The 54,237-nt window shown below is 39.6% G+C and overlaps 1 protein-coding gene and 1 long non-coding RNA gene across 6 annotated transcripts; one reads left to right on the top strand and one right to left on the bottom strand.

The window, feature by feature from the left end:
- Positions 1-9,726: 9,726 nt before the first annotated feature.
- On the bottom strand, positions 9,727-50,981 carry QSER1 (glutamine and serine rich 1). 5 transcript variants are annotated; one of them, XM_064657057.1, is made up of 14 exons: positions 50,658-50,894; positions 34,302-34,411; positions 32,946-33,110; positions 29,034-29,671; positions 25,964-28,262; positions 22,807-23,102; positions 21,569-21,685; positions 20,797-20,930; positions 19,786-19,997; positions 18,040-18,177; positions 16,677-16,774; positions 12,709-12,861; positions 11,541-11,636; positions 9,727-10,917 (listed from the first exon to the last, which is right to left on the bottom strand). In XM_064657057.1, exons 1-14 carry the CDS (start codon positions 50,771-50,773, stop codon positions 10,777-10,779), a joined length of 4,713 nt encoding a protein of 1,570 aa, XP_064513127.1. In that variant the 5' UTR covers positions 50,774-50,894; the 3' UTR covers positions 9,727-10,776. The 5 variants fall into 5 exon arrangements, with proteins under 5 accessions (XP_064513127.1, XP_064513122.1, XP_064513123.1 ...); XM_064657052.1 differs by having other exon boundaries at positions 25,964-29,671; positions 50,658-50,895; XM_064657053.1 differs by lacking the exon at positions 32,946-33,110 and having other exon boundaries at positions 25,964-29,671; positions 50,658-50,896.
- Positions 50,982-51,044: 63 nt separating this feature from the next.
- LOC135415397 (uncharacterized) lies at positions 51,045-53,260 on the top strand. The gene is made up of 4 exons (XR_010431118.1): positions 51,045-51,133; positions 52,277-52,405; positions 52,667-52,823; positions 53,127-53,260. It is a non-coding gene; the product is annotated as an uncharacterized LOC135415397 (long non-coding RNA).
- Positions 53,261-54,237: the final 977 nt, after the last annotated feature.

Here is a 54,237-nt window from a genome sequence, read left to right as displayed (position 1 = left end):
GTGACCACAGCCCTGTCACACGTTTCTCCATGGGCACATGGCAGGTATTGGCTCCTCAGACAGCTGTTGTCAAACAATATCTGGTATCAAAGAATGCTGAAAACTGCTGTCTTTTGGTGTTTCTTAAAATAACACCATTATAAAATGCTTTCCTGAAGCACGGTTAAGACTTTTATGTAATTATTAATATATACGTAACTGATTTGCTTATATTTTATATAGTCACTTTAAATAATGCAACCTGTTACAGCCAGTATGGTCTTAGCTGGTGTCATTCCTTGGACTGTGGTGGAAAGATCTCAGGGTGAATGTGCAGCTCTCTGTATCTGGTTTCCCCTTCCACAGCATGTTGCCCAAATTAACCTCCTTAAAGCTGAACACAGGATGCATAAGGGAATGCCAATTACAAAGACAAAATTAATATAATTAAATCCTAAAATCACTTAGGACCAACTTAGGGGCGTTCCTACACGCACATGGAACAATAACTGTCCTCCAAAAGCAGTTCCTCTGAAAAATACAGACCTACATACAGAAACAGGTGGTACTGTAGGCAAATATACCCAAACCTGGTCTGGGGGGTGTAATCTGCAAATGAGACTGCAAACAGCACCAGAGATGGAAGTGATAAGATAGACACAGCTTTACTGTTGGCTCTCTGTCTATTAATGTTGTGTGAAGTTGCACAGAACAACAATTTTGTGATATGGTTATGGTGACTAAAAATGTATTTTTAACAAATTATGCAACCAAGTCTTAATTTGTACAGTTATGTCAGATTCTTTGCAGCTGTCATAAAGAACTTTTATAGCAAGGAACAGCAAGATAAAAATCTATTTTCATTTATTTCCAGGTCGTATCTCTAGGAGAAATACTCCTACCACCTACAAAAGGATCAAGAGAGTGGCTATGTTTTGGAGAACTTAAAAACTTCAGTTTTCAAGAATTTCTGAGTCTCATGTAAGAGCTGAGGGTTTAATTAGAAACATAGAGAGTACTGAAATTCAACAGCCACACTTTCAGGCATGTCTGCTGCTCAGGAGCTGATTGACGTGCTGATGTCAATTAAGTGTTTGCTCAAGGATAAAGATGATGATAAAGGATAAAGACCCACATTCAGGTCTTCTCTGATCATGGGGAGAGAGGAGGCAAAATGGAAATTTTTTCCTCACAAAGTGAGGAATGATGCACACCTTTATGCAAAATGCTGTCTAGATTTTTCCATAATGAACTTGGAAGCTGGACAGCCAACCAGTATTTGGATGTGAGAGCACCTGCAGTTTCCAGGTATTCTGGGCATGAATGAAGGAGATATAATTGAATACAAGACTTTACAAAGTAAAAACATGAATGTGTGATTAAGTATTTCAATATCACTATCAAAAAGAGAAAAGCTGGAGACATATTAATAGAAAATATGGGGTGCTGCTTTTTTTATCTACAGCAGGTCAATGCTTGGTTAAGTAATTGGGAAATGTTACCTGTTCATGAAAGAAACAGAGGAAAAAGTTTAAAATTTAAAAAAAAAACTTAAAGAACACCATACCTGGAACATAAGATGTTCTAAAACCAAGCAGTGTTTAATGTTCCAATTATTATTCAAATTTTAAGTGCCAAAAATAGATATTGATTTGTCAATGAAAACTGACCATGAAATAAGGGGGGATTCTTGCAGAAAAATACTATCCAATTTCTTATTTTCAATAGAATTTAGATCCACTTTTCCTAATGGTTAACCCAGAACTCTGCATTTCAAATGCCAGTCTTACATCTCACACAACAAAAGGCTCTCCCTCCTGTACCAAACTTTTTTCTTTAGATTTCAAATGTCTTCCCATAACAATATAAGCTTTAAAGATTAAGTACATGTCAACACAGCTTAAATGTATACATACATAAAGCTTTATTGCCATAATCACGAGGATCTCTTGAACCCAACCTTTGTGGCTGCTTCTGAAGAAGCACAGCCATTAATAATTACCATAAAAATTCAGAAAAATATTCCAGTTATTTAGAACAGTTACTCTTCTGCTTTTTCCCCACTTAAGTATCAACAATGCCTGTATTCTCTACAGTGGTGAAGTTGATGAAAGGAGAACATTTTAAACAGTAACCCTTAAAATGTTGCTCCATTCCATTCACAAATGTCGAGACAAATTAAAGTTCAACATATGTCACAGTGTCACACAGAGATACTCGTGTAAGGGAAAGTAGCAGCTTCAGTTACAGAAACTGCTATTTTTTTAGGTCACAACTATCATGATATTATGAAATCTCCTCTTTTATTGTTTGAAGATACAAGTCCAATGGGTTGTTTTTTCATACTCAAACGGACCTATAAAAATTAGAAAACTCTCTGCCCTCTCTATTTATCTCAAATTTAAGAAAATGAACAGCTATTCATCAATACTGGATTGCAAAGGGCTGTTTGATATACTGGACAGATGTGAAGGCAGATGAAAGAACTCCTGCAGTGAATCTCCCTTTAATTACCAAGGAACACGTTCTGCCACTGTAGTTCAGAGCACAGGAATTGCTCAGAGCTGAACTGCACCGGCTGGAGAGGATGGACACTCTCCTTCACAGTGCAGAGCAGGTTATCCACAAATTCACTCTGCTTAGTCCCAGTTTCCTACCTGAATTAAAAAAGACCACGTAGTACTAGGTTCTGTGGGATATACAGTGATGCCACCCAGCAACATTCAACCCAGAGCAAACTCAGCCTCTGCCCCACCGTGGAGAAGCCACTTGCAGGTGCTCTCTGGCTTGGCAGGAGCACCATTTACTCCCCAAGTGCAACTCCCGTATTTGACACTGAAGTGAAATCTGTAAGGATTCCACCCTGGCATTTTGGAACAATAAACAAGTTCTCAGGACAGAAGCTTCTGGGTGACTGACAGCGAGTCGACAAAGGGGCGCATTGTTCAGGGGCGCAATCCTTCCATTCCCGGGCTGGAATACCAATGTGACGGCGGCGGGACCAAGTCAGGCAGGGCAGTGGCAAGGGAAGGGCAGGGAGGCGCCGTGTGGAGCCTGTGCTGGTGCACAGTGACCCCCGGTGGAACGCGCTGCACTCCGAGGAGGAGTCCACACACAGCGGCTGGAAAGGGAGCAGGCTGTGGGCAGGATTACCCGAGGTGGTTTGTGGTAAGGAAATGAAAGGCTACAGGGGGCAAAGACTATTCATGAGGTCACCAAAACCACCAGTAGTGATGTCACAAGCCTCTGCTCCTCAATCTTAATAAAGACAACAGGATTTTGCCTTAAATGGATTTTTCACTTTTTCCTTCTTGAGGAGGTTTTCTGGGATATCCAAGCAGGATTAGATACTCTAGCCAGAGACTGAGTACACCATGAGATAGCACAGTCACTGTTTGGATAACAACTCCTCACAGAACAGTAAAGACTCACTGTCATCTACACGCCACAAACCTGTTCAACCAGAACGGGCAAGTACAATCAGACACATTGAATAATTGAAACGTCAGAAGTCCCTCTCTGCCCAAGCTGGGAGTTACCAATTCTCAGGTGAGCTGCAGTTACTGACCAAATGTGAACTCCTGTACCCTGCACCACAAACCCAAATACACTAACTTGTGTTGCTGTGAAAGGGGCTCTAGGTAAGGCCACAAAGAATTAAGGGAGCAGCTCTCACCAGTTTATACAATTGTGGAGAGCCTGTGCAGGACCAGCTGAATGAGCAGTGACGTCCACCTGAGGCACGGTGAGGTACTAACTTATCTATCATGGATAAGCTCCACATTCCTACTCCCCACAGGAGCAGTCACTGGTGGCACCAGCTTAATGGGACAGAATTACAGAATCACAGGATATTCTGAGTTGGAAGGGACCCACAAGGATCATCCAGTCCAACTTGTAAGTGAATGGCCCTTACAGGGAGCAAACCCATAGCCTTGGCATTATCAGCACTACGCTCTAACCATCTGAGCTGATCTCAGGGCAGAGGGAGCTGAGGGAGGAGGAAAACGAGAAATCTAAATGGATTTGCTGGGCAAAACTGAATTCCTGATTTTGACCATGAGGTTTGACTTCTTTAGAAATTGGCTACATACCATTTATGTTCTAGGGAAGAAAATCAGGCTTATTGTTTATGCATGTTAGAAGCAGGAAGATCTGTAATTTACCTTTCATATTACTGCGCAATGTGCTGGGGCCACCAAACTCAATTATGCCATGTTTTGCCAGGCCCACAGTTTATAATGGGAAAATGGCCCTGGAAGCATCCCACAGAGAGCTTTATTACCCCACTAAATGTCAAAGGGAACTTGCAGAGCGCCTGTCAAAAAGAAAGTAATAACCCCTGGACAAGCATTTCTCATTACCTGGTTTGTGGTTTTTTTTTTAAGCCAGTTGGTTCCAGAATTGCAACACTTGGATTCTCCCAGAACACGTGAGCATTCTCTTCAACTCCTTTAGTACAAAGTCCATTGACTGTGGTCAAACCACCTCTCTGGCTGTTTAAACAAAGTTGCTGGACGTTGCACTGAAACAAAGAAGTGTTCCCTTACTGTCTTCTGTTATGAAAGGGATAGGGATTTCTGCATTCTGACCACCAACAAAAATCTGGGAGCTTTCAGAAACCACCAAAGCTGCTTTATTTAGAGAAGAGCTTTAAATCCTTATACTCCCAGAGCTTTGAATGACTTGCCCATATGACCTAACCTCATGATAAAACATTGATCCTTCAGCTTTTATTCAATTATCATATCATTTACCTTCTGTTGTCTCAGCAAAAAATATCTGATACATAAATAATGCATAGACAAGTCACAACAGCAGCCACCATGGTTAGAGAGGAAAGGATGATGGAAAACAACACAATTTTACTTAAAAGGTCTTGCCCTGGAAGCCTGAGAAGGCTACAGCATGTACTTCCAGTGATAGAGTTTAAGATTTCAAGTAACACACGTAGAATAAAAAGAGACTTCATTTATTAGTAATTTGAGCCAAAAGCACCTATGAAGAAATCAATCACAGCATTTTAAATTGGATTTTTAAAATTCAAAGCATTAGTGACTGGATCTAAGAGTGGCCACTCCCATCTATAATCTTTATCATACACACAGAATCAGATGCACAATTAAAATTCTCCTGTGTGTAACATCCCAGTGTGTCTAAAGGATGACAATTACTCTGATTTTGAAGCTGTTACACAAACTGTATGATTAGTAGTTTGCACGTTCCATTAGGGCTCAGTTGTTTAAAGTTAATGCACTGGCTGGAAGTTTTGCAGCTCAGTTACTGCTGACTTCATTGCTCACACATTTGCATTACTGCTGTTCACTCACTGAATGCCCCTCCTCTGATGGCTGTTTCAGGGCTTGCTCACTTCCCAAATTCTTCCTTTCCAATGTCCTCCCACATCTGACCCATGTTTCTTGCAACTTCCCACCCCTCTTCTCCCTTAGATTCCTCCTTGTACAAACCATCACATACATATGAGCCCTTCCACATCATTCCCAGTCTTTTCCCCCTAAAATGAAGGGCCTTAACTGCTCCTTCAGTCCTGCTTGTGGGCTCTGCTGTTACTGCTGATTCCCTTTGGGCATCATGTAGCTAAGAAAACCCAACAAAACCAACCAAAACTAAACACACACACACAAAAGAAAATGCCCAGTGAAACTTTTAAAAGCAGAAACCTAAGAAATACCCAGGGCAAAAGAGGTACAGCCCTGAAATTTTGTTTGCTGTTTTCCCTGACTCACCATTTATTTTTCTCCTTTATAAACATCTTGTTCTCTGTATTTAGTGCTGTATTCTCATAAGAGATCAAATTAAAAGAATTTTAAGACAGGTCTCTGTACTTCAGTTTCTGGAAATGAAACAAAGATTTGTTGGTTATCTATGGGAGAGGCAAATACCTAATGCAAAGCAAGTAATTTTGACTGCCTAAGATACTTACCCACAAATTGCTGATAGCAGGAGCTGTTGCTCTCTTTTGAAAAGCTGTGTACATTCAGCTTCTTGCCTTTCTTTTACTTTAAAAAAAAACCACCTTCATAAAATTATAATATATCTGAAATGCAGTATCAAAATCTTCAGCTTCCACACTGCAACAGGACATTCTCTGCCTACTTGCTTCCTAATGTCTTTTTTTGGAGAAAACAACAATCAACTTCATAGGCAAATGACTCATTTTATACTCATTTTGGTTTGGAAAGCAGCTTATACAGAGAGTCATTAAAAAAATTAAAATATTCCAGCCCTTCAGATTCACGTTTTTCTCCAATTATAGATCTTATGGACAATATCCACAGCATGGGATTCAGCCCTCTGCCTGAAAGAAAAACAGTCCTAAGGCTATGCAGAGTAATTCATTGTAATTTGTGGGGAAAAAAAAAAAACAAAACTCTCTGGAGTACCATTTCTTCCCATAGGTGCATAGAGATGATATTCTAGTTTAGCAAGAAATAGAACAAGTGAAAATACTGCAGGAAAAAAACCACCTGAATCACAGCAGTATTCTCCCTCTTACCCCAACTGTCTGGCTCCTCACTTGTCACAGAAGTTTAAGACCTGGCAGATACATTGTGAAAATTAATTCAGAACATTTAGAACCCATAACTGTAAAAGTCCCAGATCAACCAGACATGTTCAATTCATGTAATATAGTGGAAAAACAACCCCAAACCCTAGAACTGTATTTCTTCATACTGCAATCAGAAAACGTAGTCTAAATTGCCAATTTGTTTCCAACAATCTAACTTTTCAAGACTTGACATTTTAACAATAAATGACTAAGCATTATAAGGTTTTTGTTTAAAAAGTGTTTTCACTTTAATGGGTTTAGTTAATAACATCATGAATGGTACAAAACTGTCCTTTTTCACATTTCCATACATTGTATTATGGACCACCTGAAAATCTGGACTAAGAATGCATAAAGTGTCTCTTAATTAGCCCTAGCTTCATTTTTGCCATATGTAGAGCAGATATGCAGAAAAACATGCATTTATTACCAATGACATGTTAATATTAGCTTAAACAATAAAATATGGCAGGATGTGCATTGTATAATGCACAGATATGTAATAGGGTAAGAGAGACCAAATGTCAAGTGCTGGCAACAAAATAAGAAATGGTCGATAACACACTGACATTTTGTGATCATAGTATTAGCTCTTCTGTTTTAAAATTGTTTTAAATAGTAGTAAATATTTAAATAATATTTAAAATATATTTCCTATGGAAATCATTTACTTGGAAGACAGCCTGTAAGATCTGACTTTTTAAAAAGTAGTATTTCATTTCGACAACATATGAATACAATACATGCCACAGAACTTCAGAGAACCTAAAGTCCTTAGCTGTTTTCAGAAACAATTCCTCAATCCAATTTTGCCTCTGATTTTTTTGCTAGCAAAACTTTGGAAGTAGCATCTCAAAGAAAACCTGCCTTTAAGAGAAATACTGTACTTGAATAAAACCAAACCCTGTATAGAATGGGATGTTGCACTAATAGAAAGGAGGTGAAATTAAGAACCAAATAATAGATTATGCAACTAACTTCATTCCTGTTTTGCTAATTCATAGTCTAAGGAGGGCTTTGTTCCTTCCTAGTGCATCTTCTCTTGCAGTCAAATGAGTGCTTAATTTCCACTGTCAGACGTTAAGGGATGAAGACCTCAGTGTTGCTTCAAGGAAAAAAGAATTGAAGTGTAGGTGCAGAATTAATTACCTAAAATGCAACAAAACAAAGCAAAGTATTTGTGCAAAAAAAGTAATTTGTACATTGACTTTTTTCCTAAGTTTGCTTCAGTATAAAAAAACCCTCTTCAATCCCACTAACGAAGCTTTATTTTGATTTATGACCCTTCACTACACTTCAGAGTTCCACATTTTTACTTATTCTAATTTGGTAAATCAATAATTCAGCCACCATTTTTGCAGCCCAAGACAAAGATGGAAGCTCCAATATATTAATCTTTAATAGACTGGGGTAGTTACTTTTATTCACGACAGGTGGTTTTTTTCCCTGTCTTCTACAGGCACAGTGCTTGTTTAACTGGCCTTGAGAATAAAACAGCCAAAAATAAGCCAGGTCACCTTCTATGGCAGTGCAGAGCATCCTGGCCACCTTTTTGTTTGTTTGTTTGTTTGTTTAAAATGTTGCTAAAATTACCTTCTTTTTAAAATAGGGACAAGCTACTCCAAAAGCCTCTCATTTCTTTTTTTTCAGCTTCTAAGGACTGAAAGCAGCTTCCTAAAGCTGCTTCTGGATTCAAAACCCCAGAGTAAGTACACAGTAGTGGTACAGTAATCATTCAGAAAGCACAGAGACCTCTCTCAACCAGCTGCTTCATAGTCATATTGGGAAGAGGTGTGAGAGAGGCAAAGTCTGCTGAGCTCTTCACTACACCAATCAAGGAGCTGACTCCACTGTTCCCTCAGTCTGTATCCTCATCATCTTTAGAACTACAGACCAGGAATTTCCAAACTGTGCTGTGCCTATCACTGCAATGTGACAACAGAACTCTGCCTGGGCAAGTAAATACCTCTCCTGAATCTACACACACTGCCAACCACCCCACCAATGAGGGAATACGCTAAGGAAACTTGGGAATCCCCACTATGGATTAAAGAGTATACCAGGCACGTTTCTACCATACCTCCAGTGTGCATATTTACATGAAAACAGTTTTATCTGATTGCTACCAAGGTTGGCAATTTTGCTGTATAAACTCCAGCTCCTACCAGATTGAGTACGACTGAAACTCTTCACCCCTGTGGTTACCCTTCTTTTCACTGTGAAAATTAATTAGCTCCATGATTGCTCTAAAAATCTGCATATTCTTCCTAAACCCAAACCCATCTCACTCTCCTTGATAGTTGCAGACCTAGCAGTAGCACAATGCATTTAGTAACACGTGGCCTCCTTTTTTAAAGCAAAACCACTACGGAGAGGCTTAAAAAAAGGCAAGAGCACATACCAATTTCTGTTCATTGTAGTCTGCATACAAATTGTAAAGGAGAATTATTGCTTTTTAAGGATGAAAAGCTTTGGAAATACAGTAAACATCCTACAAGGTTCTAAATCTAATCAGCTAAAATTCTGTACATACTTTAATATTCAAACCTCTATTTGCTTACTCAAGATCAAATAATTTCATTTTCACATCTATTCATTAAACTCTTTATACTTCTACGGTCTAATGAATATTTAACAACTAAACAGGATCAAAACATGGGGAAAAGGTCCCATGGCAATGAACATTATTTCATTTGGCCAATGAATAGTGAACCCTGCTTTCTTGGCTGAAATTAAGGCACTAAGTGGCAGTGAAAGGATAAAGGAATGAAGTTTTTTTTTTTCTCTACATTATCTGAAAAAAGACCAACATGACTTTTTTTTTCTCTTTTAGGACGCCAGTAGAGTACATACCCATTGTGAATGACTCAGTAAGGCATTCTGTTGGCAAATTTAAAGAAAATGTTCTCCTGATTAGAGCCCATTACATTCATTGTCTGAGTGTGACTAGTGGCACTACTTAAGTGTTAACAAACTGGAGGGGGGGAAAAAAAAGCTACAAAGATGTCTGAAGACTTGAAAGGCACCAAAAAGAGAACAGCTCTGCAACTGCCAGTTCTACAAACAATTATGTAAGCTGTGTTTAACACTGCATATAAGTCTTTTCAATCAACAGTCTTTGTTGACCAAGATAAAGTGTAGTAGCTCTTCATTTAAACTCTCAGTTAATCAAGTGCTAGTTTAGTAAGAAATTTATTTTCACGTATCAGAAAATAATTGCAGTGTCTAACACAACTACACTTAAAGCAAAACTAGTCTAGTATGCATTATGCATTATTCTGGTTAACACTGAAGCAAACCTGTATAAACAAAAGGGTTACCTCGAGATACATAGTTTACAATATGAAATCAACATATAAATGAATAGGATTTACTGAAAACAATGGAAAGTGTATTACAAAGATACATGTAACAATTTTAACCACAATATTTCCTCTGTGAAAAATACAACTATTAGTGAGATAAAATGTACAATTGAATTCTTTTTTTTTTTTTCCAAAAGGAAAAAAAAAAACACAGTATAAAGGAAAATATTTTTTTCTTCAAAACAGGGAAAATAGTTAAGGTCATTGTCTTTCATTACAATATAATTTGACACAAAAGCAGTCATAGGATTGCACCAACTCCATGTTCAGTCTCCTGAACATGATAATAGTAAAAGGAGTCCATAAAGCATAATGAAATTTCTGGATTTTATTATGGCAATATACGTATGCAGAAACTGATGTCACCCCGGCTCTGTTCACAAAATGTACAAAACTCTAAATTTGGTGGCCAGACATGTAAAAATTAGTTCACCCCAACGCTGACTTTTCTCTCGCTTAGTCAGGGATGGAAAAATCTGTAGTATTTTAGGTGTTGTTATCTGTTCAGCAATAAAAAAAAAAGAAAAAAGTATATGTAGTGCATGCTTTATCACTTGTCAAAAACGTTTCTGAAAATAAAACTAAGTTATCCAATAGTTTACAAAATAGAAAATAACTCTTCAGGTTAAAAATGTGGTTAGGTTTTATGTTTAGTTCCATCTTCAAAGGACTGATTTCCTTGGCAGCATCACTATTCCTTAGCACGAGCCAAGGCACAAAGTTCCATAAGGAGAAATAAAAATGGCTACGAACAAGAAGCAGTCTGGCATTGTAAAAGAAATCAGAGCCTCTCTCTCTGAGCCTTCTGTTCCATCAGGTTAGTGCCGTAGAAAAAAACGGGAGATTTGGGATACACTTTTGTTATGAGCATTTCTGCTGGACACGATTCAAAAGTTCACCAAACTTTTCGAAAAGATCCTCCACCCATTTGATGTTTTTCATGCACAGCTGCACAATCTCTTCCTGGCCTAGGTCTGCACTCGTCTTCTGAACAGAAGAAATCTATTTAAAAAAAAAAGAGAAGGAGGGGGAGAGAGAGAGATTCACACACCCACACACACCCACCCACGTTAGGCTGCCAGAATTTAAGAATTTTCATTTTTATAGGTCTGCAGTTAAATACGAACCTTCTTTGGAAAAAAAAACAACCCAACTCTATGCTTTAAAAACAAGAGGAAATGCCCCCCAAAATGCATTTCTTAACAACCAAGCCAGAGCTCAGCTCTTGTATTTCTGCTACCTGAAATATTTCCACCAAGGATTTGCAGAAAAAATAAAGGAGTGGCACTCTAAGACAAAATAAACTCCTAGATCCGATGAGTTACACACACTGATAAAATTTGTTGCCTTTTTTTTTTTTTTTGGATAACAGTGAAGAATAGTTCAGGTAATCACACAAACCTTGAAAGCCTCATATCTGAATGTTCTGAGCAGCAGTGCCCATTAGGGACAATGTATGTGCTCAGTGTACCCTTTCATTTGCCATAAAGAATTAATCAAAATAGGAGGCCTCAATCCATACTCATCCATCAAGAAGATGAGGACAGTCCCTCTAGGTGGACTCAGTTCCCTCAAGAAACTTCCTCAATGCATGTAAAAGTAGCTCAATGGGAACAATTACTTACCTCTTCTTTACATGTTAGATATATGTGATATTTGTAATGATGGAGTGAGTGATACAAAGAATACAACTGTATTTTTTCTGGATCTACTGTAAACTCCTGCAAAAAGAACAATTATTTCATGTAAATTCATGTTATTTACCAAGAGATATTTCAGATATTTTCTTCTGTAAACAATTCTTTTCAACAATTCGGAAATTCAGTACTTCATTCAAATCATTATTTTGACGTATTTTGGCAAACTGTAATTTAATATATATCATAATTATCTCCTATCTCCACTTTCCATGTTGTTTTATCAAAATCAGGTTTGGGAATGCTTTCAGTTATTCTGAATGCACTGCAAGTCCAAAAGAGGCAAGACATCTCCTTCTCAAGAACTATTGCAAGAATTACCAAAGCTTAAATACTTTTCTATCAAATTGATGGGTATCACTGCAAAAAGCACACACTTTATGCTTGAGAAGGCTGGTCTGTACTTACCTAATATGTTACTTTGACAAGAAATACGAGTGTGAGCTACATTTACATGTCATTTGTTGAGCCACTATTTACTGCTGGGAGGTTAGGCAGCCTATGTGAGCCAGTACTCAGCCAAAATCTAGTTATAGTGTTCCCCAGGAATAATACGCAAATAAACAGTGTGTACATCTCCAGTTTTTACCACACTGCTTTTTAATGTTATTTTTTTCAATTTTTTTTTTTTTTTTTGAGATACACAGCTTCATTCTGTCTTTGGAAACGAGGAAAGGAGCAATACAGAGCTCAATTTTTAATCTAAGATTTTACGTTATTAACACTAATTTTTCACTTTTGATCATTTACTTTAGAGATTTTGCAGCAAGTCTAAGAAACTGTTATTACTGTGATCTACGCAGCGACTTCACCACAACTGCAATGTTGAAGGCAAAATGGTGTTGCTTCAGCAACAGCCCAGAAGGCTGACAAGCTATCTTTTGCAGATGAGTTAAAATAATGATTTAATGTACTGCTTTTAATGTTGGTTCTTAACATCCCTTTGTTACAGAAAAAGCACCTCACTCCAAGATTTTATATTTTGATAAACCTACCGGAACACCTAAATACATGAAGCAGCATTTTATATAATGTAAGTGTGGTTATCATTTTACAAGTCAGATGGTGGCAGCAACGAACCCCTTTGAAGACTCACCTGTGCTAATTTAGTGGTTGACTTAGAAGCCCTCAGTGTTTTTTTGTTGTAAGCTTTCCCATTCATTTTGATCTTAGACACAGATGTTCCTCCACATTTTGTCTTGGGGTCCCGAGTGATCACCGTCAGTTCAGGAAAGTTTTCCAAAGCATTCTTTAACAGAGCATATAAAGACAGAGGATTATGAAAAAAATCAAGGATGGCCAGATTGATGACAAATAGACCATTTTTCTTTGAAAAGTTTAGAGTGCAGCCTGTTATGAAAAATTTGTTCTTCCACAAAGACCTGATGAAGTGTCTTTATCAGATCATGCAACCATATAGTTTGGAAAGCGTGACCGCCTGTTCTTCACTACTATAATTTTTCAAGACCACAAGATCCCTTCATTGTGTGTCAAGATTATGCTCTCTGATTCTCTCACTGGAAAGAGAAAAAAAAAAAAAAGAAAAGCTCTACTGGGCCATTTCTACACAAGAATCTCCAAGGCAAAGTTACTTGAAGATCCTTAAGTATTTAATGTCTAGTCAGGCAAAGGAAGTCTATCAACTCTAACGGGGATTGGATGCCTAAATATTCACAGCTTTTGTCCCATCTTTTGCAAATTGTAAACTAATTGCCTTTTATCATATCTGTAAGGTAGAAAAGCTTATGCACAGTGCAGCAGAAGGCTGGTTCAAAGAGGCACAAGTTTCAGACATATTAAGTCAGGGGAGGGAACTGCATTTCTACCAGCTTTAGTTCTATGTTATTTGCATGAGTCAATTTGAATACAACTTTGTTGTACAAATGTAGCATTATGTTAGCAGCTGCTTTCAAATAGTTCTGCTATGCCACATAATCTGGTCCTGAAAAACAATGTTTCAAGTTAAATGAACGTGCTTGTATTATACTTAAGCACAAGGCAGAAAAAGAGGCACAGAGAAATATGTATCAATGCTTAAGGACTTAACTTGGACTATTGGGTTAAAATATGAAGTTGACTCAATTTTTCTATTCTGTTTTAACAAACAATACTAGAATTCAACAACCTCCCCTGCCTGTGATTTATTAGCTCTTTATATATGTGTGTAATTTTTTCCTTTATTAAACAAACCTCTCAGCAAAAAGCTGTAAGATCTACAGCACAGAGGTAGCTGCACAGTGGTAGCAGTAACCCTGAGCAGCCAACCTGTCCATACCCAGGCTTCACTGCAGTGCTTTCAAACTGGTACAACTTCAACAGGTTTCAATTATTTAGCTTTTCTATCCACTGTAATAGCTTTTCTCAAGGTTGATTTTGAGTATCCAGGGGGCTCTGGCCACTTTTGCCTTCCCCCAGAGAATTCCCAAGAGCTGGAACAATTTACATTACCTAAATTACCTAAACCAGACAAATTTGGATTGGAATGAAGAAGAAAATACTAGTGATTTCTGCATCTTTGAGAGCATGAGACCCAAAATGGTGATAATTATTTTCAAATGAAATTTGCACAATTCAGCTCAGATGCTTCACTTACTGAGCTTCAACTAAGGCAATGGTAATCTTCTCTAAGTTTTTATAAAAACTATTTTACACAGGACACAATAAACTGTTAGAACTATAAAATATGATACAGGCAAACCTATCAAACACTGACTGCTAACTTCAGTGTCTGGTTTATAATACAGTGATAATATATTCCACATTAACTGTGTCCAGTGGAAAACCAATATTAAATTTATCCATGCCTATCAACACAGAATAGCAAAACCATTCAAACTGAATGATAACTGTGAATGACAAATGATATTTTTCACTTATTGCTTTCTTCAGTGCCTCATTCAGCTCTAATATCTGAACTAGTTATTTGATCAAAGGTAGAATAGAAACAGATCTTCATTAATGAGCAAATTAACCCGATCTTAAGGAGTATCAAACACATTTTCCTAACCAACACAAACACTCAAGATGACAAATAGGCATTTCATTTTTATCCAAAATATTGACCCAAGGATGGCACGAGTTGGTACCTTCATACCAAAGAAAAACATAAGAGGTTTTTTATCTTGCAGATGACATCCCAAGCAGATCCCTTCCTTACATCCATTAAATTCTTGCAGCTTATATGATGAAATACAGGCTTAAGTAAACTTTAGAGATATAATCTTTACATAATCTGCTTCTAAGTGAACACATAGCAAAGCTATTGCATTCATTATGAACTCCAACTGAATAAGCAGTTGTAATTACATATTGGTATTACAGAAAATTATGTTAGCTTTTTTCCCTTAAACTGGGAACTCAGCTACCTCTCACTTTTTGTGTACTGAGAATGTAACCAGAATTCTATAAATTTGTAGCCCACCTTAATTGGCCTGTGTTCTCTGCACAGACAGGTGAAAAAGAAGCAGCTATATTAATAACTATTAATACAAAATTCTCACCACAAAAGAAAAACAGAAATGTAGAGTAAGCACATGTTACCTTCTCTGGAGCTCTGTGTACGGTTTAAAAATACACAGCCCTCCCCATGCCTTCCTACTCTAAGGAGAAAGCCCCAAGAAACCCTGTTCAAGCAGGTACAAAGTGTTCAGCTGTTGGGAAAACAGCATAACTAACATTAAAAAAGTTCAAGAGTGGTGTGAATTACAGCTGTTTCACTGGTTGATGATGTTCTCATCCCTGAAACAATGTCACTTTATGTCCCACAAGACTTACCAGGAATGGGCTGGGAGGAAAGGGATCTCTCAAAGATTTCATGATGAAAAAGCACAACTTTCAAGTCTGTTACTATCTCCCTCACCACTTAGCTCTCAAAAGCAAGCTCATAGCAGTACAAAGACACCACAATTCTCCAAGTGTCCCTGTACCTTGGGCAGCAAAAAGACAGGTAAAGACAGGGAAAAGAGCAAGTTTGGTCTGATGTGTTTATAGACAAATCTGCTTTACTGTTGTTGTTCTCAAAACTGTACCAAGAACAAATAATCAGTCTGATTACAGACATTGACAAAAGGGTGTCTTTTATTCCCAAGCGGGAGGACATGAGGAAATGACCTCAGGTTGTGCCAGGGGAGGTGTAGATTTGATATCAGGAAAAATTTCTACACCAAAAGGGTTATCAAGCACTGGCACAGGCTGCCCAGGGAAGTGGTGAAGTCACCATCCCGGGAGGTATTTAAAACACGTGTAGATGTGGCACTTGGGGACAGGGTTTAGTGGTGGACTTGGCAGTGCTGGGTTAATGGCTGGACTTGACCATCTTAAAAGGTCTTTCCTAACCTAAATGATCCTACGAGCGAAAAAACCCCTTAATTCACTTCACTGCACTTGCAAAACCTGCGTTGTTGCTTGGAGGGTGGGTGGGAACAGTAGGAACCCCAGTGATTATCCTCCTGTTTACCTTCTCTCTACTGAGATGTTACGGCTTCTCTCTTCCCTGTCCACATCCAGACCTGTTTTTTTATTACCGCGTCAAAGTTGCTGTAATATGGGCTTGTTATCCACACTTTTCTCAACCTTCCATGCTGAAGATACATGAAAGAGCACACAAATGAGTTGTTCTTGAGTCCCTCTGTCCTGGTTTTAAACTCCTCTGATCATGCTCTCTACTTCAAAGAAGTTCAGACATCTGCTCCACAGCACAGCTATTTCATGTAAAAGTTTATTTTTAGGCAATACGATCGCTTAAGCAAAAGCTCTAGAAGGACAGGAAACAGATTTGCTTTTGGCAAATTTGAGAAGCTTAAAAGAAAAAAAAAATGCTTGAGAATGAACCAGAAAGTATGGGGAGTAAAACTAGAACTTTACCTTTGCAGTATCAACTCCTCCATCACAAAATGTTCTCCAAATGCCACATACAAGTACTAAATTTATAGCATCTCTTTCAAATCCATATTCACTTCTGTTAAAAGTGTGCCTTCTGGGGTTTAAGTTGTGCCTGCACAGTATGCATTCAATGGCTTACTTATGACATGACTTTTAAAAATCCCAGAATTTGAAAGAGAATACCTTGAAAGCATGATCCAAGCGTAATTTGGGAAGCAGCCTTTTCCTATTGTCATTCAGCATACCATCAATTTTTCTCATGTGAGGCAAAAGTAGCTCATCTAAAAGACACATTAAAAACCCGCAGCAGTTGATTAAGAGATGCACAGTAACGAGATCCATCTTCAATCTGTACTTTGACCCTTTATTACACAATGTGGAAAGCAAAAAATAAAGCAATTTGCACATAAAGTAATTTCAAATGTGAGGGAAAGATCTCATTTTTCGGACCAGCCCACTAAGCTGGTCTAGATATTATGCAGTTTAATTGCTGGCTGCATTCCTGCTCCTTCTCTGACTTTCTTCGCTCAAAGGAAAAATTAAGATAGAGCACTACAGGGCATAAATTTTAGAGATGATTTCACACCATTTCCTCCTAGATAGTTTTGTTGTTTTATGAAGATAAGTTTGTGGTTGTGACATTTGTTATTCCATTTTACAAGGGATGACCCTGCTGGCATTTATAACAACAGAAACTGAGGAAAGTGCTTACTGATAAAAGTTATCTGATAAACCACTGTGAATTGCACCATATACAGTTGAACATAGGCATGTGGCCATGAATGAAAATTTACAGCTCAGTATGGAGCCTTTTATCTCTAAAGCAAATTTCTTTGCTTTTAGTGGGACTACTGACATAATGCATGGGTCTGAAATCTTGAGGTAAGTGTGCACTGATGCACAATACAAGCAAATCAGGAATGGAAAGGACAGAAAACAGGTTTTTTTAAATACAGCCAAACAGAATATAGTACAAAACAACAGCCTGCAACTAAATAATACATGAAATAATTCCTCTTTTGAGATCTTAATACAGGAGTGTTTTCCTAAATCTTGAGAAATAGAAGTTTCCACTTGTATCCTGGAGTCTGCTAGGGTAAATAAGTCCAAATATTTTGTCTTCAAAGAAAAAGTGTGTATTAATATAGTTTTCTTTAACAACAATTTTAAGATTTCAGAGTTTGAAAAGCAGAATTTTTAATAGCAGCAAGAATGAAACTCTCTTAATTTTAAATAAATATTTGCTAAGGTTTAGAGTATAATAATGGCAGGAACAAAGAGCTCAGTTCTGACATTCACAGCACAAGTCTGATACAATAAAACAGACAAAACAGTATTTGCAAATTACTTTGATTATTCAAAGAGATAGTGCAAAAACATATATACACACACAAATATTTTGTGTAGTGTTCTTCAGATGAGGTTATGTTACTAGAAGTTCAGTAGGCTTGTGGGTTTTTTCTTTTAAAAAACCCCAAAACATTTGATTTACTGATTAATAACCTTAAAATCTAGTAAGAACATACAAATGTTAAACATACTGTACCATTGCTCTTTTCCAAGGCTTGCATTGTGTCGGGATCCAAGGCAATGCTAACAAGCAACTCCATGTAGCTCTTAAAAGTCTCTTTCATAGCTCTTGTGTTCAAAAAGCGAGTAACAAGGGGAGCTGGAGGTACAACCTCTGAAAATGAATCAGAAAAGAATGAATTTTTTCCCCTTATCATCCTGCAAATATCTGTGTTTTTCAAAACTGAAGGCTTCTCTCTTAAAACACAAGTGACCCCTACTGGTACCCCAAGAGATTAAAACTCAGTGCAGTCAATTGTAATAAACTGCTTATCTGCCAAAAACAGAGGCAGACACCAAATATGCTACAATTGGTTCGGGTCTTTTTTTTTTAACTATCAGCATTTAGATTATAAATTTACGGAATTTAGACATTTTCCTATTCCTGTAGCTGAAAGTCTACAGAAAATGGAGAATGAATAACTTCAGTCAAGTCAAATGCCATAAGTGCAGGTTTCACATCAATGCAAGTACATCCCAAAAATGCAGAATTTGGATTTGTCCAATAGAAAAAAAATAAATTCCAGAGCTCAAATATCACTCAAGAGCCTGCATACCATTGAAGCCAATCCCACCTAATTCTTCAGCTCACAAAAAACATGTAAAACAAATTTTCCCAGTGAAGCAACGTAGGGCATATTTGCGCTTATTCTGAGGAAGCTTTTGTTTTTTCATAGACAGCAATTTTAAACATGCACATGGAGCAGTCATCACTTCTAGTCAGCATTCTGGAGCTTTTTATAGGCTCCATGTCTGGCACCAAGGTTTTCAGTAATTTAGCTATCAAGGCTGTTAAACTTCCTTGGATATACACATTTCTGCGGATGACTATCATCACCAGGGGACTTGAGATTTTAAACATGGACAGTTGTACATATCAATGGTCACTTGGGCAAGTTGGCTTGAAAAATAGTATTTTAAAGGTGTTGTTCTCATAGAGGCAGTGTTCCAGTACACCAGTGGTAGCTTGTCTGTATTTAAAAGTAACCAAGATGCTTTGGAAATGCAGCAGTATAAAGCATGAATAATACACAGCTTTGCTTCAAACACACAGGAAACAAACCAAAAGGACTCTGCAAAATGCACTGTGTATTTGCTACCACAGGTAACCTCTGCAAAAGACTGCAAACTTCAGAAAGTTCTCTTTCTGTCCTGGAGAATTCCTGCCAACATGGAATCTCAACGTTCCACGAATGTCTTAACAGCAAATCTGCTCAGCAGGCTCCATTTGAACAGCTGGCATTCAGACAAGCAACGGAGCAGCCAAAAAAAGTCAACTGTTTTTTCTCGTTGGGTTTTGAAAAAACAACAGTAGCATCTGAATTCTGCCCACATCTGCATGGAGACAAACATTGCAGGAATGTTATTTTTGACATGACACGCAGTTGCAATGGAAAATTAATGAAGAAACTCATTCTTGAGATGTATTAAAAAAAATCAAATCAGATTCTCCTCTTACAATTGCACCCATCGTAGAAAGCAAGCAGTAGAAAGTATATTTATCTCACTGATAAATTACATGTAAGATAACTTCAATTATGCTCACACACAAACAGCAAGCAAAAAGTTTTAAGAAACTCATGTTGCATGGCACTGTTAGATTTAAAATTTACTTTCTGAGGCTAGCACAGAAAAATGTGCACGGTCAAACAATGCAATTTTATAATACTCTTCTCAGTGAAGTTCAAACGGGCCCAGATGTCAGCAATGGTATCTCACTCACCATCCTCTTCACTCTGGGCCTCAGGTGAAGAATCAGACTGGGAAGAGGAAAATTCTTCTTTCCACTTTTTCCTTTTCTTTGGTGGTGGTTCAGCCTTAACCTTTGGCTGCTTAGCTTTGGGTTTCACAGAAGAGACTTTTGCTGCTGTTGGTTTTGGTGTTGGTGGATCAGGGGGTTTGATGTTGCTATTACTAGGTTTGCAATGAATAGTCCTGCAATATTATGAAGATGATCTTCATGAAAATAATTACCACACAAGATTTGGCATTAATAAAATAGCCATATTCTCATTTAACCACTGATTATATACACTTACTTCATTGTTAACTGTGAGAATTAGGTCATACACACTATACTACTATATTTTTGATATAATGCTTAACAATTATTCTCAGCTACCTATGATTAAATAATATTCCAACTTTATAACTAGATAAACAGGCATAGAAATTTTAAATTGCCCAATGTTTGTAGAGCTTATGAGCCAGAGGAGATTGGAGCTAATATTAAAATTGACTATTTAATGAAAAAAAAAAAATCAGACTTGACACACTTGAACAAATATTAGTAATCAATGAGATCTGAGGTTTGCTGACAAAGTGAATTTGGGATATTGTATCTGCACAAAGATGGGAGAGAAAATCATCCAGGTAGAAATGAAGGAAATGCAGGAACTTGAGGACTAGAATAAGAAACCAGAAAACTCCTCTCCTTTCTCTTCCCACCACTCACAACAGGAAAACAAACAGGAATATTAATCCTATAAATACAAAGTTATGTATTTTAGGACTAACACACCACAGTTTTGACAGCATGGCAAGGAATACAATTCTGGGAAGCACTAGGCAAGATTTTTGTCAAGATGGGAATGTTTTTCAATTTCTTAGTCTGGGACAAGCTTTCCATTCCTCTCATCAACAATCCTGAGTTATAACTCTTGTTTATTAAAATAGGTGTGTGCTTAATAGGAAAACAATACGGCAAAATGAAAACCAAATTGAAATAAAATACCTTGCTGACTGTACAGGCTTGATGCGTGGTTTTTTTGAGCATACTCTCACATATTCCTTTTTGTTTGCATTTTCAACAAACTTCACATACACTCGTTTGTATTTTGTTTTTGCATCGCCAAAATACCCAAGATACTACAAGGAAAAAAACACAACAAAACCCACAAGTGTTTCAGTTAAATAAAATTAGTAGTTTAACAATTGAAAATGTCAATATCAAAGAAAAAAAGTCAGTTTTAAAAAAAGGGGTTACATACCAAATGGATATGCTATTCAACAGCATTTGTAATTTAAGAAAACTTCTCCATCAGATTTCTAGATAATATTTAAAATTAAGGAAAATAAGGCCAGAGGTACTTTGGGCTTCATTTTCTCCCCTTATTATATTCTCCACATGTGTTATCCCAAAAGGATTATCTGCCTGGCAAGAGGCTGCCTGTTGAAATTGTATCCTCCTCTATCATTCCTATTGGAGAAAGCAGTTGGTTCACGAGCCTGTTTCCACTGACTTTATTCTGGCTGGGAAAACTTGTTCCTTTATGCACCCTAAATGATACCAAAGAATCCACATTGGAAAGCAAAAACTCTGCCCATGAATATATTTAGAGAGAATTTGAGTCGGAGGAAGTCAAAAAATTGGTTGGGTTTTTTTTTTTCCTCCTCAAGGATGATTGCTAAGAATGTATGCCAGAATCTTATTTTATTTTGTTTCCTAGACTTCCATTAAGGAAATCAGCTCCCATGGGGCTTCATAAGGCATTTTTAAGACTCACACTATTAGTAGCAGCAAACTCTCTGTGTCCGTCTCGCACTTCAGGAACAAACTTTTGCAGTAAAGCCTTCTGTACTTTCCAGATAGCTGGAGGCTCCTTTCCTGTTTGCAAAGCAACCTGTAAGAACATAAAGTTATTTGCTCAAAACAGTGCTTATTTTTCTTCCTGAAATGTGTTTGTGGACTATATTTTTGAGGGAGTTAACCGGGATAAAGTTGAAACAGGTAATTTGAAATTTCAAACCCTCAGTCATCACATGCTGTTTGCATTGAGACAAGTTTGTAATTATTATCGTTAATGAGAATTCTCTATAAATCCTACACAAAATGACTAATTCAAATAAACTCCTTCTGGAAAAATATATAGTCATATTGGTCGTATTTAGTTACTTTTTCATGACTCTTCAACTAACTAAAATAAAATTGAAATTCAAAATATCTCCTAACATACTTTAATCCATTTTATAAGTGACAAGGGAATATCTAAAACTGATAGCATTTGTTTTATGTGACAAAACTACATGAATTAATTTAAAACTGCAGCTCGCAAGAGGGTGAACACAGACAAATAATCAAAAGTATTACAAATTTTCTAAGACTAAGAATATTGCTGGCTATGATAGCCACCAAAGGAAAGGTAAACACACAGAAGAATTTAAAATGAATTAGCAACAAAACCAAACCAAACCAAGAAATCAAAGACAACAAGGAAATTCACATAAACTCATGTGAAGAGCTGTACTGGTTACTTATGGAAGCCATTTCTTGTTGGAATACCAAGCAGAACTTTTTACCAAAAAAAAAAAAAAAAAAGAAGACAATCAGGATCTTTTGCAAAAACTTAAAAGTCATTTCCTCAATACCTTACACTTGAAAGTCTAGTCCTATCTTCTTAACAAAAGAAAAAAAGAGAAAAAAAGGCAGTCAGCTGCCTGTGAAAAAATTTAAGCTTTTGAATATTCAGACAGGTAATTCCAAGTTCTAACAGAGGTTACCAGCAAGCAGATTTACTTTACTGTGTCTGTAGCATAAAATGGGTCATGTACATTCAAAACACACTGGCAATCTGCACTAGAAAGATCCCTTTAAGGCATTTTGGCAGCAATCAGGGAATATTAGAATAGAAACAGAAAACTAATATGCAGCCTCTCCCCTCTCGGTAGTTTGTTGAGGCTAAATTCACACGCAGGATTTTTTCATGATGTGTTTTTTCCCCCCCCCAGCAAATATTCAGATTACCTTTAGTGTCTCTATATCTTCAATCTTCACTACAAATTCATCACGTTCTCTGTACATGCCCTCTCCTCCACTGTCCATGTTCTCCTCGTCAGTACATCCTTCTATTGCCACAGTCTCCTGCGTTTTTGCCAATTGTTCTGTAGTCACAGCATCCTGCTGAGCTGCTTTTAAGGGGTCAGCTGGATTCACTTTCTCCTGCACATTGCCTACAGGGGCAGTTGTCTGGGGAGAGTCCTGCTTTATTACAGCAGTAGTGGTGGTGGCAGCAGCAGTGACAACTGTCCCTTTCTCAGTTTCTGAAGGAAAAAAATCCATATTTTAGTTAAACAAATTATCAAGGGTTAGCAATGTAAAATGGGAACTAGAGTTTTCTTCTTTTCTGTTACAATATATATTAAAAGCAACTATTCTAGGAAAAACACCTGTTCTAGGAGTTAAAATAGAAGCAGTATCTTGGCCACAACTAAACCTCAAACAAAACCAAAAATACTGTGGCTAAATACCTCTGTTTGTATTAAACTGCTGCATCTGTCAGCATCTGGGATTAACAAAGATGAATGCTTTAGAAAACAACTTGATAGTTACAGACAGATCACCAGGAAATACTGTTGAACTTTGTGCCAATAAGCAAGCACAACAGTAAAGGTCACAACACTGAATCTTGTTTCCAGTCTGCTGATAAGTCAAGTCTTTTTAAACTGGATTACAGAAAGAGAAACACACATGGAATAGGAAAACATTTTCTGAATGACTTTTGGACATTTATCATTCACATCTTATGACAATGTAACTGGAAGTTCCAGATTAAAACTCTGGGAACATCCTAATGGTTTTTAATATTAACAGAGGTGAGCAATGAGAACTGATGATACAAAACAAAGAAGGGAAAGAACATTCTTCTCCTCCTCTATTCCAAAGAGCCAAAGGAAAGTCCCACCTTTCAAAATTATTATTCTTTCCCACCTGAAAAAAATTAGAATCCTTTTTAGATATTATTTTATAATCTTCTTTATAGTCTTCTATACATATTAATTTTAACACTGACTTGCTGACCTAAAAGAAATCAAGTTATATTTTCTATAAGACAATTACTAATCACTTAGGAAACTTAAAATAACCATTCTACAGCTTTGTTACAATCACTGCTAATTGTTGACTTTTTCACTTGAAAAATTATAAAAAAGATAATGTAACATATTTTAACAAAAGTGACTCCAAACAAAAGATTTCCATGTCAAATTAATGTGTCAATACAAAAGCTATATACCGAATATGTGAAGATTCATTAAATCAATTCAGTAAAATAGTTAAGCCATGAAATACGTTCTTCTGGATATATCACATCATATTATTGCAAATATGCTCCATTTCTTTGTTCAGTGAAAGCTATGCCAGCTTTAATTAGACACAGCATTATTAGTTCCCCAAGTATAGTTACACATTCTTCAGAACAGCAGATAAAGACACGTGCTATTTAATACTATCAACAAAAGACTGGGTTTTAGTATTTGTCTTTCTATACTTATTGGCAAAAACAGATAAAAGAGGGACTTATTTGAAAACCTGCAAAACACCAGCAAGTAAGAAAGATGTCATTACTAAGCACCTTGTACAACGTATGAACAATCTTGTACATAACAAATCAGGAAGGTGAATTCAAGAAATGGGTGGTATAAATATTACATCCTTGTGGATAATAAAGAAGGTATAGTAATACTGGAAAAGAAATTACTGCAAATAAAACACTAATGAAAATTCCCACCTAACAAAAAAACCCTTTGAAATATTTCCTCTGGATGTTGTAGGCAGAAATGACTTATTAAAATTAACAAACTTCAAGAGGCTCACATCATGGCACTGCCCACATTTTGGCTTTTGGGGAAGAAAAACAGTCACTGATTGCTTGTTTAAAATACATATTCAACTGAAAGACACAGGAGGAACTTAATCTTCTGTAACATACTTTCCAAAATGCATGAACTTAACAATTACATAAAAGAATATAGAATAGTAATTAATATAAAGTATTGCTTAGCATACCATGTATTTTGCAATATTCTCCCAGTATCTTAGGTCTGATTACTACAATTTAAGTTCAGTTTTGCTATGTATTTTTCAGTAAATCACATCACTCCTAGATAAAAGAAAAAAATCTCCCTCTCTTCTTTAATCTAAAAAGGGAAACCATTACTTAATTCTATCTTGTTAAGAATCAGCCTATGGGTCACAGGTCCCAAGTCCTGAGAAAAGAAAAAGGAATGTTTCATTTTCTCCCTGTAATTATTTTGGAAGACAATGGTATTTCTCCTGAATTAGTAAAGTTATGGGATTGGCTGGATAGTTTCTAATTGCTTACCAGAGGAAAAAATAAACTTGACTGAAAAGGTCTATCTAGGCAAAAACATGTTGTATGTTGAAAATACTTCAAAACAAACAGATGTAACACAAATGAAACTGAAAAGTGTGTGGAAAACTACCTACTACTGTGATCACTGGGTGCTGCCTGCCCCTCCCTGTCCAAAACAATCCTTCCCAGATTTTGTTCTTTTGCTAGCAATGTATTATCAACATGGAGCTGCAACACCCCTGATTACTATGGCTGAAATCAAACTCAAATGACTCCCAGCTTGGACATGCCCAGTCAAACCAGTGCTCAGTTTACAAGTGCAAAAGTTGGTTCATAAACATATTTTGTGCAACGTTATCATCACAGAAAGTGCATGTTTAACTCTACCTAGGAAGAGCTTAATGCCTGCTGATGGCAATTATTAATATGTTCTCTTGCTTGAGTTGTTTAAAAATAGGTTTAGAACCTCTGACATGACGGTTTGTTGAGGTTTCCAGATGAAAATCATATTTAGCATTCTAAGCCAGAAATGAGGATAACACATGCATTATTCCAACTCCAGGCTAAAATAACTTTATGGCATTAGAAGAATCCTATTTAAGTAACATAAAAAATTTTATTTACATATTTTCTACTTGTGGAAAACACTAGTTCAGTCCATAGTCAATACACCTTTTGAACAAAACTCTTAATTATGGCCAAAACAAATCAAAACCTTTACCTGAAGACAGCTAAAATTTTTCATTTCCCCCCCCCCCCATCAGCTACAGAAATCTCCTTCAACATACACACTTGTAGTAACCATTTTACCTGATTTGATCTTTCTATCAGATGTGTCATCCAGGGCTGACAATGCAGTAGAGATGCTCTTCTGAAGATCATGGTTACCACCCACGGAATCATCTTCATCAGAAGAAAATGAAGGCAACGTTTCTAAATTTTTCTTAAGTTCTTCATCAGCTTTTTTGGTCGGACTTTCTCCACTAACCTCAGGAGCTACAGGTGTTGCTGCTGCTGCTGGCTGAGGCTTTGCAGAGGACTGTAGGCAAGGGGCACGAACTACTTGTGTAACTGGTCGCCTAGTCCTGTTTGGCATTCGCACAGCTGGAGTGGAAAACTGTTGCCTAGGCCCCGACTTTAGAAAGTCTAAAAAAGATGCAATAAATCCTGTTTTGACTTCGGGCTGTTTTTCTTCAACTTCTTTAATTTTTTGCCTCATTCTTTCCTGATGTTGGTAAGTATCATAACAACTTTCAGAAACAGGAGAGGAGTACGTGAAACATGAGTCATTTCCTCTCGAATTCTGACGTTTACACTGCCCGCTTCTTTTCACCTGTTTCTGAATTGCACTGTCATCTTCTGCAGCATTTTTGTTTTGGCTTTTTCCTTTGCTTTTTTTCTTCTGAAGGTTCCCTTGAGCTAAATCTTGGCATTCTTCTTCAGTTCTATTAATGGCTCCATCTCCGCTTTGGGGCACAGATAGCGGCTGCAACGGAACCTTTGACTGGTTACTTGCTAATGTACCATCATCACCACCCACATTAAAATCATTCTCCGAAGCAGCACTTTCTTCACTTAGGCTCCTACCACTTGAAACAAACTCTGTGTCTCTTGCATTCAGTGTACCATCAACAGAAGCATCATTATCTTCTTCAGATTCGTGACTGATGCTGGATTGTTTCTTAACTCGAACAGCCCCTTGTTCCTGCTCTTCCTGACCAGGACCAAGGGTGGGAGAGGTCATTCTTGTTGGTACATTTTGATCAGAAGTTTCAATGTGCTGTTGATCCAGGTTCACAGTTTTCGTCTGTACTGCTGACACTGGTGTAAGATTTAGAGTAATCTGGCCCCCATTCAGAGAAATATTATTTCTGCTTGCTGGCTTCCCAACTACAGTAGGTGAGGCACTGAAAACAGAAGACACATGTCTTACATCCAGTGATCGGAACTGTGCTTTAGACTCCTCACTATTTTCAACAGTCTGGATTTCCTCTTCATTAGAAGCTGATTTGGCAAAGTCAGATGGAGTCACTCCACAGGCTGCTGCTGTTGCTGCTAAGATGTCATCCACATTGGACAATATATTCCTCTCATCACTGAGAAGTATAGATTCTGGGAAACATATTGAACTAAGAGAAACAAACTGATTTTTTGAGTCATGTTGATTTGTCTGAGTAAAATGATCTTTTGCTGTCAGATGTTGCTGTAGTGGTTTTGCAGACTCAGAAATGTCCATTTTCATTACTTCTGAATTCTGACTATGAAGCTGCTGCTGAGAATGACCCCCGTTACTTTGAATAATATGACCATCCATCTGAAGGAAGGGATGTGTCACCTGTTGAGGACTCTGTATTCTTTGCACTTGCGGCGATGCCTTTGCCTGTCCCAACCCCGACTGCAGTATCGACTGGTGAAGGATCTGCAAGTCACAGGTTGACTCCAGCAGTACCTGTGCACTGGGCAGACACAGCTGATGGCCGTGTCTTAGAGCGTGAGACTGGACCTGCGGTGGAGTACTAATGACTTGGCCCTGCTGTTCTGGAGTCTTACTTTCATGTACCTTATGCATCAGAGAATGTTGCTGGTTCAGCTCCTTAGCGCTCACAGTCACTTGTGTTGTTCGCATTAAATTCGCCGTCTTTTTCATGTCGTGGCTTAGGCTGGTGATATGGCCAATGTGTTGGGAAAGCTGCTCCACAGAACCGACCATTCTCTCATCTTTTTTTGTTCCCTGAAGAGTAAGTCCAACAACTTGATCTTCAAGGCGAGAGTTACTTCTGATCACGCTTTGAGAGTATCTGTCATTTGCTTTTGAGACCCTATAGGTTGCATCCTGAGCATTGATTTCCTCCTCAGTTAGGCTTTGAGTGGAAGGTTCAAGAGCAGCTTGCTGTTGCAATGCCTGCATCTCCTGCATTGACAACTCCTCCTCCTGTTTGGATGAGGCGTACAGGTTAGAGTCAGACTTCCTCTTAACATAGGCCTTTGTTTCTGAGGAAGGCCTGCTGTTCTGCAGCGTCTGTGAATGAGCTGGGGATGCAAAAGGAGACTGGACAGATGGCAAAAACTTTTGAGACTGTGGAGAGGAGGATTCTTGCGACTGAGAGTTCTGAGAAGAATGCAAAGAAATATAGCTTTGATTAGGACTCGAGGCTGGAAGAGTTTGTACCCGAGGAGAGGCATTAAAGGAAAGAGAAGGTGATGTTAATGTTAAAGACTGCCCTGAAGAATAGCTTTCTGAAGGACTAACGGCTGATAAAACTTGTGATTGAGATGAAAAATTAACTTGGGACTGGGTAACTGGAGATAAACCCTGAGAGTGACTAGAAGAGTAGCTCTGAGACTGGCTGACTGAAGCAAGTTCCCTCAATTGCCCAGAGTAGTTCTCATTTGGAACTGAGGTCAACACCTGTTCCTCTGAGGAGTAACTTAGAGTCTGACTATCAGAAGTAATAGTTTGGGATTGCCCAGAAAAAGTCAATGTTTTATACAGTGAGGGCAGCTTCTCAACCTTGCTGGATGAGAAATCCTGTGAGTGACTGACAGGTGGCACATGCTGAGCCTGGCAGGAAACATAGTTTTGGGACTGACTGACTGACAAGAGGCTCGGGAGCTGTGCTGTAGAATAGATCTGTGCTTGGCCTGTAATGACAGAACTCTGGTTCTGTGCAGTTTTGGCATAGCTTTGTGTCTGCACAGTGGGAGCTACACTTTGAGGTTTGGGGGTCTTTGTCGACCCTGGAGGCTGCTTCATGGAACAGTTTTTCACTTTTGCTGTGGAAGCAGATGGAAAACCAGGTGACGGAATTGCAGATGTGTAGGACTGAGCAAGTTCCACCGTGACTTGAGAAGTCTTCTGCTGTGGTCCTCCATTGCTCACCTGAGTAACATCTCCAACCGGACTGCAGGATAACGCCGAGTGCCTGGAGGTATCCTGAAAATTGACTCCACTGGTACTCGTCAAATAGCTGTGTAAGGAATGCTGGGAAACAGTCAGTTGAGGCTGAACAGACTGAGTGCTTGAAGGCCGCTGATGGTGTTTAATGACACTACATTCTCGCTGAAGCGCTCTGTCGATCGACGCGGTGGAACCGGTAAAGGCAGACGTGCTGTACGCCTGAGACACCTGCTGGGCTCCTCCAAGGGTCGAAGGCAACAAACTAAACTGAGGTTGCAAGAGATGGGGCGCGGATTCTTGAGCGGAGCGATATGTTGAGGACTGGGGTGGGATGCTGGTACTTAACACAGAACCGCCCAGGCGCTCGAATGTCAAAGCGGTGGGGACAGTGCCTTGCGAGGTTTTAATCTGTAATAAAGGATCATGGGTAGTTAAGAGACCGTTTGATGTAGCACTGAAAGTAGTATCTTGAAGAGTAAGAGAAGGGGTAGTAGCAAAGTTTCTACTGCTGAAAGTGTTGGGATGCTGATACGCTGATAAAGCAGATGTTGGTGGAAATGTTCCAGAGGTTGGCAAAGCTCCAGTAACAAACAGTTCTGTGGCTGTTGAGGAATGCATACCTGGAAAAAACAAAAACAAAACAAGAAGGAAAAAAGAGCATAAGGGAGCTTTACAAGTTACAGCACTCTGCATTTCTGTAAGTCATTTCACTGTAAGCTCTTACAGCGTTTACAAATATAACGTTCTTCAGAATCACCACCCTTTAAACTAAAAACCTGTACTAAGTGAGGCACTTATTATGGGCAATTTTTAAAATGGAAATGCAGGTTTTTCTAAGAATTCCAAACTCTATACCTGCAGTGAATTGTCGGGGGGAAAATCTCATATCCTGAAGGTGCAGATTGTTTATAAAAAAATTGTACAAGATTAATTCTGCTTTGAAACTGTAAATTCTTTATTAGTTTTTATTTCAGTTTAAGAAGTTCACAGTGAACTGATCCAAAGCCTCGAACACATTCAATATACAGTAAAAACACAAAATTACACCTTACCAATTGCAATATAGACACAGTTAAAGGAGCAATCCCATCTCCTGCATTTTCCCTCACCAGTACTTTTATAACTCACTTTATGGGAAACATTTCAGAGCTTACAGTGAAATAGCTAATGGTCTATACACTTTGCATTTAATTTTCTTAAAGGAGTGTTCTGACTTTCAATACAAGCAATAAATATGATTTGTATGCTGTCCAAAGTGAGAGTCCAAAATATCCATAGACACCAACTATGTGCACAGTGCAACAGCAACCATCCAACTGAAAAGTATAATATTACTTATTTGCATCCAGCCATGGGTATGACATCCTGGCTCAAACAGGATTTCTCAACAGAATATACTACTCCAGCTGAAATAGGAGTGTGAAATTCCCTTGCAAGCTTTCAGGCTCACACCAGTGATCCATATCATTCAGAGCTTTTCACCCAGTAACTTGCAGGTATTGGTGAAGTTTGTGTACTATTTCCAAAGTCTATGAAAAAAAAAGTGAAGAAGACAAGTTTATTCCCAGAGAGGCTTAAAATTCTTGTAAAGGAATGAATTTCCACTGGGAAATTTACTTGGGTATGCAAATCAGATAAAAATAAAATCTCTGGTATAATTTGACTTTTTTCAATTCTTCTCCCATACTTAAAACAGATTTCAGCTTTGGATCATCTAAATAAATAAAAAAAACTCTCAGCAAATGAAGCTTGTTTTGAAAAAAAACCTTCAGTTAAAAAAAATATTTAATTTTAAAATACATTAAGTTCTCTTAAACTGGTTGCAACTTAATCATACAATTGCTTTTGAAGGTTCAGATGAAGCTGAGAAATAAATTCTTTGTTTCTCCCTTTCAGTTCAAGACAACTGATATGAAGAGATGTGATAGTGAAGGAATGCCAAGGTATTTTTCATTAGTCAACAATAAGGTCTTTCTGAGCAAGAAGGCATAAACAGTGTTTTAATGCACATTTTTTCCCCTAATCTAAAAAACTGCAACATCATGTACAACTGGGTTCTCTTTCACTAACACAAGGGTAGGGCCATCCAGAAGCAGCAAAGAACAGGAAGAATTTATACCTATTTTAACTGCAAATGTTAGTTTCTCATCTAACCTGTGTTTTCTCTTCCATAAATCAAGACCCTTCCTACTATGCAGGTAATTTCTTAAACCAGACAAGAACTGGTCACAAAAGCACTAATATAGAACTGCTAGGTTTTATATTTTTACTTTTGTTCAGGGGCAGACAAAAGGTATGGCAAAGGTAGTAAATTTTGTGCACAGACACACCTCCACTACCCTAAGAAATCAAAACACTGATAACGCAACTCACAGACCAAAGGAACACTTGGTGGGACAATGTAACACACTGTTCCTCCCTTTCCCCCAAAATCAACAGCCGAAGGGTTTGGAGAAAAACCCTGAAGTAAGAAACCCTTCTAAAGAAAGGTCACCTTGAAGAGCGAAGAGCTCTTGTTTTCCCTCATCAAAAAAAAAGTCTGTACAAGACAAAGCTCTCAGAAGACATATGGGGGGACTGAGGGTTACAGAAAAGCAGCAAAAGTATTAAAAGGACAACAGAAAGCTCAGAGAACTGGTAATATTGAAAAATGGGCTTACTGATGAGTTCTTAGTAATGAGTACTGAGAAGTCTCTCAATCACTGGTACCAACATCAAACCCGACCCACAGCATGTGTCCCCATTCTTCACAATTCACTGCTAGGCAGCTGCAATGGAGAAAATGCTAGGACGAAGAGAGAAAAAGGTTTCTTCCCAGCTGACACTCTGGTGTGAGGATGGGTCATCACAACTCTAAACACCACTGATTTACAGTAAGATTTTTTGGCAGATTAACAGTGTGCATCTTCATCTGTGCTGCCACATATCTGCTTTTGTCACTGGTGAGTAAAAAGCCACGTTCTCTATCCTCAACTTTTTTGAGTAGCTCTTCACAGAATCCAGCTGCACATTATTACACTTAACAGAACGAATGCAAACTGTCAACAAAAGGACTGTCCCACTCTTCCTACCTTGTGCCTCCTCCCCAGATCAGAACAATCATACAGCTGCACTGAGACACGGATCAGCTTGCTGATACAGAGGAAAACCATCCCACCAGAGGAAAAAAAAAAACACTCAAACATTTTCTGTCAGCAGTGAATAGACCTGATTCACTGCACAGCTGCACAATCACTCCACAAGATTAACCATAACTTGAAGCAACCCACAGATGCAGTTGCAACACTTATCTTGGTGTGACTGCCTATAGTGAGCTCCAAATATGCAGTTTCCTGCTCTGCACAGAAGGCCTGACAGATGGGGGAGGTTTATAGAAGGCAGTCAGTCTGCCAGAAGAGATGGCACGTTTGTTTAGCTGCAGATTAGATCACTTATTTCTGTGTGACACGCATCTCAGACCTTTCTGAGAACACCTTGCCCATTACTTCTGTGTACAAAGGGGCCAAAGTTATCCAACAGGCTTTTAGTAGTAATATCACAGAAGAACTATCATAGAGAACAGAGTTCGAGAACGAAAGATCAGCTAGGATGTACAGGTAGTGTACCTGAACATGCTTATGATGATACTGAGACTAATCCCAAACAAAGTTGGGAGAATAAATTTGACTCATTAGACATCTTATGCATCTAAATTCCTTTCAAACAATCAGAACTTCTGCTCATATAATTCTTCTGCTAATATAATTTCACTGATTTTAGTATTCTTAAATATCGAGGTGTAAAACAGGTAGAAAACATGCAGCCTTTTTAGTCAGTCGGGACATTTTTGTTTCAAATTCTCCCAAACATTCAATATAATCATGACAAAGTTTTATTTCAAGAGGAAATTTTCACCTGTCTGCCAGGAAGGAGCCCTGAATTGTGGTAAAAGGGTAGATCCTGAAGAGACTGCTTGAGCAGTACGAGACTCGATAGCAGAGAGAAAATTCATAACTGAAGAAGTTTCCTTAGTGTTACTTCCAGCACTGTGCATACTGGTATCAAATATTCCTGAAAGACCTGGATGATGGTGGAGGCAAATGAAACAAAACAGACAATTCAGATGAAATTCCAAGAAGCTTAATCAAATAACAAGGATATACATTCATCATTAAAAAAAAAGGAAATACGTTATGAAACATTAGCATTGTTATTAAAGTACATTGATTTTTCTGGGTTTAACTCTTATACACTGCTACAACTGTAAATTGGAACTATTAAATGTATGTCAAATATCATGCTTAAAACAATATTTAGGTACACCCATAAAATTCTCCCTTCATCTGAAGATTCACTGTTCTATTTTCACATGAACTGGTAAAACATTCAGAATTCCTCCTGAAATGGGTTCAGCTTCTCTGTATCATCCTTTGTGCCCTTTGGGCAGGTTGTAGCAGTTTGGACATCGCTGTAGGACTGGGCACATGAAAAGGAGTTTTGGTTGCATTCCACAAACACCATTCTGTGTTTCCCACTGCTCAGACCTTTCAATAGCAGGGGGCTCAATGGAAAGCACTGGAGAGATCCAGAGCTGTGAGCAACTGAGATTATGTCCAGACTGCAGTTCTGACCCTCCCTTGTCCTGGCCAAGAGACTCCAGACTCCAGTCAGCACATGACCTCAAACATTTTTCTGGGTTGCAAACTGGGTTGCAAAGCAAGTATGAAAGGTCTTCTCCTGTCATGGAAACAGGGTATCATCAGGATCAAAGAGAGATCCTGGTGCAGATGTAACACAGCCTACCCTATTGCTACATTTAAAATAAATTGTAATGTTCTCCCAGCACTGTCTTCGCACATGGAAGTACCAGCAGTTGCAAGTCCCAACTCACATCAGGTTTGCTGCTCTGGTCTAGAATTGGTAGGATTGCTGCTGCTGGCTTTAAGGCATGTTCAATGTTTGGCCCTCATGCATAGGCCCAGTCCTGAAAAGCTGCATTTTAAAAAACAAATGCAGTTTCTTCAAAAGCCAACAAGTTACTAAGCCTAACTTCCCTCTTACATTTTCCTTATTACTTATGACATTTTGATAAAAGCTAACAACTGTCAACTTTCTGCCACAAACTCAGGTTTTCTAATACCACTTGCTACCACCTGCAGGACAAACTCCCTCTGACTATAAAATCCATCAACTTGAATCTAAATTACTTAACAGTTGGGGTTTTTTTCTCTGTAGCTATTTAAGCAGTATTCTCATGACATGGAGAGTTACCAGTAGGATGTTGTGTAGCAGAGTATCCAGGAAGCTGATGAGAAGCTGTGTATGTCTGTCTGTGAAGGTCTGTTTCTGAATGTGATGAATGTCCTCCTCCATAGCTTAAGCTAAGGGAGAAATGAAACATTATTAACAAAAATATACAGCTGCAAAAACAAAGATCAATTATGAAATTCCAATTGCAAGCCAAAAAGTTGCAGAAATAAAGGAGAGATGTAGTTGTGCCACGATATCACTAAAAATGTTAAGCAGATAAAAAAAGTATGATGAAACCTGACAAACCAAAGGGGGAGGGAAAAAAAAAAAAACACAACCTTACAAAAAGCAAAGCTGATCATGGAAAAGTTTATAATGGACTAGGTCAGAAAGACACAGGTCTTCCTAGTTCAACTGTAAGAAACACTGGCTGGACACTTTTTGTAATGATTTACTGATATAAAGTCTGCAAAGGAGATGACTACGAATACAAGTCCACTTTAGCATTTCCACTTCTAATTCCACTAAAACTTACAGGACTTCATTTAAGTCAAAGTCTGGAATGACTAGGAAGCTGTGGGAGCAATAGTCTTTTAAAGATTTTGGTACTTTTGTGACAATTTAACAAAGTTGACAGTGAAAGCACTACAAAGTGACAAATCCATCTTCAGCCCTCTTAGCATTAAATATAAGTTAATGATTCACAGCTTTTATTTAACATTTTTAAATGAGTCATCTAAATTAACGTGATGTTTTAATCAGGCTTAAGGGAAGCAAACTGAAAACATACAGTGTCAGGGTCCATGCAAAAGCAACAACGCAGAAAATAAATAAATGCAATCTTAACACCGAGCAAGATTAGGGACTTGCCAAAAATCCTAATGATTTCCAACTTAGAAAGTAGAAAAGAGAGGGGGATGCAAAACAAAACCCCAAAGCTTTCAAGCTTCCAGAGACTCAGGTCTGCATAGCACCTGTCAAATGGGAAAAAATGAAGGGCAGCATGACCAAGTTACCATTTATCTTCTTCTCTTCTTGTTTTCTGGATGTTAAGTTTATAGGTAGCTGCTACTTACTCCAGGGCACATGTGAGATTGCTTTAAGTTCAAAATTCAACTGTAAACAAATGCCAAAATAACCCAAATGACAAAACCCACAGCCCTCCCTGTTGCCTGCTCTAAGGGAGACTTCCCTTACCCTCTTTCATCCCCTGGGATGAGGGGGCAGTCACTCTGCATCAGGGAAAAACTGAACACTTGATGCCAGGAATCGTGACATCATGGGAAACTTTTTATAGAAGACACCAAATAATACAAAAATTGGCAACACTGCTGGACTTGCTCCGTTTTCATTAAGATGACAAGAGGAGGCAGATGAGCCTCCAAGAGCACTGTGACCTCCACACGTTCTGAACTAGCAAGAGCCTGTCTGAGCAGGACTTCCCTGCCTTGAGATGCACAGTCAGGGGATGTATTTTCCACTTCGGCAACGCTCCGCAGTCAACGTGCCAGGCTAAAGCACAAGCCTAAAGAACGAACCAAAAATCCTTTAGCAAAACAAAGAACCTCAGCCCCTGCTTTTCTCGGCGGCACTCATTGTCTAGCACTTTTAACACCTTTCACAGCAGTCATTGCAACTTAGAGAATTGCCAACCCCAAATTCAGAGTCAGCACATCCACGTGCTTGTGCTGTAGAGGACAGATCTTTGTGCAGTTCAACACTGTGCATCAGCAACTGATTTCTATGATATGCTGACTGAAATCTAACGATCTGCATCATTGTTATGGACAACTGGCAGGCATGATCACATGACACTGTAGGTTATTTCTTTTATTTACGGCATTAAAAAGTTTTCATTATTTCCAGACAAGAAAAAATTGCAGGAGTGTTCTGCACATAAAACATTATGCATGTAATAAAGCCAATTTAAGTGCAAGTATTTTCACAAGAAAAAAAAATCTAAAGTTAAGGTGGTTTGGGGGTTTTTGAGAAAACTTGCATAGCTAGGAAAGAAAAAACCCATAATGTGAAGTTTTCTTCAGATTTTTTTTTAATAAATAAAAATGCACTACATGAGAAAATAAGTTTCTGAACTGAACCATGGCAGCATACACAATGATAATAAGAATTACCTTCACCAAAAGAAATGCTGATCTTGCAAAACCCTCCCCTGTGCAGCAGAAATAGGTTTTACTTAGTTTTTCTTTCAAGTCCTCTTAAAGCATTTGCCTACATAAAAGTACATGGTGCCAACTTCTCTTTCAGACATTTTAAAGGTAAACTCTGAAGTCCTACTCCACGTATCATCAGGACACCTTCCTTTTCCCACTGGGGTATTTTCAGGCTGAGAGGCACATTTGGCATTGCAGGGGTGTACCAGGCAACTGGGCCTAGACTTTGAGGCAAAAATCCTTTCAGATGAGGCGACATCCAAAAAAACCCAGCACAGATTATAACAAGGAATATTGCATCATTCCTTCTCTTACCTTGTAACAGCAAAAGTTCATGAGGAAAAAGGAGGATTAACCACCTGAAAATCAGGGAAACTGAAAAATTGATTTGTTGGGGGGGGTTCTTAGGCTTGTTTTTTTTTAATTTGTTTATTTGGGAGGGTTGTGTCTAAGTGTGTTTTGTTGTTTAGGGTTTTTTTAATTGGAATCTTTTACTTATTCTGGTTGTTTGGTGAAGATTGTGATTAATTTTCCCCTCTTCAGTCCTCTACAATAAACTGTACCTTTGTTGTAAAGGGCAGGTACAGCACACACAAAAGGCTACTAGAGGGCCCTAACACACACAAACCTGTAGACCAGAGGCAGAATGCTCTGAATGATAGAAGTAACTTGTAAAAGAAACTTGGACAAAGACTTTGTAACAAGAAAGACTCTGAAATTAACACTGGGATACAAAATAACCTCTAAATTTTGGAGCCCAGAAACTTTGTTAATTACCAGAACCTCAACACTGGAGTTCTGATGAGCATTTTGAGAACACAAAGTATGTGATGGCCGTTGTTTTTTTTTTAATACAAACTCCACAGTTAATGCGACCGCAACCTCAAAAATGAATCTGTCTTTCAATAAAAACTTTGTATTTATTTGAGCAGTTAATTGTTTATTGTATAATTACTGGTTGCTGGAATGTAGATTCTTATCTCAAAAAGCCTTGCATATATGCCTGCAGTTTACATAAGCTTATCCTAAACAAGCACAGCAATCTGAAAGATTACTGCCTTAGGGTTTCTTTTTATAAAATTTATCTTTTAAACAGACCAACTTATACAGCATGTAATTTGAATATCAAAAATACATTCACCATGATAAATAACCTTGTGGCTATCGAGCCCTTTGTACTCTTGTTTCAAAGTCTGCCAGAAGTCCTCGCTTGTACCAAAATTTCACATTAGTTACTGAAGAGACATTCCCATTACTCAGTACTTTGTTTGTTATCATTATTTGCTACACAGTGTTCCAAAAACACTTGGCCCTTATCACTGATTCCCACTTTTACTGTCATAGTTAACTGCACAATGGAGTGATTAGTGCTAGAAAATAGTACCAATTCGACATACAAATTTAGAAAACAGTTCCCTGCAAAGTATTTTTCATTGAGAAGATCCATTCAATTTTAGTGAAATATTAAAGTGTCCTTTTAGAGCTCTCCCATAAAGAATCATCACTATTTGTCATTGCTGTAATGATGCAATCAAAAACAAAAACAAACAACTTATGACAATGAAAGTGAAACGACTCAAGTATTAATCTGTTTTTTTTCAGCTGCATTAGCTGGGCTAATAGAAGACTGCTACCTCTGCAGTAAACTTGTGGGAAAAAAATGTTTAGTCTTTGCATTTCATTGTTACTAAAATACCTCAACCTTGATTTACAACTCCTTTTTGTTAGCCCAGATTAAGTCAGCCCAGAATCCACTCTTCACACATCTGTTTGTACTGCTATTCTCACAGTAATTTATTTTCAAAGCATTCTTCAATCTTAATAATTTCATATGAATTCAGGTTTCCATCTGCAAAAGGTTATTGGCCTACATTGCACTCACCACCTGCCAAGACAATTACCAGGTTTGCACTTTACACAAGTGATGGGTGCATTTCTCAACTTCAAACTCAGATGGAAGTATCATTTTTACATGGAAACAAAATTTAGCTGCAATAAACACTAGACATACAAGTATTTTTGTTTCTTTCACTTCCTTCAAATAACCTTGCTCTCCTAGGCACCATACAGAATGAAACACAGAAACAAAAACACTTAAACCCAAGTATCTAAGTTCACTTAATACTCAATACAAGAAGTATCATAACATGGAAAGGGGGCATTTTCATCTTTCTCTTTTATTTTCTAGATAATTCTTCATTACTGCTTAGCAGTTTTTAAGGGTTTTGATTGTTATTTTGTTTTTGTGGGTTTGGGGTTTTCTTTTTTTGTTTGTTTGGGGATTTTTGTTTGTTTGTGTTTTTTTGTTTGGTGAGGTTATTTTTAAGTTTAACAACATTAAACAAAAGCAATTATTCAAGTACTAGGGAAACTTATAATGCTCACATGAAAAACAGACCAGAACTCTTAAGGAGCAAAGGATACTTTTGGGTGCAATACCTTGTTCTTAGGCACTTGTAGCTCCTGCCTCTCATATAAAAATTGCTTAAGAAAACTCCACATTAAATCACAGAGCACTTTCAGAGTATTCAAACGGTGCAAGGCTGTGCTCAGAGTGAAACTGGACACCTACAAGACAAGCAGTTGCACAGGAGATTCCAGACTCCAGGAGATCCCAGAGGTGCTCCCGCCACCTGAGAGGGGAACTCGGTGCCCCAACACTGGGCTCCCACACAGGCTGACAAGTCTGAGACCAGAACAACTAAGCCCAAGAAAACAAAAAGGCAACAACCCAGCATGCACACAAGTGCTCAGATTTGAGGCAGACCAGGGAATTTGGTCTCATTTTTTGGCTGCCCGTTCTGCCTTACTGAAGACAAGAGCTCCTGTGAGATGACGGCTCGCTGTACAGCCCCCTTCTAATTAAATCACCAAAAAGGAGATTAAATAGAGCTGTGATAGCTGGCAGGGAAGTACCTTAAAACTCACACCCTGCATTTTGTCTTACTTGAGACATATATATGAAATAGGGGAAATATTACTCAAATTTCCCTCTCTATGCCAAAGCTCAGACACCTGGCAAAGGAATCTCTCTCCAACCAGCTACTTCGCTGTGCAACAGCAAGTTCCAGTCAGAGACCAAAAGCAAAGCCATAAAAACGACAAATGCACTTCTAAATATTAAAAACATCATTTTCAATATAAGATATAGAAATTGATATGCAGCCTACATCCCTTTCTGTCTGCTATATTTGATTTTAAACATGTAAAATGCAGTTCCAGCTTCTATTACCTGCTGGCAGGTTTGTAGGTAGAATTATTTTAGTAATAGATACAGCATTTATTATTTTGCTTAAACATTTATCTATATTAATTTGCCTTTATTCAATCATCTTGTGGAGAAAGAATGGAAGAGTATTACCCAGAAACATTATCTGAATTTAATACAGATGAAATGGGGGGCAAATGGCCCTTCAGCTGCCCATTGTAACAGCAAGAGTTCACAGTTTGCTACATCAAACTAGAATGTAATTCAGCATCTGGGGTTCATCTGCAGCTCAGAAAAAAATTAAAATTTAAAAGCAAAGCTACAGGTGGATAACTTGAATCCAAAAATGGGTTTGTTCCTGTCTTAAAAAAAAAAAAAAAAGCCACAACTCTAAGAAGCAGCAACATAAAGGACAGAGGGAGTTGCCCAGGAAGAAAGTTGCTAAGCTAATTAAATTCAATACTGTTAGTGACACCGAATCACTCCTGTCCAACACACTTCTGGAAGTTGAAAAGCAAGCCCTTAAAGGCAATAGAAAATGCTTCAGAAATACCAAAGGAAAAGAATGGAAAACAAACTCCTCAGCCCAGAGACTCGTTTCAGTGCAAAGTATTTTTTTAAATGTATACAAGATGTGATTTTTCACCTCTATTTCCCAGACACATACTGGAGGGGAGGGGGAAGACACTGCAAGAACAAATTTTATTTGAAGCTTGAAAATGTTGGCAGGCTTAGGAAAAATAGGAAACCAGCCTACTCTCTGCATCTAATTTCCCTGATCCTCACATTAGATTATACAAGACAAAACAAACCTTAATGTTTGAAGATTCCACTTACATTTGCACAAAGAATATTTAACAGTCTAGAACAGTTATGCTGTCCAAGAGACAAAAGAAAAAAATTATTTGCTACTCAAAAAACAGAAGTCTACATCTGAGAAATTAGAAGCATCTCTAAAATTAATACATCTTAAAAGGTACATATGGCACTCTTTTAAGAACACCACGCAACTTCAGTATTTGCCTACCCTGTTTTTGAATTATAACAAGAAATAAATAGATGTCAATATTTTCAAGTATTATTAACTATCTAATAATGTTATTTTTCAAGATACGTGACTTTTGAAAAGAGGGAAAATACAGAATATGGTCCTGAGGTATCTCAATAAAACACACAAGAGGAGCATTTTATCAACAATCTCGACTGTCTGTTGGTTGTGCCACATTCTTCCCCTTTAATGCAATTACACACTACCTATCCTGTGCAGAATATATCACATTATAACGTACCAAAGGCAATCACCCTTCACTCTTTCATTAAAGATGAAGCTATAATGATAATTTCCCACTTCAATTCAAATGCAGAGCCACCAAGAGCAGGGCTGAGACCGACACAATGTGGACTGAAGGTTGCCTGGAGCTACTTTTGAGAGGAAACACTCATTACTTCCTTGCTTTCTAGGAGCGAAGATAAGGAGCTTCTAAGAAATCGATTTTGAGGTAGAAAATTACATGCAGGGAACTGCCTGAGTGAGCAAAAGTTCACGCTGTTCCTGTGATTCTTCACCTGAATACATGTCACATTTCAAAGGAAAAAGAGATTTTATTGCTAAAAAGGTCCATCTCCCTTTTATTCCCACATTAATGTGTCTGAACTCCTTATGCTTGATCCTTTTAAAAATGAAAAGCCCAAAACCGCTTCAGGAAAGCTGAAATAGTCTTACTGGTACTTCAGTGCCTCAGTGCAAGTGCTGGCTTGTCTGATTAAGTAACCTGTGGAGTTCTTAATAACAAAGACAATATAATTCTGTTTTCAAAAAAATCAGTTAAACTCTGTCTTGAAACCATGTATGTGAAAAGCAACATTCAGATAGAACTGAGCTATTTAGAAACTTCAACTTCAGTTACTATGGAGGGACTGAACAAACCACCGAATGGTCTTATTTTTTTAAGGTATACACTCTAAATCAGCTTTTTGATGAGGTCATCTATGGCTGAAATGCAGGACATTTAACAAAATCAGATTTTCTCTCCTTTTTCTTCCTTTTTTTTTTTTTAATCAGAATTGGCAAATACTTCAACCACTTTTCTTGGCTTTGACCAAAAAAAAAAAAATCTTTGAAACCTAACCAAAGCGATTTTCTATCAGAATTTTTGCAGCTTACAAAAACTAACTAAAACTAAACTATCCTACAACAATGCCAGTTTTGAGCTCCTGATGCACTTTTTAAGATTTCAAGGTCTAGAGAGGAGCTTTCAGTGATCCTGCTCTGCATGTTGGAACTTAACTTTGATATACTTACTAACTCAGTATCATCACTCTCCACATGCAAACAGACACTGATATGTCCACATATCCTCCCAATTTATATTATAAAGTAGCATCAGAAATAATTTTAAGGCATTTGTTTGTCAAGCAATGTTTTGGGGATTTTTACATCTTCCCTGACAGCTTCTACTCTACCACTCCCTGCAGAAAAACAAGTACCCATTATGGTCTGAGTAGTTCACACCACAGAAAGCTCTGCAATCTTATTCTCTGGGCTTTTAAGACACTGGATTATTTTGTCACTACATTTATTTATCCTCTTCTCTTACCTTTCCTCCATGAAAGAACTTTTTCTTTACCCAGCACGGAGAGAATAGCTGGGATTTTTTAAATTAGCAAAACTTCACTCCTAGACCTTTACTCACAATTTCAAAAGACTTTTGTAACAGACAGTAATGGAAATCTAACACTTTTTCTGCAATATGTGATGCTATTCTGCTGTCAAAAGCATACTTGGGAGATGTTCAAAACTCTTCTCTAGATCATTCCAGTATTAATGGTTGAGCACACAGCATAATCCTCTATTACCGTTGGCTGAGAAACACACAAAAAGATTTCATTACTTTTAATAACAACATTTTATTTCAAAATATAAAAATCATCAGAGCATTATCTCAAGATGTGGCCTGGCCACATCAGTGTCTTATTAAAAATACAATTCATTTCAGCTATTGAAATGCTTCTCAGCCCTCATCCTCCCACAGCTATTACAGCATCGTATTTTGTGGCAAGCTTGAGTCTTACCTTTAGGCTACTATTGGAATACTTGATATCCCATTCCTTAATAAACCCTTTATTTTCCAGTTATATGGGAAAAAACGGTGCTGAAGTTGAGATTTTTCACCAAAAAAGAGGTAAGGAGTGCAAATATGTGCTATATACCCACAGAGTCACCTTTGGCAGCACCTCTTTTCATTACCAAATCCCCAAGCAGTTTACAGGGACATAATCCACAAAATATCTTCTTCTTTAATCTAGGGAAACTAAGGCACAGCTACTAACCCACCCAGATTCATAGCCCTCACCATCGAGTCTCAAGCACTCAGTACTGAAATAAGAGTCAGTTTTTCAAGGTTTGGTGAAGTTAAATTTTCTAAGAGCTCGGTACCCAGTGTACTGGACCCCCGTGAAGATCAGTGGCTGCAGAACTGGCACAGAAGAGAGGCATCTACTCACTGCCCACACCTGAGACCACAAACCTTGCTATCCTTGATCATCCACACAGCCAAAAACTCAGGGCCATTAAATGGGCTCTAAGCCTCCCAGCACATTTATCTAGATATCTACAGTGTCTTCCCCACCCTACAACACACTACAAGGGCCAAGCAGCTCACGTGAGCTCCTTCAGATTCAAAAACGAGGCACCCCTATGACTAACACCACTCCTACCCCAATTTAGGAGGTGTGCCCAGGAAAGATCCAACATATTAACAACACAGTTCATCATAAAATGCTGCAAAGAGTCCTTTACATTAAAGGAAACATCACGGGGTGTTATTATCTAATTTCGTGAGGTAAATTAGCATAGCCCTTCAATTTAGCTCTTACATCTCTTCATCCCAAAACAGGTTTAAATTTTTCATTTCTAACCTTGCAAAGAGGACCTTGGCTGCCACGTTGTCACCAGTCACTATTTAGTTGAAAATACCATGTGAACACGGCTGCTCCTGAAAACTAAAAAAACTTCACTGTTCAAAACTGTAGAAAAACAGTTACAGCTACATGGCCATTTATTTTGAGATGGGAAAAACTCCACTATATGAAACAAATTCCTTGAATATGCCTCAGATATTGATTTAAGATTTCCTGATGATCATGCAGCTATCTAAACAAAAGCAAGTGTTGAGATCAAAACAGTCTATACACATGCACACACTAAAAAAATATCCTTTAATTGGTGAAAAACCTGTATTCTCTTAAAAGAAAAATAACAAAACGGGGGTTTTTTGGAGGGGAAAAGATGAAAATCCCATCTCTTTCCAGTGGTGCTGGAGTATCAGTAACATCCAGGTCACCAGTGCCAGCAACTGAAGGTAGTTAACACATGGTTGTCCTGGGAGTCTGAAGGAGTTGGCTGTCTACGAAAACTCTTTGCACAGCAAATGAGCAAATGTTCGCATTCAAGAAAAACTTATTAGAAATCCTATTCTTGGCAGACTCAGCAGAGAATAATGAAATGGGAGGAACACAGGGATTGAAGGATTATTCACTGTCTAGCACTGGAATTTTTGACACGAAGACGAGAGAAAGTAAACAGGATGTGGTGTGAAGCACTGAGCTGCCATATTTCTGAAAGGGATTTCCTGGTCAGAAAGAAGAGCACCATGGAACGTGCAGCACACACTGGTACATTCAGTGTCACCACAGAACACCCTCCCAGCTGCACACACACCACACAGGAGCTGTGGCCCTTTGTCTGGCAGGTTCTGGAATTCCAGATGTTGCCAGACATCTGGAAACGCTAGATGAGGAGCTAGAGCCCTCCACCTCTTCTCACACAAAGAGGGCTATCTCCAAGGAAATCTAGATGTATGACAGCCCCGAGTATAATTCCTACAGGGTTATTAAGGAATAAATGTTCCTTTGTATCCTCCTATGTAAACACTATTACTCTAAGATAAGGATGCCTAAGGGTGCCTTCTTCCTGCTGAGTGTAATTGGTTGCACTTCTACAAGTCCTAAGCAAGCAACACAGGTAGGCATGTAGAGGGAAGATGAAAAAGAAGAAAAGCAATATGGGCAAATAAAAGCTTGTCTAAACATATGTATGTTCTTGCTGAATTGTTTTGGAGTAAGAAACTTCCAAGCATGCAGAGATACAGGAATAAGAGCTCCCTGCTGTAGCCCACAGTCAGAAAGGTTCTGAGGATGCAAGTGTCCGTGCACCCTTCCAGATCTGTCCAGAGCAATGAAACAAAAGAAGGAATGTAACAAGAGGTGAGACAATAGCAGAAGTAAGCCCCAAAACTATGAAATCTGCCCAGTGAGACAAGTAAATCTAGTACTTAATAACCAAGTGCTCCATCCTCTCTGAGGACATTTCTCTTTGCTTAAAAATTCTAAGAATTTTCCTTTCCCTGTCACTTGCATGGGACAGCAAAAAATGCCCTGCTGGAAAGGCTGAACCCTGCATGCTGCTCAAACTTATTTTTGTCACCCTTTAGGCTGCTAAGGGAGGTTTGAAGTGAGACTATTAATATGCTGCCTTTTAACTGGTTTTTGGTTTTTTTTCTTTGTTTGTTTCATGTATGGAATAGGCACTCACCATACAAAGTAACTTTTTAACATGCAAATTTGTGAAGGCTTTGACAAAATACAACAAAAATATCCAAGCAAATACACCCACTATATAAGAGCTCTGGTATTGTTTAGAATCAATGTAGTTCAGTCATAGGTGTTTTTTTCCCGACAGGAACAAAGATTTTTCTAAAAACAACCTCCTTCCTATGACAGCTTTATGCCAGAATCAACAGCATCTCCAAGTAAAAATAAAAGGTGGGCAAAAGCACAGAAGAAACAAAGGGTATAAGGTAAACATCTACAGGTAAAGTTAAGAGGATGAAAGGTAAAATACGTCTATGGGACTGAAACACTTTTTGCATAGGTGGAAGAATACAACCCCCCTTTCTTTCAGAACAAGGTATTCAGTAACCTGTGTTGAAGTTGTTGCCTCTGTGGGAAAGGGCTCACATCCAAAATATCATTCCAGGTGATCTCAAGAGAGGTCAAGCACTCAGCTAAGACAGACACCTACCGAGTGCTCCTGGTAGGGAAGCAGGTGGTACAATTTGGGTGGGATGTTCATTAAAGACAGTGACTTGGCAAGACTGAGCCCATCTAAAACGTGTCCAAGACTGCCGGGAAGAATCTCTGCCAAGGACACACAGCTCACTCCTTCCAGCTCTGCTCCCAGCTCGTTCCCTGGTGCCACCTCTGGATCCCAGTCTGACAGCACAGGTACACCAGCACAGCTCTCCAGCTCAAGCCGTTCACCATTTCAGCCAGGACAGTTTCCTCACGGATTAACAAACGAGACCAGCTCCCGGTGCAGTTGCACAAACACCAGAGCCAACACAGGGGAGGAGGAAGGGAGCCCCTTTCAGCAGCAGTGAGGCTGAGCAGCCAGTTCAGCCATCTCATGTAACTGCACCCTCAGACTAAGTTTCAGCTCGTTCCTTCTGCAGGCTGTTCTGTGTCACCACTGCTCACTGCAGCACAGCGACAGACACGGCTTGAAATGTTTCACGTGAAGCTGGCATTAAATGAAATAAAGTGAGCAGCAGGTAATTCCAAACAAGCCTGTCTGGCTCATTTAGAAACTCTAGCAAAGATTTTGCAAGATGACCACACATCTGCACCTGGGAAAAGCTATGGGACATAGAGCAAGAAAGCATTCAGCCTCTGTTCAATCTTTGACCTCCTCACAGCTGTGATCTCAGTGTGTGCTGAATGCAGGTTAAAACAAAGGAAAAAAAGAAAGAAAAGGAGAGCAAGAAAAGCTGGCAAGTCCCTGTAAGGTATCTGTGCTACACCATGGATTCCTGGTGTTTATTTTGCATGTATAAATGTTTATGAATGTTTTAGATATAAACTACGACAGAAAGTTTGGTAAGATTTGAAACTGACCTACCTTTCTATATGTTTATTTAATCTTCCTGTGTCTTTTAATAGCAAATGTTCTAAGTATATTCCCAGATTACAAGCTTTCTTTTCAACATTTAAAATACTACGCCATAGGGAACTTTTTGCAGGATATGTGTTTAACGACAAACATCGGTTTCACCTCTCAGAACAATTTCATTCGATGAAAGAAAACGTTCTGCTCTTTTCTAAAACACGCTGTCTGCACTTTTAGAGTTTCTATAGCTGTGCAAAAATCCATTAGAATTTAAAATTGAGCCTTGACTAAATCACAATTATCATACAGCTGTTACAATAAGCATTAGTTTGACAGCTATGCAAAACTGAGTTAAAAAACCCATCATAACCGTTTATAACAAAAGTATCGGTCCCCTACCTATGTAACTTTGCATATGAACTCTCACTGTAACTAACTCATTTTCTTAGATTGGCTGTTATGAACATAGACCATACTAACCAAATGCCAGTGTTATCTATTGCAAAGAACCATCTTGAATTAAGCCATATAAAACCCCATGTGTTTGGGTAGGGCAGAAATGGACAGAAGACTACTGGGCATAAAGAAACAAAGACCATGGCAGTCACCATAAAATTTACAACACCAACAAAATAATTGTGACTGACTTTTAATCACATATAGCAGAAGATTTGAGTCTTAGAGCTGTGGGAAATACCAAACAAGAACCGTGAGATCCCTCCACTCCTAAAAATCCTTCTCTGAATAAAACCTCAAGTCAGACATAAACTAAACCAGAAACCTCATCCATTACCACCTGTTCCTATTTCTCTTTCCAAGCAATTACGAGTCTCTCAAACTATTAACACATTCACCTGTTTTCTGAATACCATGTTTTTCTCTAGCAAATAACCAGTAAGCACATACCTTCTCTGCTATTCAATAGCTTTAGGCTGTGCCACAAAAGGACAGTTTCAGTACAGAAGTAAGGTTTTCTAGCAGCTACAGTAAAAGGTCAGAGTGGCAGTGTGCCCATCAAACCATCACAAATTCCTTGAGGATGCTGACAGCCTGTGTAAGAGGTGGGGGGGAAGGGGAAAGCAGAGGGGAGGAGCATCCCCTTAGCCCCCTGCTATGGGGCTGTGTGGCTGCACTGTCCCAAAATGCTCCTCAGCAGGATCGATCTCTGCTCAGTTAACACAGTGATTCAGGTGATTTCCACCAGCTTCCATCCCCAGTTCACCATCTTCTCCTGTTCCATGGGAACGGTTATGTCACAGCAGGCCTGGTAGCAATGTCCTTATAACACTTCACCACACATTTCCTTTCAGTTGATAAGAATAGTGCCATTGCACAGACAAAACAGTGCCTGCAAGAAATAAGGAGCAGGATAAAAACCAGATGGCTGAAGTGAAGCGCAGGAAGACAGGAGCAACGCTTGTAGGGAGGAGAAATCATTCCGGTGAGCTGAGACTGTGAACATGGCTCTCCACACAAAGGGAACATGGCCTGCCACGACACAGCCTGCAACAGCATAAATATGAAATGAAATTTGAATGAAGTGTTGTTATCTATATCACCTAAAGGCTGGATTCTTTTCCAGCAAGTACCAGATGAACATGACACACATTTTTTAATTTAATATCAGGCTAATGCAGCTTCAGCTGTTTAGGTGACTACCTGTCAGCCACAATCAGAAACACCATTTTGAAAAATGTGAAGTGATCTGTAACACAAGTCAAGAACATGGACAGCATATTCCCTTACAGTACATCTGTACCTTCACAATTTCCTTCCAGGCTGGTGCAAGCCTTGGCAGTGACAGGAATCACTTACATCCCAATCCCCCAGCAACTGGCTCCATCCATACAAAGACAAATGCTACAGAGGAACCAAAACACCTCTGCAAGCCCAGACTCTACTTAACACTGTGTCCAACAGGGTAAATTATTTCTTATTAAAATGACATGAGCTCCAAGAACCCAGTTCAGGAGAACTTCAAGCACAAAATATGATTCATAGTGTTTTCCCTCTTCTTGCTACAGATAAAAAACAGTTTGAATGTTTCAGTCAACACATTATAAATGCATCATTCATCACCACGTACAAAGCCTTGAGATGAAACTTTAAAGAACTAAAGCAAGGTCTTCTTGACATTGTTTCCTGAAGCACAGCATAAATATTGTCAGATCATATATGGATGCAGTAATACTAATTTGATTGGTATAGGTAGCAGGCATTGATCCAGTGAGCTTCGGCATGGTAGTTGTCTTGGGACTTTTCTACATGACATTTCAATTAAGGAATTCCCAAAATATGCAATTTGAACTGCATTAATATAGCAGTTATTAAAAAGATTAAGGTTATGTTTTAAAACCAGGGTATTTTTTTTTTAAATATAGAAAAAAATCATCAAGCAGTCGCATTTCTTCTAAGATCCCTCAGAAATCCACTTTTGCTTCTGCACCACATATTCTTAAGTGACCTGGAAAATCCAAACCTCCCTCCTGGAATAGATGGCATGATCCTCAACAGATGATGAGAACTGGCAAAAGCAACATAGACAGGACATGTTGCTGTGTTGGTTTTGGTGGAAGTGAGTGACATGATCAAAAGCAGTTAACAACTAAGAAGAAAAATTGGAAAGGATGATAGGAGACCTTACTTTGCCAGGTAATCAGTTCTGCAGAGAACCTGGCTAAGCAGCTTCATAGGGCAAGGGTTTGTCCAAAAAACCACCCATCCTTGCAATTCTATGGGAAATAGGGAAACTAGAGTCTCACACCTCAGGGAGGTCCTATGATCTTCTTATTTAACATTATTGACTTAATTGCTTCTCAAATGCAGTGTCCACAATTCAGGAAGGGTGACAATAAATTGGAGGGAATCTAAGAGAAAACTCGGAGAATAAAGTAGCAAAAAAAATTAAAAATATCTGGTAGCAAACTTCAAATGATTATGTTCACGTTAAGAAAAGTAAGTAAAGCAAGAAGTTAAGCAAAATTCATAAGAATTCATAGTCAAGAAAATATGATACTTAATGGGATTTTCAGTGTCAATGGGCTGTAAGTAAGATTCAGTGGTCAGAAACTAGAGGTAGCCCTCTTCAGATCAGAAATCAGAAATAAAATACAAATCAGTATATTTGTATACTTTACCAAGAATTGTGCTGAATTTTGCCTCACTGGAAATTTTCAACTGCACCTTCTAAAACGTAAACTCTAGTTTCAAACACAGATTGAGGGGGAAAATAAGTCCTATGGCCTGCATTATGAAGAGGTCACACTAGATGATTACACCAGTCCTTCTGACTTGATTATCTATTAATCTTATCAGACACATCCGACCACTTTCAGAACCAAATGCAAAGTCATTTATCTATAAGCGCACCTATTTTGACGGGGTATTTTTAGCCCCTGAGACTCTTTTACCTTTAAACGTCGCCGAGATGGGAACTGCGGATAAATCAAGCCACAGGACATAAAAAAGGCAGGCGACAACGAAAAACCTCATCGCCCAGAAAACACTCCTTTTAGCTGGCAGAGTTACACAATCAAAAAGCAACCCGAAGCCAATAAGATATCCCGTATTTTCCCCCCGCGCTTCCCGGAACTTTGCAGAAGTCTCCGCGGGACTGAAGTTTTAGCTGAGAGGAGGCTCCGCACGCCCCGGAGGGAAGAGGCTCCCCGGGCTCGGCGGGGCCAGGGGCGGGCGCGGGGGATGCCGGCGCGGCCGCCGCGGTGCCCCGGCCGCGGGCAGCTTTGTTCGGGCGGGCAGCGCCGGTGCCCGCGGCCCTCCGGCAGCCGCGCAGGGACGCGTGAACTCTTGAACCCGCGCCGCAGCCCGACGCGAGCCTCCGGGGCGGGGAGACCGCCCGCCCCGCCGGGACAGCGGGGGCACAGCGCGGAGCCCCCGCCGCCCCCCGCCCGCCGGGACGCGGCCTCCCGCCCGCCCCACGCCGGCCCGGCCGCCCCGGGCCCCGCTCGCCCCCCGCCCTGCCCTGCCCCGCCAGGCCGCCCTCGGCCAGGCCCCGGCGCGGCCCCCCGGCCTTGCCCGCCGCGGACCCTCCTCACCTGGGCTTGAGGCTGCCGGCGCCGCGCTCGTAGGCCCAGGAGGCGGCGGGCGGCGCGGCGCCCGGGGCCAGGGGCTCGGCGAAGCCGGGGGTCGCGGGGTAGTTCCTGTCCATCATCGGGGCTCCGCGGGGGGGGCCCTGCGCGCAGGAGGGCGGCGGCGGCGGGGACCGAGCGGGGCGCGGCGGGGGAGCGGCGCCTCATGCGGGGCGGGCAGCGCCGCGGCCCCGAGCGGCCCCTGCGCTCCGCTCCGCTCAGCGGCGGGCGGCGGGCGGAGCCGCGGGCGGCAGCGGGGGCTGCGCGGCCGCCGGCCCCATGTCGGGCTGCGCGTTCCCGGGACGCTCCTCCCCCGCCAGCGCACTGGGGCGCACGGAGCTCCGTGTCCGGGGGCAGGGAGGCCGCGGCGGAGGGGCCGCCGGGGCCGCCGCCAGCAGCGCCGGCGGGGGGAGCGGGAGCAGGAGGAGGAGGAGGAGCTGGAGGTCTGTGACTCGCGGCCCTGAGGGGGAAGCGCGGCGGCGGCGGGAGCGGAGCGTGGCGGGGGGGCGGCGTAGCCACCACCGGGGCGGGGTGGGGGGGCTGAAGGCGGGGACGGGCGGGGTGGCGGTGTCGGGGAGGCCGGTTCCTCGGCGGAGCGAAGCGAAGCGCCGGCGCTTTGTTGGAGCAGCCGGGGCGGGGCCATGTTGTTCCCGCGGAGGGGAAGCGCCGCCAGCCGCGGGCTCCGGGGCGGCCGCCGCCGCCGCCAAGATGGAGCCCGGCAGCCGCCCCATTGTGCGGCGGGTTGTGGGGCGGCCCGGCCGCCCTGCCCCGGCCCCTGTCACCGCCACCATCACCATCACCGGGCGGGGACGCCGCTCCCCCCGACTGGCCGCCTCCTCCTTCCCGCGGCGGGGCCCGCCGACCCAGCTCCCTCCGCCTCCGCTTTTATCTGTCTGTATGTTAGAGCTTTCCAAAAGCCTCAGGCATTCCCCCTATCAGTTAGTCGTTGCAGGCCTGGAGCCTGGATAGAATCGTATAATGGAATTACAGGATGGTCTGGGTTGGAAGGGACCTTAAAGATCATCCCGTTCCAACCCCCTTGCCACGGGAAGGGACACATTCCACTAGACCAGGTTGGTCAAAGCCCCCTCCAACCTGGCCTCGAACACTTCCAGGGATGGAGGCATCCACAGCGTCTCTGGGCAACCTATTCCAGTGCCTCACCACCCTCGCAGTTAAGAACCTCTTCTTAAATATCTAAACCTATTTTCAGTTTAAAGCCATTCCCCCTTGTCCTGTCACTGCATGCCCTTGCAAAATGTCCCTCTCCAAAAGTCAACTAGAAAGAGAACAGTAAGAATATCTATTTATTCTTTCTTTATTTTTATTTAGAGCAGTCTAACTTTAAATGGTAAAATGCCAGAGAGGTTCTAGAGACCTACTTTAACCAGGACTGCCTAAAGCAGTTCATTTTTATTTAGAACAGTCTAAGCCACTGGTTTGCAGACAGTATCTTCTGCTGTGTGCTCATTAAAACAAAGCATAAGGGAAATGGGCACCAGCTGCACAGAACAGGGTAGGGGCAAAGGGGACTTTGGTGTCGGGCAGGGGGATGGTGGATGAACTGTGTCTTGCTTTCCCTGCAGAGTGAAGGTACGAGGGGCGAGATGAGCAGGAGGAATGTGCCTCAGAGGTAAAGATAAGGAATATGGTCTGGAAAAGAGGGTAACTGCACCTGAAGGCATTGCTCAGAACAGGAAGGTGTATGCTAATGAGTAAGTAAGCCTTTTGAAGATTCAGTTTGTAGCACTCCAGGCAATGCTGAACCACAGAGTGAAATGAATTCTGTAGTGAAATGCATTTAGAAACTTGGCTACAGTCAATCAGATTAGATGCTAAAAAAAAAAAAAGAGTTACAAAAAATATCAACACTGGAATGAAAAGGTGGAGTGATCAACGTTAAATGAGAAAGCAGAAAGGTAAGAGATGTCTGGAGGAAAAGCTGAGATTCTGCTTTTCTCATGCTTGGTTTCAAGAAGCAGCAAAGAAAACTACAGGAAGAAGCACAGGCTCTGATGAGAAGGGAAGGGTAAGTGCGAAAGTCATCAGCGCTGAGGAGACCAGAGAAGTCACCCAGAGGCCAGGGCAGAGGGTGGAGGGAGAAGCAGCACACCAAAGCCAGAAACCAGCAGAGTGAGTTTTCCTCGTGTTTGCATAAGTTAGCACCTGTATTGCTTGCAGCTGGAGCAGCGCATGTGGGGGGTGGGAGACCTTATTTCCCTGGGAAACGGGAGGATGGCTGTTTTACATATGAACGAGGGCTGATGACAGAAAATTACTCCAGTTGTGTGCTAATGGTGAAGCGTTTACGCTGCTTATACTATTGGAAGTGCCATTTCCAGCGGGGAAGGACCCACGGTTTTTTATTTCCCTGCAGGATCTCTACTAATCTCCATTATATTATTATACTTAGAGTGCATTGTTTTCCTCAAATAGGCCTGAGAGGAGGGTGATACATGGACCTAAGTGATACAAAATGCTGCAGTGCTTGGTTATTCTGGAGTGAGCGTGTTGCTGTGGAGTTTCTTGCCCCAAATTCGGAATGATGTATTAATAAATTTTAAAACTGCTAGTGTCTTCTTTGATTTTTTTTCTCTCAAGTAATGGCAAGATGAACTTTAAAGAGCACCATAATGTTGTGTATTTTCATTACAGGATCTCTCTGAAGGGGAGGCAGGGGTGTGTATGTGGCTGTAAAATCATGTTTCGTGAGAAATCACAACAAGCAGGGAAACACAGACAATTCGTTTAGGTCAATAGGTGAATTCATTGTCAGTATGCCACAGACACAATGTTTCCCTGAACATTGCTGGAGCAGATCCTTTTTCTGGTAATCAAATAGTGAAGTTGAGCAAAATAGGAATTGTGACAGCTGTTAAGTTTAATTTCTTTTACATGGTTTTAATAGAAGTGGAGTAGACTGAAAACTTAATTGGTAATGTCCATGACCATCAGATAAAGTCGGTTTATGCAGTGGTTTGTTTTTCCTGTGTATGAGATAAATCTACTTGTCCTGAGACCAGCCAGTTTTCTCATTAAATGGATCTCTGCTGTTTGTTGCCACCCACTGTCTAGGAAATCTTCCTCGAAGTTTGTGCATTTTATCTTTTTGTAACCTAGTGATATTTTGTAACACTGTTCTCTAAGACCACGAAAAGGTCTGCTTAGAGTAAGTGCTTTTGCAGAATCCTGGTATCCAGAATACTTATAAACAGCTTTTCAGAAAGATCTGTTCAGTGATAAAAAAATTCCTTTGGTAGATCCTGTTTATTATGTATGTTACTTTAATGTGTAGATTAAAGTGTATTTATTAAAATGTAATTAGAAGTTGTATTAGACATATTAATAATTCTGAATATTGAAAATACTTTGATGCTTGTCTTAATAAGGAATGCTTTTATTTCAAATGCAGCTGTTACTTGCTGTTTAGGAACTGAGCTTTGGTGGGCTTAAATGCCTTCTGAACTGTAATTCATAACTGAGTGCCTAGAGCCAGTAATGATATTGTATGTGCTTCTCTCTCAAGTCAGGAATTTAATATAATACG

The sequence above is a fragment of the Pseudopipra pipra genome, chromosome 6, assembly GCF_036250125.1.
Source record: "Pseudopipra pipra isolate bDixPip1 chromosome 6, bDixPip1.hap1, whole genome shotgun sequence".
In the NCBI taxonomy this organism is placed as follows: Eukaryota; Metazoa; Chordata; class Aves; order Passeriformes; family Pipridae; genus Pseudopipra; species Pseudopipra pipra.
The sequence above is the reverse complement of the archived record's forward strand: the minus strand, read 5'-3'. Positions and strand labels throughout refer to the sequence as shown.

Coding starts and splice junctions, on each gene's coding strand:
- QSER1 (XM_064657052.1), bottom strand. CDS start 50,773: ATGATGGACAGGAACTACCCCGCGACCCCCGGCTTCGCCGAGCCCCTG. Junction 18,178..19,785: donor GGCCCAGAGTGAAGAGGATG/GTGAGTGAGATA, acceptor ATTCATTTTCAG/AGGTTGTACCTCCAGCTCCC. Junction 10,918..11,540: donor ATCTAACATGTAAAGAAGAG/GTAAGTAATTGT, acceptor TTTTTTAAATAG/ATTTCTTCTGTTCAGAAGAC.